Source organism: Brachypodium distachyon, chromosome 1, assembly GCF_000005505.3.
Source record: "Brachypodium distachyon strain Bd21 chromosome 1, Brachypodium_distachyon_v3.0, whole genome shotgun sequence".
NCBI classification, from domain to species: domain Eukaryota; kingdom Viridiplantae; phylum Streptophyta; class Magnoliopsida; order Poales; family Poaceae; genus Brachypodium; species Brachypodium distachyon.
In genome coordinates this window covers 20,351,558-20,420,375 of record NC_016131.3, presented here as the reverse complement: position 1 = coordinate 20,420,375, position 68,818 = coordinate 20,351,558, and the positions used below count along the sequence as shown (strand labels likewise).

The window sequence follows — 68,818 nt, the reverse complement described above, 5'->3', positions numbered from 1 at the left end:
TCTTGCCTTGTGCTCCCTTCAGCGGACCGTGGCCTGCCACAGGGCCAGGATCACCTGGCTTCGGGAGGGGGATGCAAACTCTAGCTACTTCCACTTCCATGCGGGTGCACATCGGCGGCGCAATTTTATCGCCCAACTCCATCATGATGGCCAATACCTGGTCGATCAGGACCGTATCGAGGAGGCGGTGACCTCCTTCTTCGAGGAGATCTTTGAGTCCCCTGAGGACAGGTCGCACTCCCTAGACTTTGCGTTTCTCCAGATTCCTTGCCACGATCTGCAGATTCTGGAGGAGCCCTTCTCTGAGGAGGAGATTTGGGCGGCCATTCGCATGATGCCTCGTGACCGTGCTCCCGGTCCTGACGGGTTCACTGGTCTCTTCTTCTCTTCGTGTTGGCCCATCATCAAGGGCGAGGTCGTTGCTCTCTTTCGCTGGCTCCATAGCGGGGGGCGTGCGGGTTTCCACGACCTTAACCGTGCGCTCCTTACCCTCATTCCCAAGAAGAACCGCCTGTCTGAAGTTCGGGACTTTCGCCCTATTAGCTTGGTCCATGGCATTGCCAAGCTTGTGGCGAAGGTGATGTCACTTCGGCTGGCGCCCCTCCTACCCTCACTGGTCTCCCCTAACCAGTGTGCGTTAATTTGTGGTTGAGCCATTCACGACGACTTTCCAGGCAGGCCACGGTCCTTTTCAAGCTGGACATCGCACGGGCCTTTGACTCCGTCTCCTGGGCCTTCCTCCTTGACCTCCTTCGGCATCTTGGTTTTGGTCGTGTATGGTGTGATATTATCTGCTTGTTGCTCTCCACCTCCAGCACGCAGATTATCATCAATGGCAACTTGGAGTCGGGAGATTGTCCATCGCAGGGGCTTGCATTAGGGCGACCCCCTATCCCCGATGCTCTTCGTCAGTGTCATGGAGGCTTTCAACAGTCTCTTTCTTGCCGCCTCTCGAGAGCTTATACTCTTACGTCTTCGTGGGATCCCCCCTAGATGTCAGGCCTCCTTCTATGCCGACGACGTGGTCGTTTTCATTAGGCCCGCGGTTGATGATTGTGCGGCCTTGCTCGATCTCTTAGAGCTCTTTGGGAATGCTTCCGGCCTTCGGACCAACATCCTCAAGAGTTCCGCCACTCCCATTTGTTGTGATCCCGATGATCTTCAGGTCGTTTCGCACTACCTCGCCTGCCCCATCCAGGAATTCCCCATCCCCTACCTTGGGGCGCCCCTCTCCATCTCCAAGCTTCGCCGGCAAGACCTTCAGCCCATCCTCGACAAGCTTGACCGCAAGTTGGCGGGGTGGCGTGCCGGGATGTTGTCTAGGGGTGGCCAGCTTGTTTTCGTCAAGTCTGTCCTTTCGGCCATCCCGGTTCATACCCTCCTGGCGATTGACACGCCCAAGTGGTTTGGCGAGGCCATTAATAAGAAGCAACGGAGCTTCTTTTGGAAGGGTCGAACGGACACTCAGAGGGGTCACTCTGCTGTGGCTTGGGCCAAGGTCTGCCTTCCGATCCGTCTTGGTGGTTTGGGGGTGCGTGATGCCAACCTGGTGAGCACGGCCCTCTAGCTCCGTTGGCCGTGGCTTCAGCGTTCGGAGGCCTCTAAACCTTGGGCCTCTTTCCGCACCCGGTTCAGTAAGCATGTCCTCGCCCTCTTTCGCAAGGCTTGCATCTCTGTGATTGGTGATGGTCGCTCCACCTTCTTTTGGTCGGACCGCTGGCTTGATGGTAATTCGATTGAATCCTTGGCCTCGGTCGTGTTCTCGGCCGTCTCAAGTCGGACCGCCCGCGACGCACCGTGGCAGCCGACCTCCTTGATTATTCTTGGATTCAGGACGTCACCGGTCCCCTGAACTCCCAAGGTCTAGTCGAGTTCCTTCACCTTGTTGACTCCCTGGCCCCTGTGACGCTCACTCCTAGCCAAGCGGATGTGCTTCGGTGGACTTGGTCGACTTCCGGAGTTTACTCCGCGAAGTCTGCGTTCCTCCACTTTTTCGAGGGCTGCCCAACTTCCCCGACTTGGTCCCAGTTCTGGCGGTGCTGGGCTCCCTTAAAATGTCGGATTTGGGTTTGGCTTGCCTGCGCCGATCGTTGCTAGACGACGGATGAGCGCCGGAATCTCCCCTCCAATACGACTTGCCCTTTGTGCGACCAGGCGTCGAAGACCATGGCTCACCTCCTCCTGTCGTGCCCTTTCACTAGGTCGGTCCTTCACGAGGTTCTGTCCAAGGTCGGAGCTCTTTGCTGTCTACCGCTGATGAGAGTCTCTCAGATTGGCTGGCTGTTGGGGCCCGGCATCTCCGCGGGAAGACGAAGGCTATGCGGTCGCTCATCAATCTCTCCCTTTGGTGCATTTGGAAGCTGCGGAATGCGTGCATCTTTGAGGGTGTTAGACCGGTAGGGGCTCGGCTTGCCGAGGACATTCTTGTCGAGGCAGACTTGTGGCGTGCCGCTAGCGCAGGGGCACTAGATCACCTCCCCCTACACGCGCACCCCCCGGACTTAGTTTCGGTTTCCGCTAGGCTCCGTTGGGTCCCGATTTTTGTTGCCTCGGTGTACTTGCGCTTCTTGCGCTTTCTTCTCAATGAAAATGACACGCTGCTTGGCGTGTTCGAGAAAAAAAAACAGTGAGTATTATGAGGAGGAATAGAGACGATGTCGCTGGATTTACTTTGACATTTTTTTTGGATTGGCACCACACTATTATTTTTCCGCTATTATTTGTCGTACATCGATACATTTATATTTGAGTATTGTGTTCAGGTGATGTAATAAAGTACGAGGTTAAGTGCTACCTTTATGATTAATCTCGTGATTATTCACAATAGATCGAATATAAATGAACCAAAGTCACAGAAATGACAGCGGAAATAAATCATGTCGTGCCAACTCCGCAAGCAAAATTTCAAAGAGCTGAGGTTAATTTTCACGAAATGGCATCTATGTCTAAGCAAAAATATACATTAATTTGGGAAGACAATTCTCAACATTACTAATGACGCTCAACAACATAACGGTTATGGAACGGAAACCTCTTTGGTTTGGCGGCCATGTTGACTAGTGTCGACCCTCAACACAATCAGGCACACATCACGGCAAATAACCCATGTAGATTACCCAAGATGCAACTTCACACATGCATTAACCGCAGACACAGCTATTCGAATAGTTTTAGACACTTTCATTGGACCTACACGAAACCAATGTGTTACCCACCTCTGTACTATGGTGTTGATTAGTGACCTTTGTTTTCAGAAAGAATTATGTGACCTTTGCACTGCCGGCAACTAGCTTTGTCTTGATCTGCTAAGGTTTCCTAGTCGGAGCTGTGATTGCACCTTCTAGCGGCTTCTAGCGGCTGGGAGGGGCGTTGTGCGGCGGCATGACGATTTGGGTGCAGCCTGCGGTGGACGGGCTGGATGACGAGTGCGAAGGGAACACAGATGGAAGTATAACAAGAGAGCAGGTAAGCTCCGTCCTACATTAGTGTCAAACCATTGTTCTGCGAGGTCCAACTTAATTAGTTGCTGAATATGATTAGAACCCAAGGTTTCAAACTAACATATCATTAGTTAAGGACTATCTGATCTACGGGGAAATATCCAGTGAAATCCTCCATCTGATGAACCGTTGGATCAGGAATGGGCGGCTCAGATCAGAGGTCGGAACCAACAACTTAAACACACTTTTAAACGAAACCCCTACCTTTTCCAGGTAAGGATTGGGCAACTGGAAAACAATTCCTCTTCTGATCGATCGTGAGATCCCCATGGAGCCTCGTCAACCTCCAATCGCCGGCGCTGGACCTCCGCCGCACGTCTTCCCTACCTCGCCGACGCCACTCATGACGTTGCGCCCTCTTCCTCGCCCTCCATCAGCCCCGTCCAGGAACACGCGTCCTCGCCCATGATTCCCAGCCCTCTGCCATCCATGTTTGGGTGCTCTAGGCCTTCGCCGGACACCAACGGGAGCGCTTGCCGGACGCCAGCCGTCATCCCCCGCCCTCCGCTGTCCACGTGCGGGAGCACCGGTCCTCCTCCGGCCACCTATGGGAGCGCTCGCCGGACGTCTGCAATTACAACAAAAAATTCCTGTATATTTACATTCATTCTAGTCACATTGATTCGGCTAAACCAATCTGCAATTACAAATTTGTACATCTATTCCGTGTACACAGCAGAGCATCTAAGACGTGATTCATGTACAAAACAACATCACAAAATTTGCCATTACTGCAAAACAACAGCTCTAGCTTGAGCAAACACAGTTTCAGAAGGTTCAGCAAACAGCAGACAACAGGTTCAGTAGCTTCGTCGTCGCCTGGGTCAGCGCTGCGAGGGGCCATCACCGTGGCCGTTCGGTCTCTGGGACCAGCGCCGCCGCATGGAAAGAAATCCACCGGGATGCCATGCCATGGGGCTCCGCCGCATCTGCTATCTCTCCCTCGCATGGTGCGGCGCTGGGTCGACACATCGTGTAGGTAGTCACCGTGGCAAGATCTGCACCGCCGCCTCCGTCGTCACATGGTGCAGCACCGCCGTCACAGCCAGTTCAGAGCCGCCGACGCTGCCATCACGAGTAGTTAGCACCGCCGACGCCGCCATCACGAGTAGTTAGCGCCGCCGACGCCAGCGCTTGGGGTTAGCGCCCTCGCCACTAGCGCGTGGGGTGCGGTCGCTTCGTGGCGCCACCGTGCGGTCGGCCTCTGGTCTTCGTCGCTCGGGGAACGGCGTCGCCGTCCGTCAATGTCGTCTCCAGGTCGCCTGCGCCACCGGTGGGAATCGAACAGGAATAACTCCCATGGGGATTTCTTTCACCTAGGTATTGTAAGGGCGGCAAAGGCAGGGGGTTTTGTATAAAAGTGCGTTTAAGTTGCTGGCCCAAATGCCACCTCCGATCTGAGCCGCTCATTCTCAATCCAACGACTCGAGACGATAGTTTTCAGGTTTTCATCAGATGGAGGCTTTCACTAGATATTAGTTAAGTACAGAGTACTGCTATAAGTGGCTTATCGTAGACGGCTCATTGCTGGCGGATTAACCGGCTCTTTCTGCCATGCAAGATATCAATGATTTAGGTCCATGGTTATTTGCATGTACTGAAACTGAGGTTGATTTGCAGAACCAAGCAAACGTTGAGCAGGTAATTAACTGGCCGGACAGGTACATGTCTAGTGTCTTCCTCCCGGAGGAAGAGTACAGAATCAGATCTGATTCCACGGAAACTGCCAAATAAAAGACCTGATTACACAGAAGAAATGTCTACATGTCTAAACAAAAGCTAACGCGCAGAAGGGAAAAACTTGGTTGAACATCTGAACATGCAGCCCATGCAAGGAGCCATGCACATTGCGGCCAACTTGCACCAACTGGCAACACCGATCTCAGATTTGGATGAAAAGAGAGACAAAAACAACGTACATGGCGTCCAGATTTGGATCGACTATAGCTTCCAGCTCACGCAAATGTGCACTCTAACAGTCGATCGTAGGTAAGATCGGATCGTTGGCTCCCCAGCTAGCTATGCATGCACATGGTCCCTCCCAAGCCGGCCGATGCAGACAAAAACAACTATGCCTGAACAGAACAGTTGAACTTTTATGCTACTTGCAGAGTTAAACTAGCCAGTAGCCAGCTGAGTGAATGGCCTTGCTTGACCAAGCGAAACTACCTACCGATGGAATATGCCTGACACGGCGCAGAGGAATGCAGCCAGATCCACCGCGCACTTCCCACGACGGTGCATCTTCCCGTGCATCCCGGCGAGCACATGGTCGCATCATCCTCTCTTCCACGTTTTCTACATGGATGGCTTGTTTAGTCCGGAGTCCAGACTATGGAGTCTGGACACAGGTGACGATCGCCCACAGATCTAGCTAGATGGATCCCTTCCTGACTGCCTCTGTTCGTAGTCCCAACGATAGGGTGCCGATTCCAGGCCGTTGTGCCTCGGGATTCCTCCGATCCTCAGTGCTACTACTTCCTATATAAGCGCTGGGCCTCACTTGCTCACTTCGTGCACCACTGGCCGGCGCCGCTGACTTAAGTTAGCTTCCCCTTCCTTCATCTGGTCTGGTTCATATTAGCTGGGATCGGCCTGAGGCTTAGGAGCTAGATCGATCATGGCGTCGGCCACCAGTAATGGTGGGACGACGGGCAATGCCGGGCTGGCTGACCCGCTGCTGGTGAGCCGCGATCATGGCAGCACCAAGAAGCAGGTCGGTCCCAAGGGCAAGTACTGGGAGGCTGCTGACAAGGTGGAGCGCCGGGCGGCCAAGGAGAGCGGCGGCGAGGATGGCCGGCAGCTGCTGTTCCGGACGTACAAGGTCAAGGGCACCCTCTTGCACCCGTACAGGTACGCGTGACAATACAATATTCCAATCCAAGCATGTTTATACTCACTTTGGAAATATGCTTTTCTTCTCCGATCGATGCTGCTGAAAGTATCTACTGAAGTACTGATGATGTACTTTACACTTAAAGTATATGCTTGCTGGATCCTACTGGGTTAACTGAATTCTACTCTCAAGTCCCAAATGCATGCTCCTAACAAATTTTTAATGCTGATTACATTCATCGAGGAATACATCCTTTTTTGCCATGCTTTGGTCACAAGGGCAATACACATTTACTCATGCATAAATGACACATATTTATTTTCTACTGACACATATTTTCTACTCATGCAGGATGCTGATCTTCATACGCTTAATTGCCGTCCTTCTATTCTTTGTATGGCGCATCAGGCACAACAAATCTGACATCATGTGGTTTTGGACAATGTCTGTCGTTGGGGATGTCTGGTTCGGCTTCTCATGGCTGCTCAACCAGCTCCCAAAGTTCAACCCCATTAAAACCATACCTGATCTTGTCGCCCTAAGGCAACAATACGATCTCCCAGATGGGACATCTAGACTCCCTGGCATCGATGTCTTTGTCACCACTGCTGACCCAATTGATGAGCCAATACTATACACCATGAATTGTGTCCTCTCTATCCTAGCTTCTGACTACCCAATTGATAGGTGTGCCTGCTATCTCTCAGATGATAGTGGAGCATTAATCCTATACGAGGCATTGGTTGAGACCGCAAAATTTGCTACTTTGTGGGCTCCCTTTTGCCGGAAGCATTGTATCGAGCCAAGAGCCCCAGAAAGTTACTTTGAACAAGAGGCACCGTTGTACAGTGGAAGAGAACCAGAGGAGTTCAAGAATGATCATAGGATTGTACATAGGGAGTATGATGAGTTCAAGGAGCGCTTAGACTCACTATCTAGTGCTATTGCCAAGCGCTCCGATGTTTACAACAGCATGAAGACCGAAGAAAAAGATGTAAAGGCGACTTGGATGGCAAATGGGACACAGTGGCCAGGTGCTTGGATTGACACAACAGAAAATCATAGGAAAGGAAACCATGCCGGGATTGTTAAGGTACAAAATTTCATCATATTGGTTAATTGTTCACTGATATTTTAATGAGTAGGAAATGACCATACTTCAGTAACCCAAACTTGTTCCTAAGATTTGCGACTCATGCATATGTTTTGATTACTGAAACAGGTTGTTTTGGATCATCCAATCCGTGGGCATAATCTTGGCTCACAAGCAAGCATTCACAATGACCTCAACTTCACCAACATTGATGTGCGCATCCCAATGCTCGTGTATGTCTCTCGTGGAAAGAACCCAAGCTACGACCACAATAAAAAGGCGGGTGCCTTGAATGCGCAATTGCGTGTATCTGCGCTACTCTCCAATGCACAATTCATCATCAACTTTGACTGCGACCACTACATCAATAATTCTCAAGCCCTGCGTGCAGCTGTCTGCTTTATGCTAGATCAAAGGGAAGGTGATAATACTGCCTTCGTTCAGTTCCCTCAACGTTTTGATAATGTTGATCCATCAGATCGATACGGCAACCACAATCGTGTCTTCTTTGATGGTACAATGCTCGCCCTCAATGGCCTCCAAGGGCCCTCTTACCTCGGCACTGGTTGCATGTTCCGCCGCATAGCGCTCTACGGCATTGACCCTCCTCAATGGAGACAGGCCAACATCGCAATTGAAGGTACCAGGTTTGGTAGCTCCATACCCTTCCTAGATTCCGTGTCAAAAGCCATAAACCAAGAACGGTCTACCATACCACCACCACTCAGTGACCAGTTTGTCGCTGAGATGGAGAAGGTCGCGTCAGCTTCACACGATAAGCAAACCGGGTGGGGCAAGGGTGTTGGGTACATATATGACATAGCCACAGAAGATATAGTGACCGGATTCCGCATCCACGGGCAAGGTTGGCGTTCCATGTATTGTACAATGGAGCGTGACGCCTTCTGTGGTATTGCACCCATCAACCTAACCGAGCGCCTCCACCAAATTGTGCGTTGGTCTGGTGGATCTTTAGAGATGTTCTTCTCCCGCAATAACCCACTCATTGGCGGCCATAGGATTCACACCCTTCAACGAGTCTCATACCTCAACATGACAGTCTACCCAGTCACATCACTATTTATCCTACTCTATGCTCTTAGCCCTGTGATGTGGCTTATTCCTGACGAACTATACATTCAAAGGCCATTCACCAGATATGTTGTTTACCTTCTCGTGATCATTTTGATGATCCATATAATTGGATGGCTCGAGATAAAATGGGCGGGGGTCACATGGTTGGATTATTGGAGGAATGAACAATTCTTCATGATTGGCTCGACAAGTGCATATCCCACAGCCGTGCTGCACATGGTGGTCAATCTCCTTACAAAGAAGGGTATACACTTCAGAGTGACTTCAAAGCAAACAGCTGCTGACACCAATGACAAGTTTGCTGACTTGTATGACATGCGATGGGTGCCAATGTTAATCCCGACATTGGTAGTTTTGGTTGCTAATGTTGGTGCCATTGGTGTCGCCATGGGTAAAACAATAGTGTATATGGGAGTATGGACAACAGCACAGAAGACACATGCTGCAATGGGTCTGCTATTCAATGTGTGGATTATGGTGCTCCTTTATCCGTTTGCATTGGCGATCATGGGACGGTGGGCAAAGAGACCGGTCATCCTAGTTGTCTTGTTACCGGTTGCCTTTGTAATAGTTGGCCTTGTATATGTTGCTGTTCATATCTTATTTGCTAGTTTTGTTCCAATCTAGCTAGGGGGTATAGTAAAAACCATTACATGTTTAGCTTCTGTAGTAAGTTAGGAACCAACTACGGTCCTTGTATCAAATAAAACAATGTATTCTATTTACTTGATGATAATAGAGAATGTTTATAAAGTTGGGTTTTGTTCCTTGGAGTAGATTTAATTCGCTATCTCAATGACTTCGAACACTCCTTTCATCCAGTAAAAACCTAAATAAACTGAGGGTCAACTGGTGGAGATATCATGCGCAATCCTTTGACCTACACAAATGTAAAGGGCATTTGTACCATCTGTTGTATTAACTACTCTGACTGCCAAGAAGCTGGAAAAGGTCAGCAGTTGGCCGGTGTCTATGCGAGCTTCACAACCGAAACTATGAGGGTTCAGGCAAGCACTATAGAATAAAAGAACAAACACCGGCCAGGATATCTAACACCAGGGATCTGGTCATCAGGAATAGGACGCACCTCCCACCTCACTAGCATTTGACCGAACAATTGAGGGGCACTTAGGGAATGAGGAGAATTCTATCGCTAAGACGCAAACAGAGCACTAGTCTGACCAAACAACTTGAGATGCAGCGCAAAACTGGAAAAGGAAGCTTACGCGTGGCGATGGGAGACGAGGGAGACAGGGAAGTGCACGGCGGCGACGAGGTTGCCGGAGACGGACGCAGCAATCGCCTCACCTTTTTTTTTACTCCGTACTGTATTTTGACGCAGCCAGAATCACTTCATGTGTCGGTTGCAAAATAGGTCCAACCGTCCAAAGATAATATGAAAGGCTGGGTGATTTAATAGTGGGAGGCCCAAGTAGTATTAGTGGATTAGATAAGCTCAAATGTCGGTGATTTTTTAAGAGAAAAATTACCAGTGACATAGAAACAAACACCTAGCTCACCACACTATTTGCTTTCCAACCATGCAGCGTATGTGAGAGGAAGCTCCTGGTGTTGAAATTTGAAGTTGGTTGGTAAAGCTCTAACTTTTACTCGCTCTTCGCAGTAGGTGCAGTGGCTCCGTTATTTTTCCATGGAACAAGAGACTCAGGAGAGTCACATTCGGCTCTGCCTGGTGCGCAGTTAGCATCTATCACAAGACGATGGGCGCGGTGAAGAGAGTTAGATGTTCAGACTACAATTTGCTTTGCTTGATCCAGCTGGCCATATAGATATATAGGAATATCATCTTGGCCAATAATATTAGTATATTATTCGTTGATGCCCTTCTCAGCTGGGGTCAAATTCTGCATCTGACACGTAGAAGAGACAACTGGCTAACTGAGGTGAGGCGTCAGATTTCTGGTGCATTTTGCTTGTTTCTGACAGTTGTGAGTTGTGCCGGAGAAGAAGGGCACGAAGTAAGGTTGAAGAAAAAGTGCAACCACACGAGAGACGTTCTGCCAGCAAAGAGGTGCAAATGATCGAGACATTTCGTCAGGTCGACCATTCATTAGCTGAACGCAACTGATCGCTGAAATGTATATACAGCACCTCCTCCGAAGCGAAGTTTCAACTGCCATACGGGCCGGGGAAACGGGGGTTACATTATCGTTTTCATTCGAACCCTTCTGAAAAAATAAGCGAATTTTCATCCAATTTTGGACAAAACTCAGATACTATAAAATAAAATAAATCCTCCATTCTAAAATATAAGGTGTATTTTTTTTTTTGACCGAACCTTTGACCAACGGTTAGTCCATTAGTATACTATTTTTTAACAAAATTGATATCATTGTATTCGTAATTTCTTATTGGTTATGATTTGTTTCGCATAAGTTCTAACTTGATGGAGTAAATATTGATCGAAGTTTTTTCAGTCGGAAGACAGTCTACTTCTCCTGTAGATATCATTTACAATTCGATCTCTAAAAATCACAGCTTTCAGTCAACATGATTATTTTTAAGATCCTGAGAGAGTTTCAACCCAGCATCAAGGGTTGCAACCGAAAATAAAATCAGTCTTACCCCCCAAAGTCAGAGCTTTCAAACAAAAGAAATAACATGTTTCAACTTCAGCAGCTGCAACTTTCATCCCCAAAAATAAATCACAGCTTTCGACATCACCAATTGTACCTTCCAACCTCCAACCCGCTAATTATAAGCGCAACATCCACCAGGGAAAGCGTCCGGCGTGGGCAGAAAGGAAATTTCAACATGATTACTCATTTCATTCCTTAATATAACTCATATGGATTTGTTCGCTTCAACCAAGCTCGTTTCTAACACCTGGCCATTCTCATTGGTTTAGGAGTAAATGAGTGTAAGTGATTATTGGCCAAGAGCAGGAGCCAATGAGCTATATAAGGGAAAAGGTTGAAAAAATATATATGAGTAATATGAGGGAATAGAGGGAGTAGTTCTAAATGGAGAGAGAAGAGAAATCGGTTAACGAAGAGCGAAGGAACAAAGGATGGAGAACAAACGGAGAGGGGTACAGGGTCCTCATAGGGCAAATGAATATTAATATTAGAGCATCTCTAGCAGCTTTTTAAGACCTGTTTTCATTTCTAAAAATGTTGCTATCTTATTTAATATTAATATAGTGTTTCAACGGTTCTGTGTATGGTTCCTAATCCTTAAACTGTAATAATAGAATATCTTATTTTTCTCCTTCTCTCCACTCGAAATATGGAACCACCACCTCGTCCCTCATTATTTTTGCTTACATGCTGAAAGGGCCAACCGCCCCGGGCCCCATGATTTATTTATTTATTTGAAAAGGAGGGCACACCTGAGTGCCTCGACATCCGTTGATGCTCAAAACCGCATTTATTGAAAAACTGGAAGCATCAAATATCCTATAAGTAGTTGAAAAGTTTTTTATTAAAAAAATATCACTACTCCTATAATTCCTTTCAGAATAAGCGATTTCGGTTTCATCAAACCCGGTAACCCATTTTCCAATCCCATTAATTAGAAGCACTACGTCATGGCGTGGATATAATAATCTGCTAGTTCTTTTTTTTTTGCGACGAATAATCTGCTGATTCTGGCGCATACCTGGACAACACTATATGTTCTCCGGCCGGTACCTTTCGGTCCAGCTGGTTGCAGCCATATCTTCACTTAAGCGTACACGTGAAGAGACGTCACTCCAGTTTTAGACGGTTTAGACGGATTAAAAGAGTACTCCCTCTGCTTCTAAATACTTGTCATGATTTTAATGCAAAACCACAACAGCTATTTAAAAACGGAGGAAGGAGTACGTACGGAGTACTTGTATATACATCTGGCAGGACCTTCGGCCTGTTGTATATTCGATTGGTCAGATCCAACACGATCCGCGCCTTGGTGGACTGTGAACAAAACTACACTACCGTACGTGCGGCGGCTGGCCAGTTTGCAGTATTTGACCATGCATGCAGATCGTCTCAGCTGATGGTTTAATAAAGTCAATAAAGTTTAAACCCGCGATCTCTTGTTATTAGCTTATACCACGTGCACTAGCTACCGCGGTTTGCCTGCCCACAAGCCTATATAATCCCCACTATAGTCTATAGGCAAAGCACCTAGTCGGCACGAAAACAAAGCTGATCAGCTCAGCTGCCTAAGGAGCACACGTACTGGCCATTGCCTCCAGTTCCAGTATGGCTGCGGTAGTCACTCGCCGGGCCAATGCCCGTGTGGAGGCCCTGGACGCCGACGCCGAGAGCGGAGTGCACGGCCGCACAACGGCTGACTCGCCGGTGGCCAAGCGGGTCATCGACGCCAAGGACGACGTGTGGGTCGCCGCCGACGAGGGAGGAGACATGTACTCCGGGACCGACGCCAGCCGGCCGATCTTGTTCCGGACCATGAAGGTCAAGGGCAGCATCCTTCATCCTTACAGGTCCATATATCCATCTCGTTACTACATATATTGGTTTTACAATATGGATATGGACACGCCCAAAACGTACAACAAGCTAGTGGTTTTACAGTGGCTTTCATGTATGTTTTGCGACAACAGGTTCTTCATTCTCGTGCGGTTGGTGGCCATCGTGGCCTTCTTCGCGTGGCGGATCGAGCACCGGAACCGGGACGGCGTGTGGCTCTGGGCCACGTCCATGGTGGCCGACGTCTGGTTCGGCTTCTCCTGGCTCCTCAACCAGCTCCCAAAACTCAACCCTGTCAAACGCGTCCCGGACCTCGCCGCACTCGCCGACTCCTCCTCCGGCTCCGACGACAACCTCCCGGGCATCGACATCTTCGTCACCACCGTCGACCCCGTGGACGAGCCCATCCTCTACACCGTCAACACCATCCTCTCCATCCTGGCCACCGACTACCCCGTCGACAAGTACGCCTGCTACCTCTCCGACGACGGCGCCACGCTGGTGCACTACGAGGCCATGCTCGAGGTCGCCAACTTCGCCGTTCTCTGGGTCCCGTTCTGCCGGAAGCACTGCGTCGAGCCCAGGGCACCCGAGAGCTATTTCGGGATGAAGACGCAGCCGTATATTGGGGGTATGGCTGGGGAATTCATGAAGGATCATAGGAGAGTGAGAAGGGAATATGATGAGTTCAAGGTGAGGATTGACTCCCTTTCTAGCACCATTCGACAACGATCCGATGCGTACAATAACTCGGGCAACAAAGGACCTGGTCTTGTACGTGCGACTTGGATGGCTGACGGGACGCCGTGGCCCGGCACATGGATTGAGCAAGCTGAGAACCACCGAAAGGGACAGCACGCTGGGATTGTTCAGGTACAAGTTAACGTTGCACCTTGCATGAATCTACGTTGCACCTTTCAGTCGTTACTCAACTTCAAATTATTAGTCTTGCTAGATCTCAGTCGTTGGATGTGAATGTCATGGCTTAACCGGGGGGGGGGGGGGGGGGGGGGGGGGGCGGGGGGCGGGAATGCAACAAATTGAAGAGAGGGAACCATGAAAAAGCTGACAGGAAACCAACATGCATTTTGTACGTTTTGACAGGTCATACTAAACCATCCAAGCCGTAAACCACAATTGGGATCACCAGCCAGCAAAGACAGTCCAATCGACTTCAGCAACGTCGACACGAGGATCCCCATGCTCGTCTACATGTCCCGGGAGAAGCGCCCCGGCTACAACCACCAAAAGAAGGCCGGCGCCATGAACGTGATGCTCCGCGTCTCCGCGTTGCTCTCCAACGCGCCATTCGTCGTCAACTTCGACTGCGACCACTACATCAACAACAACCAGGCTCTCCGTGCCCCGATGTGCTTCATGCTCGACCCGCGCGATGGACAGAACACGGCCTTCGTCCAGTTCCCGCAGCGCTTCGACGACGTGGACCCAACGGACCGCTACGCCAACCACAACCGCGTCTTCTTCGACGGCACCATGCTCTCCCTCAACGGCCTCCAGGGCCCCTCCTACCTCGGCACGGGCACCATGTTCCGCCGTGTCGCGCTCTACGGTATGGAGCCGCCACGCTGGAGAGCCGACAGCATCAAGCTCGCAGGCAAGTCACACGACTTCGGTACCTCGACGTCGCTGATAAACTCGATGCCGGATGGCGCCATCCAAGAGCGGTCTATCACACCGGTGGTTGTCGACGAGCCACTCGCCAACGAGCTGGCCGTCCTGATGACGTGTGCTTACGAGGACGGGACCTCGTGGGGCCGAGATGTCGGATGGGTGTACAACATCGCGACGGAGGACGTGGTGACCGGGTTCCGCATGCACAGGCAAGGGTGGCGCTCCATGTACTGCTCCATGGAGCCCGCCGCGTTCCGTGGCACAGCCCCAATCAACCTCACGGAGCGCCTCTTACAGGTGCTCCGCTGGTCGGGGGGATCCCTGGAGATGTTCTTCTCCCACAGCAACGCGCTCCTCGCGGGCCGCCGGCTCCACCCTCTGCAGCGGGTGGCCTACCTCAACATGTCCACCTACCCGATCGTGACGGTGTTCATCTTTGCGTACAACCTCTTCCCGGTCATGTGGCTCGTCTCGGAGCAATTCTACATCCAGAGGCCCTTCGGAACCTACATCGTGTACCTCGCCGCGGTGATCTCCATCATCCACGTCATCGGCATGTTCGAGGTGAAGTGGGCCGGGATCACGTTGTTGGACTGGTGCCGCAACGAGCAGTTCTACATGATCGGGGCCACGGGCGTGTACCCGACGGCGGTGCTGTACATGGCGATGAAGCTGGTGACCGGGAAGGGGATATACTTCCGGCTCACGTCCAAGCAGTCAGACGCATGCTCCGACGACAAGTTCGCGGACCTTTACACTGTCAGGTGGGTCCCATTGCTGATCCCGACCATCGTCGTGCTTGTGGTGAACGTCGCGGCGGTCGGGACGGCGGTGGGCAAGGCGGTGGCGTGGGGGGTTTTCACGGACCAGGCGCAGCACGCGATGCTCGGGATGGTGTTCAACGTGTGGATCCTCGTGCTCCTCTACCCGTTCGCGCTTGGGATCATGGGGCGGTGGGGCAAGAGGCCCGCCCTGCTGTTCGTCATGCTGGTCATGGCCATTGGCGCCGTGGCGCTCCTGTATATCATGCTCCATGGAGCACGGTACCCATCAGAATTGTCAGAAGTTGCGGCTTCTCTTGGTAAAGCATCGCTGACCGGGCCATCTGGGTAGACGGCCGGAGAGAGAGAGAGACACAGCTCATTTTTTTACAACGACGTACGATCGCTGGGACTCGGTCCGATTATTTGTGTGTTTTATTTACTCATGTCTCTGTAACATGAGAATTTAGTCGCTGTACATGCATCAACTACTCCTGTACCCTGCTCGATTATAAGACCATTTCTTTTGCCATGGACTTCTTGTATTTTCCCGGTTTGAGGCGTTGAAATGAATTTTCTCAAGATTTTTTTTTTACTTACAGACGAATAATTAGATGGATTTTGCGGCCTCTCCTGCAGTCCAGCCCAATTAGCTCGCTGGATTGCTCATTGAATTGAACCGCAGAAAGGCCACTTAGTAAACGGCGCAATAGGTCTGGACTGCAGTCCAGCGGTTCAATTCAATGTGGCATAGATAGCAAACGGAGAAAGGCCTCTCCTGCAGTCAGACCCGCAGAAAGTTTGTCGTGCACGGTTCGGCTAAATGTGGCTAGATAGCAAACGGAGAAGGCCGGCCTACAACGAAAGTCTCGTCCGGATGGCCCCAGCAGCCCAGCTATGCATGGCACCCTGCAGGCTGGCCTCGTGGACGTCCCATGTACCTGAGCGGCCACTTAGTATTCGTAAAGGTTGACTTAAAAAAAAACTTGACATTTCCGGCGTGGAAAAAAGAAAAACAGAAAAGAGAAGAATCAAAGAAGAAAACTTATTCTTGACCCTAAGCCAAGAGACGACTAAAAGTTCAGTTAAGAGTCAGACATTTTTGCCCTTGTACATCGTCACATTTAACGTAATAAATCATCTAGATTTAGTTTAAACATATAACCCCATATAGTTATTAATAAGTCGACTCTAGTGATATAGAGAGTCAAAATTGAGTCTACCATGTGGATGCCCTAGTTACTCAATCGGCATCTGCTAAAAGAGTAGGAGGCACTCAGTCCGGAGGAACGGGACAACAACAGAGGAGAAGGCCGGAGCACACAGTGGCGTAGGAACAAGCGACAGAGGGATAGAGCTGAGAGAGGATCGAGGAGAAGGAGCGGTTGGTGGTGGGAGCTAGGAGGGGAGGATGGCAGAGGAATGGACGTCTGCCGGCGGCGGCGGCTAACGGCGGAGTAGAAGGAGCGCACAACGGTGGAGGAATGGACAGCGGCCGGTGGCGAATGAGGAGATTGATGGGAAGGAAGGGAGGAGAAAGATGGGTAGCTGGGGAAGGAGAGCGAGCGTTGGGACATTTTGTATTTGCTGCTCCGTAGTTTTATTCTTTAATCGATGATGCACTTTCTTAGATGTATTCTGGAGAGAAAAATGTACGGAATACTCCCTTAAAAGTAAGCGTAAATTTCACAAAACCACACATTTCAGGACAATATTCGCACGCAACCCCCATTTTTGCTAATATGTCCGGAAAAGCATAGTTTTCCAGTCACAATGTAGCAACAAGCCTAAAATAACGAGTTTAGGCAACTTGACATTTTTCCTTACATACCGGACCAACTTGTCAGGTGACACGTCAGACGAACCTGACCCGACCCGATAGCTCAATAGGTCGTGCGCGACGTAGTCGCAGGAGCGGAGCATCGTGGTGACCTCGGCGAAGCAGACCAGGCCGTGGGCGGCCATGGAGGTGGCGTCCTTGGGTGCGCTCCAGTCGAGCTTGCGAAGCACTCTTCGACGCGAGTGGCGAGCGCGGCCACCTACCCCGCGCCTCCACCGCCTCCTTGACGAGCACGCAGCGGGCGCGTACACCGGATCGCCGAGGGAAAAGGAATCCGCCCGCAGGTGCAGCAAAGCGAGGAGCGAGAGCCGCGCCTCACCCACTGGCGACGACCCCCATGTCGACCGCTTCCTGCCTCCGCCCGCCGCTCCCCTGTTGAATAATTAGGTAATTTTGATGAATATTTAATTCAGAAAGACAGTGTGTAAAACATGTAACACATTATATTATGCAAACTAGACAAATTAAATAGCAACGCACAGCAATAAAACTCATCTAATTTCACGGCATGAATAATAGAACTATTAATCAAAATCAACAAGAAAGAGCAGATTACGTACGGTGCTATGCTCTTTTCTTGTGTTTGTTTGTTGAGGTCGGTGACGAGTCCGGTGGCGTCGATGTTCACGCCGGTAGCAGCTGCAACCTTGATTACCTCCTGAGCAGCGGCCAGTGCCTGCGCTTGCGCCTGTGCAGCGGCCAGTGCCTGCGCTTGCGCCTATGCAACAGCAGTTGCCTGGGCTTGGAGTTGGGCAGCCTGCTGCTGTGCTTGGAGTTGTGCAGCCTGCTGCTGCTGAGCTAGAGCGGCAGCCTGAGCCGCGGGATCTCCGAGGTCGTCGGCCATTGGTGATGAAGATGCCGACGAAACAGAGACGTGAAGAAGCGAGCAGTCGCGTGAGAACGCTCCCAAAAACCTTATCGACCGTCTCCCGGGCAGGATCTCGAAGGTCGGGGTTCCGGAGGCCTGCTCTCCCGGCGATCTGTGCACGCAGTCGACGGGATGGAGTAGCAGTTGGCAGCGAACAACGAGATTGGATCGTGGGCGTGACGGCTAGGGTTATCTCCTCTGCAGTCCGGAGGCCGGGGTAGTCTTATTATATAGGCACGCAGGCGGATTTCGGTTCGGTTTTGGAAACCAAAACCGACTCCCCAATTATCGGGATTTGTTACGCGTCCGCAACGGATTCCGACTGCCAAAAAGATAAGCACGACCCGGCACGGCTCGAACTCGGTCCACGAAACGCAGCGCGCGCGTCGTGACAAGGCGAGGCAAGCGCGTAGGGATTTCCCTTTGCTCACTTGCTCAAGAGGTGAGAACCAACATACCTTATATATTGGTCCAACTCCCCTAAACTAGCAATGTGGGACTATTTCCACTTCCTCATCCCACTGCATAAATGGGCTTTTAAGATTTTCCAGGAATTAATTTCAGATTGGGCCTTGGCCTAACTCCGCCGTGCGGCATCTTAGATTCCCTGCGCCGCCTCCACCGGCACAGTTGTACCCGTCGGGGCGATTGGGAGCCGCCACAGGAGCTTGCCGGGGTTGGGGTTGCGGCCGCCTCCGCCTCGCCCTTCGACGAGCTCTACGCGCGTGGAAGGCCCATCCACGGCTCCGACGACTCCACCAGTGACGACGAGGTCCATGCTCGTCCGGTGCCCACCGGTGAATAGATGTGGCGTCGGGTCACGCGGGCCAGGTGGGGAGCATCACCGCTTGATGGGCATCGGACGCGCGCGGGGGCTTGTGCACGCGGGACGGGTGGGTGGACGTCGCAGAAGTGCGGTCCCATGGTCTACCTGCTGGTTCAGCGCCGGCCGGAGGAAAGAAGATGAAATGGGAGTAGTTGCGGCATAACGGGCTACCGGGTCGGATTTGTCCGATGTGTCCTTTTACAGGTGGGACCGAATCGTAAGAAATACCGTCGGAAGGTCTAAACCCGTTGATTTGGGATTGTTGGTACATACTGACTGTAAAACTGTGATTTTTTGGACAGATTAACAAAAGTGGGGGAATCGAACTGTGGTTTTGTGAAATTTTCCAGAGTGCATCCATGTAGTTGCGACGTTTACCTAGCGTTTTCAATATAAAATCAAAACCCTTAAAATAAATACAGGCGGTTAATAAATCCAAACTCCGGCCAACCAAATGAATGTGGAAACGCACCGGAGAAGGATGCTTCAATCACGTCCAACAGCTGCAAGTCGTCGTGTGTCTGTCCAACCTCCGAAGCAAGAGGGACCAGCCACGGGCTGTGATGTGATGTGCCATCTGCTGCCACTCTAATCAAGACAAAGACCAGCCTTCTAAAATGGAAAAGTTCAAAGAAATACGCCTACTATACTCAGATAGGCCAGGAGTTAAGATCCACCGACCGACGGCGCACGCGGGGTCGATCGGGTCGAGATGCGGTGCAGATGCGCCATCTATTTCTAAGGATCAAGAGGCTTGCTACTATGCCTTCGTCAAGAGGGAAGAATAAGAAAGAAGATATATATATATATCAAGTCCAATCCGATTGATTAATCAACCAACGGCATGCGTACACGGTGCATGTGAGTGGGATAATCGAATGCTGGATCCAATTGCTGTGGACGTGGCATGTGGGAATTCAATGGTGGATGATCCATATTCTCCCCGCAAAAAAAATGGTGGATGATCCATATTCTCGCCGGAAAACATAACGTAATGATCGATCAATGCACGCCGACGATCCTGAGAAATATTTATATGTTGATCTTATCTGAGATGGCCCATAAAATTAATCTGCATTATCCTGCACGAGTTAAATAAGGGCTGAAGTAAATAGTGCATGTCCTGTATATGCGTCTTTCGGCCCAAAAACGTCTTTTGGTTGTGGCCTGTGCACCAGAGGAATAATCTAGTGCACGTTCTCTCTGCATGCCTTGCCAGGACGCAGGTCTACTTGCATTTATTGTTTGTCTATTTAGAACACACTGTACGACATATTCCAATCTAGCGGCGACCTGGGAAGATGTCATATCGACATCATAAATAATCTCGTGTCTTTTCTTCGTTTCTCTCTCTTCCACGTAAGATTTTTTTTTATGTGGCACCGTTAAGAAAAGGCTGACGTCACCGCATTGTACACGCCCTTAGGCCACTACCAGCGCTCGTTGTTTGGCTCGGTATCTTAGGAAAAAAATCTGACATGGCACAACAGTTATTGTGAAAATGGAAAGAATCGGTTCTTCCGTGGGCGACGATCTTTGGCACATACCCCAACACAGGCATTGATTTCGCTCGATCCCGTGCGGCCGCTGCGGCAATTCTTCTCTCGCCCCTTTCTCCCCCGATGCAACCCACCAAAGGTTGCTGCCATCCTGCCGTAGCTTGCCGCTGGCCAGTCTCATCACTCAGCAGTTCCCCCTTCCCACTGCAGCTTGCCGCCGGCCAGTCTCCTCCGCTCCCCCTCCCACTGCTGCTCCCCGTCGGCCCTCCTGCTCGGTTCGCCGTTTTCGTCCCGTCCATCTCCGTCGCCAGCACACTGCACACCCCATCCCCTTCCACCTCCGTCGCCGGCGCATCTTCGTCGCCTAATCCATGGGAATGGACCGCAGTAGGGAGAAGGCGCCCACGGCACTGCCGTTGCAACCTCAACACTTCAGTTCAGCCGATGAGCAGACGAGCAGTAGCTCCTCCACCAACAGATCTCTAAATCAATGGTAAGCACAATCTCCATGGTTGTGTGGTCTACAAGCAGCAGCTCTAATTAATCAGGGGTAATCATGGCAAATATGGACATCTGTTTATGCTGGTATGTGTACTTTATGAAGTACAACCACCACAGATCTGATAGTACACAAGTAAACAGCAGAAGAGCTCAATTTTGTTTTGCACCTTTTCTGCGTGAGTCCAATGAAGCTTATTTGCAGGTAACAGATCCATGCTTGCTGTGAAAATAGGTCTGTCAGTATTGTACTTGTATAGGTGACGAACATGGGTTCGGTATTGTAACAAACAGGATTACTCTTTCGATACTATTTGTTTTTTGCCCAAACTGAACTCAAAGGGGATTTCGTATGAACTACTTTGATACTATTCGTATGAACTACTTTGATACGTTGGTACATGTCACAAATAGCATGATTTATTTGTATGAAATATTGTATATGTTGGTTTATGTCACAAATAGGCCACAAAGTTGAGGTACAAGTACTAATCTCAAATCTAATTAATTGCAAGCTCACAAGAGACAACATCTAAGGGACAATGCATTGGAGATGTTGTCTTTTAGCATTTATTTTGAGCTAAGAGACACCCCTTAAGGGACGATGCATTGAGAGTGGCCTTAGAGGCACTCTCTCCGTTCACAGTTCATATTTAGTTTTAATTCTATCCTAAAGTAGAACGGTATCCAATTGTCGGCCGCAATTGCAGGAGAAACATCTTGACTCATACTAATAGGCTCGTTGGCCGTTTGTAAAGGCTGAAATCTTTTTTTTACTCAAGTGGAGCAAGCTTTCACGAAGGTTTTTACTCGTAATGGGTGGCAACTTGATCTTCTACTGCAGACACCTTAGCATTTTTCCTATTGATTGTAATAAGACACTTATAAATATTATTTTCTTTTGGTTTTGTTGGGCTGTGTGCATCTTGTTATGCAGAATCCAGATGCGAATTTTACTTGATGTATTTTCTTGATGCGACTTCAAAATTCAATAAATGTTCCCTTGACCGAAAATGTTATATGCCTCTCAAGTCGAGCAGGGGTGCTTCCTCTTCATTGCCGAGAAGAGGACGGTGGTATAATGTCCTCAGATGGCCGTCGGACTCTTTGTGCAGCCCCTGACAAACCATGGGTGGGTCTTGATCTTCTGTGTGATGACACCGTCAAAAGCCTCTTCTATGCCTCGACCAAGATCATCACCGGCAACGGCTGCTCGACCTCATTCTGGACCTTTGCCTGGCTTGACGGTCAGCAGCCTAGGGACATCACACCGAGTCTCTTATAAGTAATTGTATGTACAATATAAGAAAATATTCTCTGACGAATAACTTTGGAAAGAGTTTTCTCTGACGAATAACTTTGTATCGCTCTGTCTATAACCTAAGTTTGGAAGGAAATACGCATATTCAAAGTGGGCATATTAATTCCTGCTTCCTATAGCCTCTAATCTTCCACATATACACCTACCAATTAATCTCTCTATCAAATAATTGTGGAAGGAAAAAAGCAACAATAAGATATGTACATATCATGTAAGTAACAATATGTACAATATAAGAAAATATTCATGGCCATATAACTTCAGAAAGAATTAACTATTACGAATAACTTCGTAAAGACATCGCTATGATCCTGCTATCTATTTCCTAACATTGGAATGGAAGGCGAACTAATATGCATATACAAAGCGGACATATCAATTCCTGCTACCTATAGCCTCCAATATTCCTCATATATACCTACCAATCTCTATATATACGGGCCACATTATCACATCGATCAAGCTGCAAAGCATCTGCAAAACATAATCTTTTCTCAAAGAGTGATATTGTAGTTATAATCGATTGCCTACATGTGGAAGTGCATGAAGCGCGCACAAGCACTACTGCTTCTTATTCTTTTCTTATGCTTTGCTGCTATCCACGGGCAATGTAAGTGACACATAACACACCATATTTTGTTCTTGTATTCTTTCTTTCTGCCGAGTAATTTATTCCTTAGAGTGAATATAATTATATAGAGATCTGTGTGGTCATGTGTACACACATTAACAATATTTTTCTGTATAATTCTGTAGGCAGATACATAGAAGTCGGCGCCGGCGGAAAAAAGAACCATAAAACTGATGTTGCGTGCGGTTCTAGTAGCACTATCCCAATATGTGACACAACTAAATATAGATGCTATTGTTGTTCAGGTGATTGGAATTGCTATTTCACCATGGATGAGTGCAAATCCAGATGCTTCCCCTGATCCTCCTCATCCTCTGTGCTTTCATGAAACCGGGTTGTTACCGCGAGCTGGAAACAAGAGAAAATAAATATAAATTATTATGAATACCTCTGCAAGCATTTTAGGCAACCTTTCCCTCTTGTTTCGCTGTTGAGAACCTGTAAGTTTCGCAGCCATTGTGCCAAATAGTCAGGCCTCTGACTTAATTGGATTGATAGACTACCGGATCAATATTCTTTTCGGTAGCGCATTACCAAATAACTTCTCAGTTAAGCGTGTCTTAGTTAAGCGTGCTTGAATGGGAGCAATTTGGAAAAATGTGACCTCCCGCAGAGTGCGATGGAAAGACTAGTCTTGATATTTGGGGACAGTTTTGAGCCTAGAAAGCTGCTAGGAGTGACATCAAGATGTTAACAAAGTGCAAACAATTTTCACATGAGCTTAAAAAAACCTTGTATTCTTGTCTGCATGTTTCTCTTGCGATTCGGTGAGCTAGTTTGATATAGAACACTTGCAAGTGTTTCAGTTGTACTATTTCAGCCTGGAGTTGTTATATTGTCTTTTTTAGCAGACTCGCTGGTAAGGGCGAAAGTTCGATGTTTTCAAGAATATTCTATTTAGAAGTACTCCCTCCCTGATAGCATTGTTTGGTCATATTGGGCCTGACTCGCTCTGCCTACAGTGCTCTTCGGCGCATCGGCCTGTTCCTTCCACCGCTTCATTTGGTCGTATTGGGCTCCGCCTAAATGCCATTTCTTTGGCTGGCTCGCTATCCAGAACAGGCTTTGGACGTCCGACTGACTAGCGGCAAGGGATGGCCGTACCAGCCGCTTAATTTGCAAGTTTCGTGGGACCTGCCCGGAGACTGCTTTGCATCTCCTCTTCGACTGCCATTACTCCAAGCGCATCTGGCACAACATCTCCCTTTGGATTGACGCCCCCGCCCTGCTCCGTCCGGCCTCGACGGGTGAGGCCTCTATGGCCTCCAGGTGGAAGTCCCTCACATCCCCTCGGAACGGCCTCCGGAAGGACATTCGGACCATTCTCATGGTAGTGACCTGAGAAATTTGAAAAGAGCGCAATGCCAGGGTCTTCAATAACATGTCCACCACCCTCCCCCTCCCACTCCCCCTTGCTCATCCGGCGGATCAAGGGTGAGGGGCGCGTTTGGGGGCTTGCCGGAGCTAAGCATCTTGCAAGTCATTATGTCCTAAATTGTTTCTTTTTTTTTTCCTTTTGGCCTCCCAGCTCTGTTTGCCTCGTTTAAAAAAAAACCTAAATAGGATTTTCATTGTTTTGCATTGTTCTGGAGCTCCATCTCGTTAATTCGACTGGTAGCTTGTGATCAATTTCCCGTACGTAGGTCTAGCTAAGCGATAAAACAAAACGTATTTACTCTTCGCATACTTTGGTTTAGCGAGAATGGTCGTGTGAATCGGTTGATACAGATACCGAAAATACCCCTTTTGAAAATAAAAATAAGAAACTGCAAAAATGTTCAACTGGCTAGCCATCCTGAATTGAAGCTTTGCTGCATGCGGAACACGGTCAACAAGCAGGGCGGATGCCATCCCTGCAGGCCAGATGCCAAAAATAAACAGTAGCAGCAGCATTCCTTAATGGCGTGGCCAGCTAGCGCGCATGGCAAATAATTTATCGTCCCTGCGCACGTTGATAGCTGCAGCCCATCCGCTCCACCCCGTGTAGAATCGTATTCTCACGCGATCCAGTGGCCGTGACCCGGCCGTTTGGCGATCCCCACAGCGCACGCAGCCGACACTCCGTCCGGTGTAGTGTAATACAGTACATATATCCTTGCGCCCTCCCGGCCACTTCAGTCGACATACGAGCACCATACAGCCAGCTTAATAATTTGCTGCTATATAGCTCTTCATTCTGTCGTAGAGATCGAGACGTACACACTACACTGAAGCAAGCTGAGTGCGTCGTACCAGTAGATAGCTAGCTAAATTAGCTAGAGGGATGGGTTCTCTGGAGGCAGCGAGCGGTGCTGCCGGCAATGGCGGCGGCGTCGCGGACCAGGCGCTGGCATTGGAGATCGGTGCTGGCATTAATGGGCAGCAGCACAAGGCCGCAGCTGCCGTCGTCGCCCGTGCGCCCGTGCTGGCGAACGGCGGCGCCGGTGGAAAGGCTACGAAGAAGAAGATCAGCCCCAAGGACAGGTATTGGGTGGCTGCCGATGAGGGGGAGATGGAGGCGGCCACGGCGGACGGCGGCGAGGACGGCTTGAGGCCGCTGCTGTACCGGAACTTCAGGGTCAGAGGCATCCTCCTCCATCCATACAGGTGCGTTAGCCTTTTTTTCTTGGGGACTTTTGTTTTTGCGATCAACAGGTGTCGTGTCAGGTGTGTTAGCAACTTGGTCGAATCTGACATGTCGCGGCGGACGCGTGATCGTGTATGGAAAAAACAGAATTATGGATGAACGTACGTGATCTTTTAGCGATTTGTTTTTCGGAATTTACGTACTCCCTCCGTTCATGTCTCAAGTTTGTTAAAATTTGTATGTATTTAGACATGACTTAGTGCATAGATCGATGCATTCAAATATAGTCAAAATTAAGACATTTTTTTGTTGAACGGAAGAAGTGTCCTTTTTTACCGAGTTTTGCAGAAATAAACCACGTGTGAAGTTACTACCCAGATTATATGCTGCCGTGGCATCGGTCGATGCAGAGTGTGAGGCCAAACTTAACGAATGATGAATAAAAGACAAACCACCGTGCCACCTTGACATGATGAATCGCACAAACAACATGGTTAGGTTGCTCCAACCATGCGCAGACAGCGCAGTTGCGCACCCCATCAACTGCTGACAAGTATAGCCATGTCAGGAAACTGGATTTCCATATTTATATTTGTTTGTATGGCATCCCAAAAATTCGAGTATGTGCTGCTTACGTTTGTTTGTGGTATATTTATGCGAGGGATGAGAAAGATTTTCCTTTTTTGGAAGAAAAGATAGCCCTTTGCCAATCGATTAGAAGGAAGTGGTAAAATATTTAGAAAGGGGTCAAAACAAAAAGGTCAAGATGACGCCAACAAGAGTACCCATCTGAGAGCCTAAAGCTACACCTCCCGGGTCAATTGAGCTCGCGATACTTTTTAGAAGAATCTCCTTGTAAACCAACTGAATCACCTGCACGGGAAGGAAGTCCTACATTCCTGAACATCGACTGTCGAGTGTTAGGGGCTATTTAGTTTGAGTCCATAGTAGCCTTGTCAAAAAATTGGTTGTCAAAAATTTGGTTGAGGTTTTTTTGTCCATGAGTTGGCCAAATTTATCCAAAATAATGAACTAGAGTTGGTTGGAGTTTTGACTTGCCAAATAGTTGACTCTCATCCAAACAAGAACCAAATCTTAGTTAATGACAAGAATTTGGTAGGATAACATTTGGTCACCGTTTCCTGTCCATAAGGAACCTTTCGTTAGCTCGTGAGTGCTTGCCGACTGAAAGCACTTATACTACACTCTACACAGGTGCAGCAAATGGAAACATAGGACTCTCCCATAAACAGATAGCGCACTTCGAAGTCGATCGCGACCGTGCTTACTTTTAATTAGCTAGCATCGATGAAGATAGGACTAAGGGCCTCACCATTGAGATCACGGCCCACAGAAAACAAACAAAAGGAGAGAAGAAAGATCGATCGTGCACGATTGCTACTAGTGCTAACGGCTGAGCTGCCGGCCATTTGCTTCTAATTAAGTGCGGCTTGATAGATTGCGCGGCGTGGTCCGTTAGACTGCACAGTTCTTTGCGCGTGCTCAGTGTGCACTGGTAGGTGCAATTAACTTAGATAGTAACATACATGCCAGTTAGGCTGGTGACATATCATGCTAATAAATAAACTAAAAAAGGTAGTAACTAGTTATGTTAATCATACGAATCAAGACAAGACAAGACGAATTTACAACATAATAAATAACACAACATATGACACCATATAATAACTTAAACTAAGCATGTTACTACTCCTAGATTACTCGTCACTATGACCAGCCTTATGCATTAGGCTGTGAGATCAATTCGATTGATCCCAGCTAGCTCCCTCCGTTTTCATATGCGTGCATGTACACACTCTTGCAAAATAATTAGGCCTCTCCCAATGCAAGTCTCTTAGCACGTAATTTTAGACATTTTGCTGACGGGCATGCTAATTAAAGAAGAAAGAAAGTGTTGTGGTCTCTTGCTAGAGATACCACTCTTGCAAAATATTAATTTATCCAGTCACATTCAAGCATGCCTACTACATTAATTAATAAATCATTTTAAGATATAACAACTAAGAGACTATGCATTGTGAATGTTGTCTCTTATCAAATATCACCACCTAAGATAACGTGCTAAGAAACTATGCATTTGGAGTGGCCTTATGCATTCACCTAGGGGGGAAAAAGACACTGAATTTAGCGGTATATCGCCCATAAGACGGATTTAGCGTATATTGCCCATAAAAAGAATAAGTCGAATTTAGCTGGAGGCCCATGTACTAACTAATGGGCAAGAAACCCGTGTTGAGTTGTTGACACGTCCCCAGGCCCAGCCGTAGACGTCGGCGGCGGCGGTTGCAGACACCACTCTCCCCGTCCAAACTCGCGGCACGGCGGCGACGGGAAACCTAGCCCTACCTGCCGCTCCCCAATTATTTCCCATGGCTTGGCGATGCCACGCCTCCACCTCTCGACTTGCGCTATCTGATCCCAGCCCTCGCCGTGCAGCACGGCAACCCTGCCCTGTTCCGTCGGCTCCGCGGGTCGCCGCACTGCCATGGACCGGTGGCCGGACGGCGTCGATCCGCCGGTTCCTCTCGGCACCGGTTCCGATAGCCCGTTCTCCTTGGTGCCTCCCGGCCCCGTTCGTTTTCTTGGAGCCTCCCAGCTAGGTTTCCCAAAATGTGAGCCCTGTCTGCATTACTACTGAAATGTGTTACGCTCAGTGTGCAATCGAAATCGGAAAAATGTGGAATTGAAGACTTGAACTCCTGTAGTTGAATAAATTTTACATGAGTGCAACAGAAATGTCCAAGACTACTTGTTTCAAAAAAAAGTGCAAGACTACTTAAACTAGCAGGTCATAGCAGTCTAGGAGAGTACCAGCTGCAATCTAAAATATTCAGGTCATGTGTCGGTGATCTTTGGTCAATGGGATGGCTTTAGCGATCCGAGAAAGTTTGAGATTAATCTGATCAATATTATTGGTTATCTGGGACTTCCATTTGGTACTTGACTTCTGTTAATCTGTTATGATGGACTGACCGTTGCTAAAAATACCTTGGCACTGTTTTAGTCTGAGTGAAATTAGGTACTAGCTTTAATCTGCCATAGATCCCTGGTATCATGTCAGGTCTGATTCAGCCATTGCTTAATAGATACTCTGTATTTGACTGAAAAAAATTATGAGCATCTTATCGTCGACATACTTCTGCAATTGTAGTTTTAGTGTTCTTTACCAATAACATATTGCAGCGAGGATTAATTGATATTTCTAATGGTATGGAGGGCGTTCCCCTTGTTTTGATATTTCATTTTCGAAGTTCACACTAATCATACATACTACAAGGTTCTCAGTTATGCTAAAGATTCTAGTTTTAATGCTAATACTTGGTATCGGGTAATTCCTAAAACTATATCCACGAGTTGATCTTTTGATTTTGTCATAACAGGTTGCTGAGCTTGGTCAGATTGGTTGCTATCGTCCTATTTTTCGTATGGCGTGTCAGGCATCCATATGCAGACGGCATGTGGCTTTGGTGGATATCTATGGTTGGAGATCTTTGGTTTGGTGTCACTTGGTTGCTAAACCAAGTTGCAAAGCTTAATCCTATCAAGCGTGTCCCCAACCTTGCCCTCTTGAAACAGCAGTTTGATCTCCCTGACGGCAACTCCAACCTCCCTCTCCTTGATGTGTTCATCAACACAGTGGATCCCATAAATGAGCCTATGATATACACTATGAACTCCATCTTATCCATTCTTGCCGCAGACTATCCAGTTGACAAGCATGCTTGCTACCTCTCAGATGATGGTGGGTCAATAATCCACTACGATGGGTTGCTTGAGACTGCAAAATTTGCTGCGTTGTGGGTTCCCTTTTGCCGAAAACATTCTATTGAGCCAAGAGCCCCTGAGAGCTACTTTTCTGTAAAGACACGCCCATACACTGGAAATGCTCCAGAAGAGTTTGTCAACGACCACAGACACATGTCTAGAGAGTATGATGAGTTCAAGGGGCATTTAGATGCACTTTTTACCGTCATTCCCCAACGGTCAGATAAATACAATCATGCAGATGCCAAAGAAGGTGCAAAGGCAACTTGGATGGCAGATGGGAAACAGTGGCCAGGCACATGGATCGACCCAGCTGAGAACCATAAGAAAGGACAACATGACGGAATTGTCCAGGTATAATTTTCAATAAAAAAAAATTCATGGAACTTAGTTTCCAGTTTTTTATTATTGTTAGAGTTACACATGAGTAATTTAAGAACGAGTGCTCATTTGTTTGAAACTGCAATGTCTGTTCAATAGGTTATGTTGAAACATCCAAGTTATGAACCAGAACTTGGTTTACCTGCAAGCGCCAACAACCCTCTAGACTTCAGCGCCGTTGATGTACGCCTCCCAATGCTTGTGTACATCTCGCGTGAGAAGCATCCAAACTATGATCATCAAAAGAAGGCAGGTGCCATGAACGTACAGCTGCGAGTCTCTGCCCTCCTGACCAATGCGCCCTTCATCATCAACTTCGATGGCGACCACTACGTCAACAACTCAAAAGCTTTCCGGGCTGGCATCTGTTTCATGCTCGACCGCCGTGACGGTGACAATACTGCCTTTGTACAGTTCCCTCAACGCTTTGATGATGTTGATCCTACAGACAGGTATTGCAATCACAACCGTGTCTTCTTCGATGCCACCTTGCTCGGCCTCAACGGCATCCAAGGGCCTTCTTACGTCGGCACTGGTTGCATGTTCCGTCGTGTCTCACTTTATGGTGTTGACCCACCTCGCTGGAGACCTGATGACGCCATGATTGTGGACAGCTCCAACAAGTTTGGCAGTTCACTGTCCTTTATCAGCTCAATGCAGCCAGCCGCAAACCAATCACGCTCGATCATGTCACTGCTTGCACTTGAAGAGTCTGTCATGGCGGAGTTAGCTGATGTCATGAAATGTGCATATGAGGACGGGACTGAGTGGGGCAAGGAAGTTGGCTGGGTGTACAACATTGCAACAGAGGATGTGGTCACCGGCTTCCGCCTGCACCGGAATGGGTGGCGTTCAATGTACTGCCGCATGGAGCCAGATGCATTTGCCGGCACTGCACCTATCAACCTCACTGAGCGCCTCTACCAGATCCTGCGCTGGTCAGGGGGCTCCCTTGAGATGTTCTTCTCACGCAACTGCCCACTTCTGGCCGGTCGCCGACTCCACCCTATGCAACGAATAGCTTACGCCAACATGACGGCCTACCCAGTCTCATCGGTCTTTCTTGTGTTCTATCTCCTCTTCCCGGTTATATGGATCTTCCGTGGGCAATTCTACATCCAGAAGCCATTTCCCACGTACGTGTTGTACCTTGTCATCGTCATAGGCTTGACCGAATTGATTGGTATGGTGGAGATCAAGTGGGCAGGCCTCACGCTGCTGGACTGGATCCGCAATGAGCAGTTCTACATTGTTGGTGCGACTGCTGTGTACCCTACAGCAGTGCTGCACATAGTGCTGAAGTTGTTTGGTTTGAAGGGTGTTTCATTCAAGCTGACGGCAAAGCAGGTAGCAAGCAGCACCAGTGAGAAGTTTGCTGAACTGTACGCTGTGCAGTGGGCTCCAATGCTGATCCCAACAATGGTAGTGATAGCAGTGAATGTCTGTGCCATTGGTGCGTCGATAGGCAAGGCGATAATCGGAGGATGGTCGCTCTTGCAGATGGCAGATGCAGGGCTGGGGCTGCTGTTCAACGCATGGATTCTGCTGCTGATCTACCCTTTTGCACTGGGCATCATGGGACGGTGGAGCAAGAGACCCTATGTCCTGTTCATTATGTTTGTCCTTGCGTTTATTGTAATCGCGATGCTGGATATTGCCATCCAAGCCATGCGCTCTGGGTTTGTTCGGTTCCACTTCAGAAGGTCAGGTGGTGCCAGTTTTCCCACAAGCTGGGGTTTGTAAGGCTCTGGTCTTTATTGCTTATTGGTGCCAGTTTCCCTTGTTGGAAGGTTTTTTCTTCTTTCTGGTTTTCTTAGATGGTGTGGATCATATTGGTCGTACAAGTTCGTGTGCATAATGTAAAATTGGCCATTTGCCTGGAAAGGAAAGGAGATGTGACGAAGTAATACGTATAGAATTTCCAGTATGATGTCCAGGATGCCTGGGAGTAGTATTTAATAATTGTAACCAAATTCTCTCACGTCCTATCTAATCTAGACATCAAGATTTATAGACTATAGTGCATACCTTCTAGCTGCATTTCAAGTGTTCTTCAAGATTAGAAATGTTCAGATCTGAAAATGAGGTGGAAATAATTACAAACTAATCTGCTGCTAAAAATGGAACCCAAAAAGATCCATCTCATCCCCGCAAAAAAGAAAAGAAAATATCAAGATGATGGGAACATATTGTTTTTTTAGCGAAATCACATTGTCTTTATTGATCAATAATCAAAGGAATACAAGTATTGTTCCAAGGCGGGATAAGCCAAGTGAACCGGCCATGCTGAAGAGACAAGAAGCTCTTAACAAAATTATGAACATCCAAGTTTGAAGATCTACTCTAATTTTTTTTTCCAGAGGAGAATATGTACTCTAGTTTCTATTTTTGAGCGAATATGTACTGTAATTGTTTTTTAGAAGAAGATGTACCGTAATTCTTCCTTCTTTTCTTTCTCTTTCGCCTTAGGGCGGCTCTGTACATATTTTCCCTCTGCTTTAATAAATGGAAGCCAACAGTTGCTGGACCTTTCAGAAAAAAAAAGTCCATTTTTCACCCTCAAATGTGACCCTATAGCCGGATAACCCCCCGAACTGCAAACCCGGTTATTTAGACCCCTGAATTCCCTAATACCAGATAAATCACCCCCATTAGCGCTATATGAGCTGACGTGGCACCTTTGAGGCGGTTTAGGGTGTGATTAGGCATAGTTGACTGCTGACGTGGCCACGGCGGTTAAATCACCCGCGATTCCTTTCCTCTCCTGACCCCTTCGTATTCTCTCATTCTCTCTCTCGCTCCTTCACCAATCTGGCCGCCGCGACGACGAATCTCAGCGGAGAGCTGCGCGCATGAGCAGGGGGGGGGGACGGTCATCGCATTCCCGCCATGGATAAAGGTTAGTGCAATTCAATCTCCCAGTCCGTATGGGTCCTCAATTGGGTAGTGTTTTGCAGTTCTTAGGGTTTGGGCGGATGGGGACGAAATTTAGGTCTGATGGTCGTATCCTTCAATTTGTTGCATCTTTAGGCTCTGATGATTTCGACCCGCTGGACTATCTGTCGATCAGATATCGTATTTGCGGGAAGTTTGTGACGAGACATGGAGTGATGACATACGTGGGTGGGATCACTGGGTTGTACCACTTGGACAGGGATAAGCTTTGCTATCAGGAAGTCATGGATTTTTTTTGAAGGATATGATCAGTGTTGAGCTAGACTGGTTAGATGATAGGAGGCAAGTCAAGATTTATTGGCTTTCCCTGATAAACAGTAGATGATGGACTATCATTGTTGTATGATGATGCTTCAGTACGTAGGATGGACAGTCAGATTAGAGATGGTGGAGTTGCGAAGCTATATGTTGAGCATTTTGAGTATGAGTCTGATGAGAATGAGAATGAGAATCAGTTAGATGCTGACTAGGAGCCAGATAATCAACCTAGTGATCTTCAGCTTACAAGTTCAGATAATTCAGATGAGGAAGAAGCAGAGGAACCAATAGCAGAGGAGTCAGTTGGATTGGTAAACATCAGACTTGCTGAAACATACTACTCCAAGCAGAAAGAAACTAAATTTCCACTATTACCTGTTCAACCAGTTGGGACTGATTATGTGATATTTCTATTATCTGATGCTCCCACAGAAATAGAAGATGGAATGGAAAAGTTGCTCATATCACCCAGTAAAGAAGAGTTGGCAGGAAGGAGTACTGCAGAGGAAATTGGTGATGATGCTGAAAAGGAGTCATCAAATTCAAAGACATGACCCCAAGTAAGAAGGATTTAGATGCTGAACTCAGGAGATTTAGGGAGATATATGGGTACAGCCAGGAAGACAAGAAGAAGAAGGTTAAGAGAAAATTGATACCTGCCAAGCCACATCCTTCAAGGGAGAAGATTACACCACCAGAACTAGATGTGTCAGCACAAAAAAATCAGAAAGGAAGGAGAGTGAATATGTACCACCAGAAACTAATGAGAATGAACAGGAGGCAGTTGATGATTCAGAAGAGGATACTGACACTAAATATGTACCACCAGAGTGTAGTTCAGGTGAGGATTCAGAGGCTGAACAGATAAGGAAGCTTGCTAGAGAGATCAGGAGACAAAAGAGGGCCAAGAAGATGGGGGCCACAACAGGTCCAGTTGTGAAAGACAACAATGTTGTAGAAGAGAAAGCTGGTGATCTTGATGCAGGTTATGACACTAACTATTTTGACTCAGATGATGATTGCTCCTATGATGAGGAGAGTGATGGTGAAGGAGGTAAACTATTCAAAAGGAGGAAGAGTTCATGGCCAAGATTGATAGCAAGGCAAAAGAACCTAAGTTCCAGCTAGGCATGGTGTTTAGGGGGAAAGAGCAAATGAAGAAGGCTCTCATAAAGTATGGGATAAAGCAGCATGTCCATTTGCTCTTTACTAAAGATGAGAAAAACAAAGTTAGAGCCCATTGTTCATGGCCAGGTTGTAAATGGATGATATATGCATCCAAGACAAGTAAGAATAAGGGGTTGCAAGTTTCTACACTAGTTGATGAACACCATTGCATTCCTAGAAGGGACAACAACTTGGTTACAGCTCAAGTGATTGCAGCTAAGTATGCAAAGTTGTCATGTACTTTGGAATGGGAAGGATGGGTTTGAGGTTAAGGAGAATGACAGGTTTAGGTTTACTGTGTCATTGCAAAAAAGATAGTGCACATGTAGGTATGGCAGCTCTCAGGATTGCCATGTTGCCATGCCATTAGTGCAATATACAAGAGCTCACAGCAGGTCGAAGCTTTCATAGCAAGTTGTTTCTCTATTGGGAATTATTACAAAATCTATGATCACTGTTTAGAGCCATTGGAGGGAGAAGAGAGTTGGCCCACAGCAGACCATCCTAAGCTAGAAGCACCAGGGTTCATAAGGATGCCAGGCAGGCCCAAGGTAGAGAGGAGAAGAGAACCAGGTGAAGTTCCTACAGGAAGCAAGATGACAAAGGTTGGAATTAAAATCACCTGCAGTCTTTGCCATAAACAAGGACACAACATTAAGAGCTGCAAAAACAATCCTAACCACAAGCATAATCTGAATGCTCACATAGTGAAGCAAGCAACAAAGAAAAGAAAAATTGATAAAGATGCTTTTGAAGCTGAAAATGCCAAAAGAGCTGCTAAAGAGAAGGAACGTAATGTCCTAAACATTTTGCAACTGAACATGTTTTGCTCTTGCACTACCTAAACATGTGCCTTTTTTATTGTAGGGTATTGCACCTGTACCCGAACCAAAGAACAAGGCTTTTTTGATTGAGACACCTTTAAGAAGGAAGCCAACAGCTCTCAAGATTGGAGGAAGCCAAGGCTGTCAACCAAGTTCTTAGCCAAGTTCTCAACCAAAGAAGAAGCCAAGTTCTCAGCCAATCAGCAAGAATAGCTCACAACCATCTAGGCCATCAAGTTCCCAGCCATCTCACTGTGTATTCACTCTTGCTGATTTCAAGGCTGCAAAAATGGTTAACAGTGGCAATGATGGTTCATCATCAGGGAAGTGAATCATGTAATAGTGTTATGGACATGTAATAATGTCATGAACATGTATTCTGTTAGCTTAATGTGTCATGTTAACATGAACTGATCTGGATGTGACATTTATGCCACTTATGTTTTGTCAGCTATTTGTGTGCTGGTAACTTGAAGTTATAAGGATGTGTCAATTTCAATCAAATGTCTTTCAAATGGTATTTGCAACATCAAGGAAGACAATCCATTTATTCAAGACATTACAGGTTCACATTTGTCCCATTACAAACTGCATCCATCAAACTGACATTACAGCATAAATAACCGAAACTAACATGAAAATTAGGACAAAATTAACAAGCTTCTGATTTTGTAGCTCCTTCCTCGTTGTCTTCACCTCATCCTCTAAGCTCAGAACTTTATTTTCCTCCTCTGCAATCCTTTTCTGTATCTCAGTTAACTGCATTTCAACATTAGCAGCCTCTGCTTTCAGCACTTCATTCTCCTTCCTCCATTTCAGACAAAAATCACGAAGATCCCCGATCAATTCTCGAAGAAATGTTGTTGTCAGAGGGTCATGCCAGACAAATAACTTGCAGCCCCCAGAACCCTAAAGAAACAACAAAACAACATCTTTATAGGGTAATGCAAAATTTCTACTCACTGAATGCCTCAATCAAGAGAACTTACCCGGCGGAGGGGGCATGTGTGGTATCTTTGCCCTGGGTTAAGCACGCTCCACGAAATCCAACGGGGTGCCTTCAACCCGCAGTGGCAGATCACCGCCTGCAAGTAATCCAGTGACATCTCGCGATATGGGATTGGCGACGATGAGACGGGAGCCCGCGAGCATGAAACCCTAGAGGACGATGACCCGCCGCGATGCTCCATCGACGACCCGCCGCGATTTCTAGGGTTTCCAGGTGGGGAATCGAGAGCGATTTCGAATGTGGCCAGCGGGAATCGAGAGCAAAAAAAGGAACCGCGGGCGATTTAACCGCCGTGGCCACGTCAGCAGTCAACAAATCGGTCAACTATGCCTAATCACACCCTAAACCGCCTCAAATGTGCCACGTCAGCTCATATACCGCTAATGGGGGGGTGATTTATCTGGTATTAGGGAATTCAGGGGTCTAAATAACCGGTTTTGCAGTTCGGGGGATTATCCGGCGATAGGGTCACATTTGAGGGTGAAAAATGGACTTCTTTAAAAAAAATGAACAAAAGAAGAAAAATCTAACGGGCTGCCATAATCCCATACAATAACGCAAAGGCCTAGTTACTGAAATCCTCCACGCGCACAACGGCACAGGCCGCGCCCAGCAGGATATTTGGCCTGCAATTAGCATACGTGAGCGGAGCAACCCTCCGGCGTTCTCATTTTACATCCCAAGATGCCCCCTAAAAAAAATGGTGCTCCCTTCCAAGTTGGGATGTGTTTGGTTCTTGTTTATTCTTGCCCTACCAATATTTACCAACAATTGGCTAGCCAATATTTTGGCCAAGGATTTGTTGGCCCATGATTTGGCAAGATTCGTGAGAAGACATGTATTCCTTTTGGCAAATTTGGTACGAACCAAACAGACCCCAAGTTCCAACGGCGCCCGGCGTCAGGTCGAGCCCGGCGCTTTGCGAGTCGATGACGGTGTCGTGATCTCCGGCTCTCCGCCGTCCTCTCATGCCGCACAGCTGCAGTGCTGCTCCTCCACCCTTGTTTGTTGCCTGCAGCTTTATCCGCATCAGATATTCAGATGACCAGATTTAGTGGGATAGCGGCATTCGTGCCGCGCAGGAAATCAGTAGCACAGAGCACCTTGGCTTGGGGGGCAGCTTGCCAGTTCGTCGTCTCCTCCGACTTCTTCCTCGCGCCGCTCCAGCCCGAGGTTCGCTTTCCTTCGCCAATCCCTCACCCCCGTTAACCGCGAATCTATATCCCCCAGGCACTGCCGTTGCCTTCGCGTAACCTGTATTGACGAGCGACTGCTCCGTGTTCGATTTCCTGTGGGGCCAATGGGGGCTTGTTTGCTGGTGCAGGTAAATCAATCCCAAGTGGCGTGCAATCTGCCTTACGATTGTGGATATTGCAGGTGCCAAGTGAAGTAGGTCAAGTGCCTCAGTAAATTTGGCATTGAAAGAGGGATTGCCAATCTCGAGAAACGAAAGAGATATTGCAAGGCTGTTTGTTTTGCCATATGAACTAGGGGTAGCTGCATTACGAAGCAGTGATACATCGATTAACTGGTAGTATTTGGTAGGCTATGTATATGCTGCACAAAATCATCAACCATAGACATCTAGCGTTTTTATTTTGGTTCTTAGGTGCTACTTTGGTTGTTGGTACACTGGCGAAATGTATTATTTTTGGAACATTTGAGTCAACATGTTTTAGTAGTTATTTTTAGTTCAGCATTTTGAATCATGGATTAAAATTATGGTACTCCCTCTGATCCATATTAATTGTCTCAAATTTGCCTAAATATGGATGTATCCATGCTCAAAAAGCGTCTAGATACATGTAATATTTCGACAACTAATATGGATCGGAGGGAGTAATTCTAATTCTAAACTTTGTGCAGGTTAGACAGTGAGTGCATCTTGTTCCTCTTTCTGACGTTTGAGTTTAGTTCTAATTCTAGTTGTCCAGTTGTCCGTGCTGAAATTGTGGTATCTCACTCCTTCTATGAATATAACTTCTGTTCTCGTATTAGTGGTTGACACTAGTTTACCTCTAGCATTTATATGACTAAATATTGCAACAAACCATTCTAACCTTTTAGAAAGTTTTTATTTGATCTTGTTATTCATGAAGGAAACTAATCATGGATGATTGAATCCTAGTCCTCCGTTAGAGTTGAACAGGTCTTAGGAACACTGGGTATCACTTCGAATCCTCTGTTGCCTTCAGAACAGAAGTCTTCGCTGCACCAGCATTCCAACATTGAAATCCTAGTCAGTAGTTCCATGTCTTCTGCCTCCTAATCTATAGTCCAAATTAGCATGCTAAAGTCTGCATCCTTGCATATTTCTTTGAATGGTTACATGGCTCATCTTACCTGAGAAGAACACGACCAATGAATTTTCAACTACGTATAATGATTTAATTTTACCAAGATCACTAGTTTAATGGTGCTTAGGTTATGGGTATTTAGCCAAATAAGAATTTAAAATTCTTCAAAGATTTGATGCATGCCCATCTAGATGCTAGACAGAATATAGCCTCAATTTACTCAGTATTATCAATGCTGATGTAATGAGAGGCTTAAATTATAGTATTGTGCCCACAAAGACAATAACACAGAAATGATTCACATATACTTATGTTGGGCTGTTGAGTTATATTTGTGAAACTCATGTTTTGTTATATTTGGTATTATCCTAGCTATGTTGTGTGTTTAGTTAAAAAAGAGGACGGTGCGGTTGTTGCTGCTGGACATAACAGGTGAACCTCGATCATGTAGATTCTAGTGTATGTCAGTGAACTCGATTTTTTCACTATGTTTTGACTAAGAGAATAAGAGAATCCGTAATATATAATGTAACAGAAGTCTGCCTTTTATATTTGTTATTCAATTATGCTGCGTGCCTACAAAGTTGAAATTGATACATAGAAAGACATAAAAGCTGAGCATACTAGTTTCTACATATGTACAACTTCAGTCACTCATAGCACTTTTTAAACATATAAATGCCTTGCCCTCATAATTTGTAGGGCTATCTTGTTATGAACTTAGGAATTATGAACCTCCTGAAGTAGCACTATGTGTCTGAGAAGTTGTTGTGCTGTTTTGTGTCTGGGAAGTTTGGCTTGAAGACAAATCTGAGAAGAAGTTTATGACATCAGGGCTTTCGCCAAGAACTCTTAGTGACCTGGGAACTGGAGGCATGTTCACATCAAGGAATCCCTCTAGGATTTGGACAATTTGACCCGTTGTGGGTCTAGTGCTTTCATCATCTTGGATGCACCAACAAGCAACTTTACAAGCTCTTGTGAGCTCATCAGGATTTGCATCTCCATTCAGCCTGGGGTCCAACAAGGTGTGCAGATCCCCTTCATGGAGCTTGCTTGCAGCCAAGGTTGGGAAGAATGCGGGCCTGCCCTCCTCCCCATGATCAGCATTCCTTCTGCCTGATATGAGTTCAAAGAGCATCATGCCGTAGCTAAATACATCTGCCTTTGCTGTTATCGGCACGCCGCTGATCCATTCTGGTGCAAGGTAACCCCTTGTTCCTCTCATCGTTGTCAAAACACGGCTGAAGTCCCGGCCTAAGAGCTTTGCTAGACCAAAATCGGACACTTTTGGTACAAAGGACTCATCCAAGAGTATATTGTCTGGCTTAACATCGCAGTGAATGATGCAGTCCCTACATTTTTCGTGCAGGTAGTTTAGGCCTCTTGCTGTTCCAAGTGCAATTTGGTACCTAGTGGCCCAGCTCAATGCTGTTTTCTCACCAGGGAACAGCTGCACTTCGAGGGAGCCTTTTGGCATGAACTCATACACAAGTAGCCTCTTTGATCCTTCAGAACAGAACCCAAGAAGACGGACCAAATTAACATGCTGGGTTGTTCCAATCGTGCTTACCTCAGCACGGAATTGCTTCTCCCCTTGATGAAGCCCATCGAGCTTCTTCACAGCAATGGCAGTTGAATCTGGGAGCTTCCCTTTGAACACCGAACCGAAGGCACCTCCCCCCAGCTTCTCTGAGAAATTTTTGGTGACATGCTGCAGATCACTGTACCTGAATGCAATCAGTGTGCCCCCAGCAGTCTTGGATATCCGAAGAGTCCTGTCTCGGCGACATTTCTGAAATAGGAAGAACAACACAATCGCAAGGATTATCAGAACCGCAGCAACTCCACCAACAACTGCACCAATGATTGCTGCCTTGCTCTTTTTTGAGTCTTGTAGCTCGGATGCTGCAAGTCTGAGGAAGAGTGTTCCTACCCCATTTCCACTGTATTCGTCTTGGAGGTTAACCAACTCCCCAGGCCAAACAAAGCAGCCACTAGAATTGTAAGTATAAGCATTACATGAGCAGTTCTTCAGACAAGCCACCTTGCATTCTTCGGAGCTCGTGGCCAGTGCACTCTGAGCATTATCAGGTAGCCTCACACCTCCCATGGTATAGAACTTATCAGGCTGAGTCTTTGCAGAATTCGAATTGGCCTGGCACTGCAATGGTACGTTCCTCTTGCACCCACCACTATAATCCTGGAGATCCCAATCACTCTGAAACTTCTGGCTGAAACCCTTGATGCAGTTGCAGTATGGCAGAGCAGTGAGGCTGCAGCTGCCATATGCCCCACAAAGCGCATACACCTCGCACTGTGTCCGTGGTTGTGCCCAGAACATGATCCACTGTTTTGAGGAATCCACCCATGTCAGCTGCTTGATCTGTCCGGTCACGTCAATGATGAACCGCGAGATGACTGAATCATCCTTCATCGAGTAGATGAAGTAGCTTTCTGTGTCATTGTTGATGAACTGGAAGTTGTATCTGAAATTGGATGTCATCTCTGGCACAAGGCTAAAGATATTGCCGTTCCATGGGCCACTGGTCCAGTAGCTTATGGATTCATCCCACTGAATGAAGTACTGTGTTGTGCCGTTTGGGTCTAGCTCCAGTGAGAACAACCCAGGAGATGGGTCTGCGTTGTTCTTCCAGGGAACAAGCCTCTGGCTCACTCTGGTGGTCTTGTTCAATCCGAGCTTTCCCCCCGGAAGCCAGGTGTTTGTCGGATGGTCTATGCTTCGCCAATAAACTATCGATGGATTGGAGGCGTCGGTGAGCTCGAGGCTACCGGTATCCTTAATAGTGGCCATGGTAGAGTTGGAGATTGTGCTTACGTTGGTGGACCATAGCTGCCGGTTCTTGGCTTGATCAAGGAGGACAAGGTTGCCATCACTGGCGATGCGCAAGGAGGCAGTGGTTGGGTCAGACACAAGAACATCGGTGGTTGCCGTCCACACAGTCGTCACCTGTGGTATGTTGCTGTACCATATGGCTATGTAGTAGCTGCCGGAGATGGAAGAACCGAGCGGTGGGGAATAGAAGCCCAAGGTGAATTTGCTGCCGCGGGACACAATCCTCTGCGTCCCGGAGAACGGTGTGGTGGAGTTGATGGTGTCAACGGCTGTGCAGAGAAGTATTTGGCCCAGTAGCAGGAGGAAGAAGAAAGGAGCCATGGATCATGGATAGGAGCTTGGAAGAGTAGCCAGGTTTGAAGGAGGATGGAAGAATGGAGTCTGGACTCTCGTGGTGGTAGTTGGATACGGAGGGTTTTCAGGCTGGTGAGCAACAAGGCTAATTAAATACGAAGCCTTCTTTGACTTGGTACAGGTGCAAAGGCTGATTGACGCACACATATGGCCAACGCCCTTGCAGAATGATAAATGATGGATTAGCGGTATATTTTTCTCACTGCCTTATTAGACTTCTGTCTGTTGAATTCATTCTTAGTTGCAATCGAAGGTAGCATATCCTCTTCTTTATTTATTGTTATTTTATGTTCATTGTGTTTCATAATATTAGTGAATGGAGATGCCAATATCTGACTGCTATGATACCGACTGTTGCTGAAAAGAAGAAGAATGGTGTGAACTGTGAAGCCAGAAAAGTCTTTTTCCGGCAGCAGAAGCTCCACGGGGCAGCGTTGACTTGGAATAGTTTAACATTGGCCGGTCGTTTGCCGCAAATCTTTTAAGACTTCCCTGTCATCTTGCTGGCGTTTGGCGTATTATTGTTCTCAAATTTCAGAATTTCTTAGCAATCGCTGATCTGGACCAGGTGGCATCTCCTGAAGATAACCAAGACCTTAAAGTTTGCGGCTGCTCTTCTCTCATGGGGGCTTCTAGAACGGCTCAGGTAAATTATGTCAGAATTGCATGCCCATCTGTTCCATTTGGTACAACAAATCCTGCTTGAGATTTGCCAGACTCGTGTTGCTCATAGTCATCATGGTTAAAGAAGTGCGGCTTCCACCGAAGGTTAAATGGCGTCTACCGTACGTCTCTGTTCTTGTTTTCCCGTCATTTCCAACTGATCACGTTATAGTGGTGGTACGATTTATAACTGGAGCGCAGAGACGGACCGTTTATATATTGTCGTGTTTGAAGATGCATAGACTAGTCCAATTTTTTCTTCCGTGATTCCTCTGCTAAATCACCTTTCATGTAGTGTCCTGTCTTGCTCATTCATTCAATAGCCTTTATGATGCGGACCCAGCATTAAGTACCATTGGAAGATATACCTAGCAGATGAGCAGGTGGATGGGAACCAGTGTAGAGCATTTATCTCTGATGTCTCGTGCCAGTGTCCATGTGCATTGCACAAAGGGAGTGCATTCTGTGGAGTCCGTTTTAAATCTCAGGCCTGTAGATCAAGTTTGAAATAAACCCTGACTTTTCAATTCTTGAAATCAGCACCCTATCCTTATTAATCCCGTTCGATCCTGACCTTCGGGAACCAAATCCTTGTTTGGGAGAGCGAGATTGCTGACAAGATAGACAAATCTCGAGATTTTTATTAAAAACCCATTAAATTAGCAGATAAAAAAACTATGATAATTTTAGTAAAAGATATATTAGAACAAAAGAAATTTAGATGCATTCATTTTCTTCAACGCCACGCACACGCATGCGTCCATACAACTATACGCACATATAAGCCGCACACATAAGCGACGAGTATTTGTGTCATTTCACACGTGCTCGGAAAATAGAAAATAGAGTTAGAATAGAAAAGGATAAATCATCAAGGTGTACAAGTAAAACGTCAAAGAGAGAATATTATAGGACCTAATTAATTTTCCAAGTAACACGACATATATGACCAAATTCTCCGCATGCATATGCAAATTGTAAATAATATTATATAATTAGTCTAAATATAGGTGGCGAATCTGTGTAGCAATAAACTGAACCGAATTAGTCAACAAATCCCAAATTTTAACCGCTATGTCAGCAATCCCGTTCTCCCAAACGGTGTTTGATTCCCGAAGGTTGAAATTAGACGGGATTAAAAAGTACATGGTGCTGATTTCAGGGATTAGAAAGTTAGGGTTCATTTCAAACTTGGTCTACTAAGTCAAGGTTTAATATGGACTTTACTCCCCAAACAAACACACTCATAGATCAGCCATGAGCGTACCGAATTTTGGATAGACTCTGCCGTTTTGCATTTCTGAAGAAAATGGCCTAGAGATTGATATTTGAGGTGAGCTACCATGTACAAACCGTGGTCTCACGGGTAGCCATATTTTCCGCCTCCACGCCCAAACCAATTGCCGGAGACCAAAAGGAAGGGGAGTGGGAGTTTAGAGTAGAGTGTTTCTAGAAGATTAGACATAAAAAATGATTTTTAGCATCTTAAGTTTGGAGTATCTGAGTATGTGATGGAAAATACATAGTGGGAATTAAAGTTGTTGAAAATAGTATTGTTTAAGATAATTAATACAAATCAACCGAGATCAATCATTATTATGAATAATCATTATTAATTGATCCAATAATTTACTGCCAATGGCACTTTCCATTTACTTATTATTTTTATGTTAATTAGTATATTTCATAGACTAATCTTTTCTTTAAACCACTTGTGATTTTATTCAAATTCAACATCCATTACAAGTATAGTTCTTTGGATCATAAATGTTAAAAACTATTCCCTCCGTTCATAAATTTTTGTCGTTGTTTTAGTTCAAATTCGTACTAAAACAATGACAAGAATTTAGGAACGGAGGGAGTACAAAATACCTCTTATAACTATTAATTACAATAATGAAGTATTTCAAAGAAATATTATTTGTGGTACTAAGCTTTGCAACACGAAGTAGTGCCAAGATTTCAATAAAAAGATTGTAACCAACTACATAGAGGCACCGCCACTCAAACAGCTGCATGGCTTGATTACCTTTGAAGATTCTAGAAAGCCAGTTGAGTCGTCGTCCTTCCAAAAATATAGAAATCTACTAATCTATTGATCAGTTGTCAGAACAATAAAAAATTAACTTTTTTTAGCAAAAACACGGTCTTCGTTAATCAATTGAAATAGGTACAACGGTCTCATCCTAGGGTTTAGGTAGCCACATAAAACGGCTGTGCTGAAGAGAAAGAGGGCTCTTAGCTAAGTTGTGCACATCACCATTAGAGGCTCTTCCTTCGTGAACAAATCGTACATCATGAAACTCCCGGCTTCTAACACCAATCTCCCGAAGAATAGCGCTATACGAGCATCTGATTCCTTCTATAATCTCTTTGATCACCACTGCTGTCGGACGCAATATAGAGTTTTTGAACATTCAGATCCTTAACCAGCCCTAGAGCCTCAACCCTCAAGAGTAGGAGGATCAATCATTGCTTCAAATACACGGACCGAAGAAACTTGGTAGCGTCCATTGCCATCACAGCAGACCACCTCTGCCGCCCCTTTGTTAGAGCATCTTCGATGCAAGATGGTTAAGGTAGTGTTACAAAATTAAACCGGTTTATTCTCAAGTACCAGTGCTTATTTTTATACTAGAAGTGCCTAATTAAGCAGAACACAAGCACCAATGCTTAGACAAAATCTGGTTTTTTTTTTGCAATTACCTCCCCAAGCACCTTACATTGTGCTCTTACGGGCTTAATTTAGGGGCGCCACGAACGGCCTGCTCCCGCCAGCAGCCTGATATCTTCCATGGCAACAACCAAACCGACCCTAGATGTCCAGACCGAGAATTGCGGTCCATGTACTTAACGGGTTGGGCTAGGCTTCAAGCATGCAGAAAGGCCGACGACAGAGTTTTTTTTTTTTTTAGAAAGGCGACGACAGAGTTGTTGGGACGCAGTCGTCACCAACTCCGGCTCGAGGAACTTCACGGGCACCGGTTCCATACACCCGAGACTCATCACTGCCGTCCATAGCCACACGGACGGCCTGCGATTTCGCCAACCTCCATGCGCCATCTGCCATGGTCCATGCGCTTCCCCTGGCAGCGCCTCCGAACTGCTGGGATTGGTCGACAGAAAAACAAAGATACCTGTAACCCACCGCACTCCTATCTGCTCCCTCCATCCGGTGACCTTCTCGTCGGCTTCCTCGGCTCCGGTCACCGGCCGCAGGCGTCTCAGGTGACCGATCTCCCCTTCGTACTTTTTCGGGAAAGCCGTGCGGTTCCTTTGTTAGATGGTTCTCGTCTGCGTTAGATCTGTTCCCGTTCTCGGGGGTGGTAATTGGATGGATTCCATGGCCGCTGACTCAGGCGCCCCACCCGTCCGCCCCGCTAGCATTGTGTCCACCTGACGCTTGCGACAGCAGCGCTATTTGCGAACCTCGCGGCCTGCGATCCCTTCTCACGGCGATACGTGTTGGCGGTGTTGCTTCCGCACATGTTTGAGGGCTGCTGTTACTGAATTAAGAAAGTTGAATGGTGTTCTTACTATTTTTTATTGTTGCGTATACATATGGTGGTTAATTGAGAAGATTGAACGGTCAATATTGGCATTAGAGAAGTTCTAAAAGGGATTGGTAGAGCCCCTTCCCTTGAAAATCGATGTGGGTTGTGGTCTTATGGAAATTCTGGACTGAGGAAGATTTGTACATCACTGTCAGCTCAATGCTCTCATAGAAACTGAAATGTTTGAGTAATGCTTCATAAAACAGCTCTCTATTGAGAAGAACAAATTCTGAACTGTACATTAAAGTACTATGTTGCATGAAGGGTGTTACATGTTTGAGTATACTATGTTTTCTCAGTTAACCAAACTGTTCTATATATTCAGTTTTGGGTGACATTCCAGTAGTCAAACTGGTATGCAATGAAGATGCACTTATTTTGGATGACATTGGACAGACTGATGTTTGCTTTTTTTCTTTTCCATTCATGACATTCATATTTTTTTGATTCTTGAATTATTATTTTCTTTTGCAAGGTGTATCTCATTTTATGACATCACATTATTATCATGATGCACACACATTTTGTAGATAGAGGCAATTTGGATATGTTTAAGACATGGTATAAAGTTCAGTAATGAGTACTAAAAATATTTTAATCTTAGAAAAGGGTAGCAACGACAACTTGAATTGTTTCCTGTTAACCATGGTTGTAGAAGCCAAGTAGGCAACTAAACACTTCCTCAGCGGACTCCAGTAGAGGAGTAGGAGGAACGGTAAAATCCTGTAGCAAGATAGGAGCCAAAAGGAGCCTTGCAAACCTTATGGAGTATCAAGTTTGTGTTATAATGTCATCGTCATAATAAGGTTTAACTATGTACAGATTGTATTGGCTATGCCAGTATTGATGGGGATTGTATTTTGGGTTCCTGTATGCTTGCATAGGGCAGTATCTGTCCTATTGGATGAACTTGATCTCCTGACACCAATGGTTTTCTATTTTTCTTTATGACCTGCAGATGCGTAGGTTCTTTAGAACTGCATTCACCTTCTTTTATGGCATTTCTGATATCTTGATTATAGTGAACTTACAGGCATGATTTTCTATTCTCGCTTGTAGGGGCACTGGAGAATAATTAAGTGGGTGAAAACAGGGCCGTGCAAAAGGATAAGTGTGCATTAATTTGAATGGCTTCTTCAAAGCTTCAAGCCTTTTGGAACCATCCTGCTGGCCCCAAAACCAGTTAGTGACATTCCTGTTTGTGTTAATTTTACAGTTCTCACCTCTCTATAGGTTGTCACCATTGATTTTTTATCGTGCTCACTTGCAATCTCGATAATGATTACCATAGGCATCAGCATAGCTTGTGCAATAAGATACTCCTCACCTTTATTTAGAAAACGATTAACCGGATGCCAGACTACACACATGCTGGGGCTTCCATCTTACATTTCAAAAAAGTAAAACAGGCTACCATGCAGTAGTTTGCCCTTGCTGACTACAAAACTCTCTTGGAAGAACCAACAACAAAACAATCAGAAAAAGGTTCTGCTATGAATAATATTATTTTACCAGTTTTAGGTTCTAAGTGGTTGCCGTAAGAAGGTCAACATTGGATTTGTTTCCCTGCCGATGGATCTTACATATTTTCTTTTTGTACTTTTAGCTTCAGACCGTGCTGTGTATTAGGAGCCCAGGTCGTTGGCATCCTTCAAACGTGAAAATAATCTGTGCTTACTCTGTTTTTGGCTCTAATGTATGAGATCAGGAGGATGTTGTTCGGCAAAAAATTTAAAAAAAATTACAAGGAGAAGACATATCGACGGTGAGATTCAAAATAAAGTTAAACTAAACACATCACATGATAAAACCTGAAACCAACCGAACCTAGAGCTGGCAATTTTTTTTTTTGACGACAAAGAGCCAGCAATTTTCAAACCCCTCCTACAAATAGTTGCTGTGCTTCACTTTTAAATTGTTCTGTGACCCATTTCATTGTAGTGGTCGCCAGTCATGGGCGGAGCCAGCGCCCGGCCAGCCCAGGCAGTTGCCCAGGCTCCCCCAGTTGAACCTTCCTTAACTAAAGGAAGCAAGATCATTATATTAGCAAATTATATGGGCAAATTTCAGTTTAGAAAGATTCTTGCCCAGGCTTCAGTGGTCTGCTAGCTCCGCCACTGTCGCCAGTCCTACCTTTTCGTTCCTCCCTTCAAGGAGTAGGCACCGTCACAAGTTGGGTCAGCTCTTCCCCACTTTCCATTATTTTCCTGATTAACAACAGTGGCAAGGAGACACCCCCCAGGCCAGGCCCAGGTATCTCTAGAAAGTTTGACACTTCGGCAGTTGGGCTTTACAAACCCCTCTTATACAACTGCCCTTTGAGTCCCCAACAAAGTCTAATAACGAATGAGAAACTTCCTGCCACACAAGGCATCTCTTGTATAGGCAAACCTAGGTATGGTGCACCTAAGGAGTATATCAGGATTCTATCTAGCTCGCCTTAGAGCTGAAATTCTCATCCCATTGCCAATCCTGTCTGAATTTGGTCCTGGTAAGCTTGGCAGAAAAAACGATTAGACTTCCAAAGATCTTGTATTCCCGGCAAGTATTAGGTGTTTATAAACATTAGTCGTAAATATCGCAATTTTCTCAAGCCTCAAAGAGACTGAATCTTCTCCCTTGCAAAGTTGGATAATCTTCAGCTTTTGGCAACTTTGCGTTTATTCTTCACATGCTGTAACTGCATTGTTTGGCTATTTGATATTGAACTTGGCATCATTACACTAGTGTGTAATGTTGAAAATTTATGATTGCTTTGTATGTGAATCATAACAATTAAATGGCTATAGTTATACTTTGTTGTTTCTTTGGCTATAGTTACTCCGTTTCGGTTTATTGGTCCTGCACGTATCCCTAGGTCGACAATTTAACTCATGTAACATGAGTTTTAAATGAGTTAAATCGTCTACCTAGGGATACGTGCAGGACCAATAAACCGAAACGGAGGTAGTATTGGACAATGAGCATTGCATGTATAAGTATAACCTGAGAGGGTGAGACAATAATCTGACCTTCATTGCAGTTCATTTTTGGGCTCCAACATTTAAATGGGGTATCAGCATTGCAAATATTGCTGACTTTGCTAAGCCTCCTGAAAAGATATCCTATCCTCAGCAAGTTGGTATGTTCGAAGTTATCCAGTCAATCCTGCACCAGTATTTCAGACAATGTTCCATTAGTTTACCGTTTATTTATTCTTGCATACTGCTCACATGCTTTTTTTGTTATCTGGCATGCAGCTGTTGCCTGCACTGGAATAATCTGGTCACGCTACAGCATGGTTATCACACCGGTAAGCCACAGATACTTAACCATTTGTACTATATTTTTAATTCTTATATGCACCGAAACTTATAAGGGTCCGTTTGGATGTCTAAAATGAATTGGGCCTGTGGAAATGGAGTCCCAATTCCAAACCAAGCTGAAATGGATATGGTCTATGATTCCAATTTAGAGAAACTGCATTTTGGAATCCATTAAGCTTCCCAATTCTAGTTTCTGTTTTTGTTGATTACTTCATCCATTCAGCTTCCCAATTCCAGTTTCTGCTGTTGTGGATTGTACTTCATCTTAATGGAAATATGCATTTAAAGTTTAACCTTTTTCCTGCTAAGGTATTGGATAGTTGCATCAATCTTTCTATATTGTATTTTTAAATCTGCTCCTTGGACTGACTATTAATATTCAGTTGGTTGTCGAATACATTATTCATATTCCTGAGTTTTCTCCTTCCACTTTTTACGCAACTTGTTCTGAAAATGTTTCTGAATTACAACAAGCTGATAAATCTGCAGTAGAACGACATGGATCTTGATTCTTCGTGTTCCATTTTTCTGTCTAAGGATGTTTTTCCGTCTTGAGAGAACCCGCTGTTCTTGTTACGTGTTGACCACTTTCCAGTTTTAATCTTTGCTCACATCATTGTTTTGCAATGATACATTTTTTCCAGAGAAACTTGAACCTTTTCAGTGTTAATGTTGCAATGGCTGGTACAGGCTTGTACCAACTTTCCCGCAAGATAAGGTTTGTTACGAAACCAAGTCATGTCCTATTTGTTGCTTGATGATGTCTCAGAAGAGTACAATGACATGGTTTGTATTGGTCTCCTTTGCAGGAAAGACTACTTTTCTGACGAGGAGGAGGCTGCTGCATCGTTGGAAGGACAGTGACGACTGGATAGATCGATTGCATCCTGTGTCAATTTCACTCTGGGTTCTGGGTGGACATGTGTCGTTTTATTCTCAGACAGGAGCCCGTTGTCAGTTTCCATGTCAAAAGCTTGTTCGTTTCTCACTCTCTTAATTGTACCCCAAGAACAGAGCAATGTGAAAACTTTACACGAACAAGCGAATATTTTTTTATACAAGTGTGCAAAAAGACCTGCAAGTACATCCCTTCTATTTCGTCTTGTCGCTGCTCGGCCAGTTCATCCCTTCTACCGTCAAGTCAAGCTGGAGAACCAGAAGGCAAAAGCTAAGCCGGAGCTGTGGCAAAGCACGAAGGAGTGAATTCACCGAATGATTCCTACGCAAAAATTTCCTCCTATGCTTGACTCTCCACCGTGCATTCCTATTATAAATATATATTGCAATATACGAGAATTGTGCTTGCTTTTCCGGAGGAACACGAGGAAAACAGGAGGAGAACGATGAACGCGACGGCCGTTGGCTCGTTGCAAGCCCAACCGAGCATTTGTGCGTTCGTTCGGGCCCAGAGAATCGAACGCGTCTGACTCTCCCGCGGCGTGCAACCTGCTGAAGCGTTGGCTGTTTGCTCCCGTGCAGCACACGACACAAAGGAGAAGAGGATTCTCAACGAGGTGAAAAGACATCTTACACTACGATCCTTGTCCTTGAAATGACGATTTTTTGATATTGACATGGTTTTCACCACATAGGGACGAAGCTATAGAGAAAGAAAAGGAAAAGAAAATAGAAAATCCTAGTTTTGCCTCAAATTTCATATGAACAATTCATCATTACTGGTCTATCTGGCCCAAAATTCTGGCTCCGCCACTGCCAACATGGAATTTAACAATACTAGCTGAGTGCCTATGTTTGCTGTCAAAAACAAAAAAGCTAAGTGCCTGTGCTGCTAGCATTGTTGCGTAGTTCATTACATTAATATCTAACGAATGACGGAATGAGTTTTACGTAAGGACTTATCTTTCCGTACCTTTGCTCGTTTGATTTGTCTCTACTTTTTGGAAAACCTGGTGCTAAATCTGGTGCTAATTGCATATATGTAAGGAATATGTTATCTGTATTAGATTTGAGTAGCCTAATTTTGAAATCACGAAGATTAGATTACAGGGAGAACATGCCATTGCCACCAAATCATCACCAACTTCAATGGTAAGTTAATAGATAATCGAGATAAAGAATCTCTACTAACACTATAATTCTATAATCTCATAAATTGTTATGTCAAGAAAATGCTTTCTGAAAGAAAATATTTACCCACGATTTCACACTTCCAACCTGAGTACTTTTAAAATTGACCAACATAATTTCAGAAACATCCTGTTTTTGTGGACCGGATGGAGTTTTCACTGAAAGGAAATTGTTTCACACACAACAAATTGATCATCTGATCTTTGTATGATGGCTAATCTAACCGTGTGCAGTCCTTCAGCACTTGACATCAGGGATGTACCCACTACATAGGTGGTGCACCGGACACCCAATCTAGAATGTTTTTCTTTGGTACATTACATGTATATTTTTGTTCTGAAATTTTGGACATCGAGATATTTTTGTGTGTGGAAAAAATGTGGACATCGAGATATTTTTGTTCTAGGTCCACCCCTGGGCCCTGGTTGACATGGATGGTGCCATTTGTAATGCCGGACAAAAATCAGATGAAAATGATTATACGTGTAGCAGCTTTGTAACTGAAACCAATCAGAGTTTGGAAAACGAAAATGAAAAAGCAGCTAGGACCTCCGCTGACGGACACGTCGCATCGCGAAAAGACTCCACTAACCACGGCCGCCTCTGCAAAACTCCATCAGTTCTTTATTATTTAATTGAAATCTTCCTGACTTTTGCTAGCTTTCCCTATCTAACCTGATAAAAGAGGTTGGCATTAACTGATTAATTAACACGATGGTTAGGCCTTTGTACAAAGCGATCGACTTTAGAAGAAGCTAAAGAGGCCGTGGAAACTTAGAGCGGGATGTGCACTAGCTGTACTTGTAGCTTGTAGCCACAAGAAACTCATGAAAATGGCGCGCAAAATGATATTCACCATTCTTTGTGTACTAGTTCGTGAAGAAGAAATATTCGAAAGTAGTAGAGGTCTAGAGGATGTAGTACTACATGAGATACTTTTAAAAAAAATCGACTTAATTTGGTATTAAGGTGAATTATAGTAATTCAGTTTTATCAATCAAGTTTTGTGTATTTCTCGTTTGGCTAAACAACTTTTATCTATTTTTGTTGAAATAACTCTGCTATATAGGTATATGACGTTTTCTTTGTCCAACACACGTCCGACCGTTGCTGAGCGGATAAAGTATCATGCAAATATATATTCCCTCCGTCCCATATTAAATGACTCAAATTTATTCAAATATGAATGTATCTATGTCTAAAAACTGTTTAGATACATATAATAGAAAATCACTTAGTATGGGACGCAAGAAGCAAAGTAATTTCGTTGTCGAAAAGGAGGAACACCTCCGAAACTTTTTTCTATTTTTGTATTTATTTTTTCACAAATACATAACGTATATAGAGAGAATTCTCAAGTACCGGCCAGTGCATAAACTTGGAATTTACTCTCTGTTACTACTAAATAGGTATAATATTTTGTAACTCAAGCCTAAGTAAAAAAAAAATCAAGTTTGACCAAGTTTTAGAAAAGTGTATTGACATCTACGATATCAAATAAGTATACTGTGTAAATATAAACATAGTAAAATTAGTTTGGAGTCGTAGATAATAACATAGTTTTCTATAAATTTGGTCAAATTTTAAGAAATTTGATTGGTTAAAACAATTGCTAAAACATCCTCTATTTAGGAACTGAGAGAGTACTGTACAATAGAGAAGTGTACCGTAGGTATTAATACACTTCTCTAAAACAATTGCTAAAACATCCTCCGTTTACTATTTCGACAAGTAATATGGGTCGAATCAATATAATATTTTGTAATCTAGCCTAAGTAAAAAAAATCAAGTTTGACCAAGTTTTAAAGAAGTGTATTAATATCTACGATATCAAATAAATATACTACAAAGATATATAAACATAGTAAAATTAGTTTGGAGTCGTGAATATTAATACGATTTTCTATAAATTTGATCAAATTTTAAGAAATTTGATTTAAAACAATTGCTAAAACATCCTATGTTTAGGAACCGAGAGAGTACTATACAATATAAACAATATATTACTAAACAGGCAAACATATAGACGAGTGCTCGTGTATGATCGAAAACTTCAATCAGACATTCAGACGGACACAAAAGCATGCACCGCGTGACGGAACGGATTAAAATAATCACGCAAAACCGAAGCGTGCTAAACGCAGAACCGAGTAACGACCGGACGCGCCGGCCGCGAGAGCACATTGGCCGAACCCGAACCGGACTGCACGTCTCGAAAAGCCGAAACCGAGTGCGATTCCGGTCAAAACGGGTCAAGCAAGCAGCGCAGCAGAGACGCACGCACGCGCCCGTAAACATCACACGGTGCGCATCCATCGTTCCCCCGACGCATCCAAAGCAAAGCAGGACCAAACCGCGCGGAAAGCGAACCGTCTCGCATCGCTTCTCCTTCGCCTTCCCAAGTTTATTGTCCCCTTTCCAACTTAGTAACACACCAAACCCCTCAGGCCGGCCACGCGCATATAAATACGAGGAGCACACACCTTCGGTCTGCAGCCAGCGCGCTTCAACTGACCGACGCGGCTCTCCAAGAAGCCTACTACAGGGGTCGATCAGCACGAGAAAAGCCTTTCCCCCAATCCAGATCCACACGCGTCCTACAAACATACAGCAGCCATGATGTTCGCGTGCTTCGGTCGCGCCGCGGCCGTCGCCGACGAGGCGGCGGCTCGAAATGTTTCGAGCCGCCGCCGCCGTCACCGCCGGGGGAGATTCCTCTTCGGTAGCAGCAAGGGCGAGAAGAAGTCGCCGTCGAAGACGTCGCCGGGGCGCCGGCAGGGGGAAGCGGTCTTCGATCTCTACGGCATGATCGCCGCGGGGAAGCTCTCGTCGTCCTCGTCCTCCTCCTCTGCCCTGAGCACCGCGGCGTCTCTGGACTCGGCCTGCTCCTCCTCTTCGTCCTCGTCCTCGTCTTCCTGCTCCTCTTCGCGATCCTCCTCTTCCTCGTCGTTGCTCATGCTCGAAGCGACCGCTCATCAGCTGCCGGCGAGTTATTCCAAGGTGGCGCAGGCGAAGAGGACGCCGGCGGCGGGCGCGGCGGCGGTGCTGGTGTGCCTCCTCATGATGATGTTCGGCGGCCGGCTCGCGGCGACGATGCTCACCTCGGCGGCGCTCTGCTTCTTCCCGCGGCTGTGGCCTGCTGCCCCTGCCAGGGCCATGGCGGCGGAAGGCGTGCTGTCGCCGCCAGAGCGCGACGCCGCCGCGGCGGCGGAGAGGGAAGAAGCGGGAGTGGTGAAGAGGAAGGCGGTTGCGGGTGTGTTCCTGCTGAGGAACCGCAACAAGTGATTCGACTCGGAATTCTGCTGAAGTTTGTTTTCTTCATTGCTTTGCCCGCGTGGAAGGAAAGCACTGGAGTTCCTTTTTGTCCGAGAGTTTGTTTGTAATTACAAAGTTCGGATTCAAACTTGCACTACAATGTTTCTAGGACGGTGATATTTTCCCCAAAATGGTCTGTACTGCGAGCTCCCTTCGTATATATCCACAAGCGAAGAGAAAATTACATTGGCAACTTGGCATGCGGTTACACATCCTCAAATTAGTAAATCCCTAACTTGGCTTAACTTGTTCACTGATGTCCAAATGAGCTTAACCCCAAGTTAAACAAGGGTTAACCAGCCATGTCGGCGCTGAGGCCGACAAAGTCGGGCCCACGTGAGGAGGGGCATGTTAGCAAGATGGCTAGCGACTTTTTGCACAAACCCACTGAAATTGCTTTTTCTTCAACCAGCGGTCCATCCTACCCTTTACTCATGCGCAGCCCGTAACGCTAGCAAATTCTCCAATCCCTCATTTTGAACTCAAATCCCTAACCATACAGCCCTGACGAGCAATATCCTCCCGAAAACAACCAAATGCGGTCCTAATCAAACCCTGCATGAACAAAAACGCCACTTTTATCATCGGATCATCTTGATTAAAATTCTTAGGAAAAGCTCACCTCATAAACTTGCCACATAACGAGAGAAGAAGGTCAAAAATTAAACATAATCCCGAGGATCATCGCCGGGGTTCTGTCGATGAGTCTGCATGACCATCGGCGATCACCGTCGCTGATCTACTCATCGGGATAACGCAGCCTGTCACAAACTTTCCCTCGAGAACACGCCAGGAGGGAGACGACTGCTCATTGGGCCGCGAGCGTGGGTAAATGGGTTAGATGGACCACGTGTTGAAGGCAAATGAATTCTAAGGGTGTTCGTGAAAAAGTCACTGGCCATCTTGCAAGCAAGTCCCTCATGTGGGCTCCACTTTGTCCACCTCAGCGCCGACGTGTAGTTAACACCGTAAACTCAGGCTATGCTTATTTGCACCTCAGGTGAACTAGTTTAACCAAGTTAGGTGACTGCTCTTCGAGATTTGCTAGTTCGAAAACTAGAGTGCAACTACGTGCCTAGTTCAGTGATCGACAATGTAATTTCCTCAAAAGCGGCAAGTCACACGTATTGGGCTTAAAAAAACATCAATTGCGGGCGCCAATAGATTCCACCATGCTTGCTGCATGCGCAGCTATTGCCTAGTGGAAATGAATTTTTGGTCGGCTTTTCAATAATGCAGGCATTTCTATACTTGAGGACAAATAACTTTTACTTTTAGGTAGCTTGCAGATGATATAATATTGGTGCTTCTCTTTTGCATGAGTGGCTAATGGTGGCATCGATTGGCAAACGAGAAGACTTAGAAGCTATAAAGGTTTCCCATGAAGCATGCCCACAGGCGAAAGTGGCCAGCTCTCCGTCGCAAATGGCCAAAGTGATTTTCCTCTTCTTAGAGCAAACTCCAACAAAGACCCTAAGGCTGCATTTGAACACATGTTATGAAAAACACAAGAACAAGCAAATTGCAAGAATCGGATGCCATGTTTTGTGAATTTTTACCGAATCTGGAACACGAAAAGTTGTACAATGAAGTTGTTTGGATGCTTCACAGGAAAAAAAATATCAAGAGAAAAAATGGAGAGATAAAGACACATGTTGCACTGGACCTCCTAAAGGAAGTGAAAATATGAAGTTTAAGCAAATGTTTAGAATTCTTCAAAACATGAAGGAAAAGAAACATTCCTATAGAAATCCCCAAAGTCAATCCTACAACCCAAAACATATATATAGGAAAATTTCATGTAAAACTATGTTCCTATGAAACTACTGTGAAAATCTTTTGTTCCAAATGGGGCCTAAACAGCGTATTGGGCCTAGGTGCAAAACACCTACAAAAGCAAAGAAAAAAAGATAAAACAACTTAGAAGTTTTACTTTTTATCTCATTCATTATTTAAGTTATAATGGATGATTGAAAATTATCAACTTTACATTAAACACAAGTATTTTCACCCTATATGTACAGGGGAAAACAGAAGGTATATTAAGAGCGAGAAACTATCTATCCATGCATGTTTGAACTCCGAGAAAGACTCTTCCCCCTATGGATAGTCATGCCAGGATCTTCTCTAAATATCTCCCTGCATTCTATAGAGATCTGTCTGAATTCCTCGAAAATGAGACTACTTTGTTGATAGCTACGAACAAAACATGCTTTATTATGGGCCCTGTCGTAGTAGCTTCGTCACTAAGAAATGGAACAGAAGGAATCGTGTTAAACCCTAAAAGCCATGGGCCTCAGGTGATTAAACTAATTAAGGTGGCTAGTCTTTTTCCTGCTTTAGTATAGCATCCACTGTAAGTCGCTGATTCTATTTCTCCAGAGCACTTGGGAATCAACTAAAAGCAGAATATAGCTGACACTGATTAACCAGCACAGTTTAGGCTCGTGGAATGCATGCACATGCTAATTAAACACGGTTTCGTTATTACACATGCTACCAGTCTTGCACTGCAGCACTCTACAGGGTTACACATTTTCTGGAATTTTTGTGCGGTTTAGGTTGTAATCTGACTTGAGGTTAAGGTTAGTGGACAGAGTTAAGAGATGTTCAGAACAGATGTAACTCGGGCCTGTTTCTCGATGCCTCTGGCCGTTGCAACTATGGTTAGGGAGATCACTTGCGGCCGGCGGGTAGTCATGGAGGCCGATTTTCTAGCTGCAGAACTGTATTTTGCAGGGCCTATGTAGTGTTTTATTTTATTTTTGCGGGGAACGGTGTATGTACGCAGTTATCAGCTACAGTATAAGACAGGGAAATTGAAGCTAAAGCTAATCATGAGAAACTGAGAAAGTATGCTACGATCGCTGATGATTCACAGAAAGAAAGAAACAAAAACTTGTCGCCAGGAACTAAAGATATCCAATCCGTGGAGGCAAGCAAACAACACACGTATAGGGATTCTAGTGGTTTGGCAAAGGTGGTGAACACTGATCCAAAGCCCCCAGCACTTGGCTATCCTCCTTCCTTATCCCAGATGATTAAGAACTCAAAAGATCGTCCACATGGAATGAAAAAGAGAGGCAAAAGGAGCAGGGGAGAAAACATCCTGCATGACTGCCTAAGGCAGAAGGCAGCAGCCTTTGTATTATTGCAACTTTATTACAAGCTTTAGAAGGCTTAATCCTTTTCTCAATGCATGATTGTAATTAAAATATGCATATGCTTATCCTGACAGTCCTCATGGGTGTTCTGAAAGCTCAGTGTGAATGGGTATCATATCTCTGATTGGTTCTTGCATAATTATACAAGTGTTGATGGAAGCTGAGACATCGGAAATTTGATAGTCTGAATATCTTGCATGTAAGATGTTTTCCTAAATATAAGATATTGTAGTTTTGCCTAAAGTCAAATTTCTTAAAGTGTAACAAAATCCATAGAAAAATTCTACTTTAAGAAGTTTGATTTATGACAAAGTTGAACATCTTATATTTCGAAACGGAATTTATTTTCCACTAGTCTAACGATTTAAAAAAATTCTCAGTGTAAACGATCCCAAAACGCCTCACCAAAACAAACATCTCGTTGTTTTTTTTAGATTATCAGCAAAATCGGTAATGCTATACCATGTACCAGTGTTCTGTGCGTGTGTTTGCCATAAGTAATTATGTTTTCTCACGGTAAAGAAAAGGTAAATGGTGTTCTAGAAGAAAACAGTGATCAACTTTTACAGAGAACGAACACAATCAATGTGAGTATCCCACTTCATTCATGCCGTATGTCACCGAAACTCATACTCCGTATATCAGTATCAAGAGAAATTTACAGTTGGATTCGTACATAAGCCTCGAGATAGATACCCGGCACTGAACCTAATTGCACGATAAAGTTTTCATTACGTGTTTACAACAACATGCCAGTAGGTTGTGCTGTCAAACCAGTATTTCAGACTTGATACAACAGGGCAATCCATGTATTCCTTTCTTTTCTTTCGAGAACACGCCGCAGAGTCCGCCAGTTCTTTCTGGCGTTCTGCAAAGGCCAAGATGATACAAATGCAATACTCCTTAACTACTCCTGATCTAGTTGGGCTGATGGAACAAGCGGCTGATGTTCATCAGCACCATTTGATATTCGGTCCATGCCACACAACTCTGGAGATTTTATAGGCACAAATGGGGACTTGTGTAGAGCAGCAAATGCCTTATTCCCTTCACCGTTGCTCCCTAAACAAATGGTATCACCCCGGCCGTGCCAGACGCCACACTGGACATTATTCATCTCCAAAGTCCTCGCCTCCTGCTCATTCAAATGAAAGCAACTGTCAGGCCAAGATATCAGTAACAGACAGATCTAGTGAACTTGGACTTCGAGGGGGTTTGTATAACCTGGCACAGGGTACAACAAGGACAGATTAGATGGAGAACACAGTCATCTAGACTGCTATCAGTACCCTGTTAGCACAGAAAAAGAAGGTGTCCGGTCAGCTTTATCACAATGAGCATATCCGGCCAGAGACGTGCCTGACCTTTCCCAAGCTTCAAGTTTGTTAATTTCTGAATTGAAGTACATATACTGACATGGCAATATCTACTGAGGAGTTGAAATAGTCATGGCACATAACATGGCAAAAGCATGATAAACTATCAATATTAACTCCAGGTTTCAGTTATTCTTAACCATAGTCAACTGCATTAAGCAGTACTAGCGCACTAATAACCTGCTTGAATACTTTTTAAAAATGCTAATGACAACAAATGCTTACCCGGATATTGAACTGCTTCCTGATTCTTCTTCGGAAATAACCGGTGTAGATTGCTATCAAGAGAACAGAGCCAAGTCCCATGTATAAATATATATGGTGCCTCGTTACGGAAAAGGCGATTAGGCTGACCAGAACAGAAACTAACGAAATGAAGTAGGCCATTGCCTGAAATAATTTGGTCTTCTATCAGCAGGAAGAATACAAGTTCTTAAAAAACCTTGAGCTTAAAAACAGAGCTACATTCAAGTAAACTTATGTTCAACTGAGAATGTAAAATGCAATGGGAACAAGAATATCTCAAAGCACACAACAATTTATCATATTACAATATAGACTTTGCATGTGGCAGGAAGATAGAGAATAAACTATGATAACAAATTTATCGGCAGACATAGAGGATAATGCATGTTAGGTTCATAGCCACATAACTTCGTCACATTTGCAGCCACTGATTATGACTACTGCTTCACTAGCACAGCTGTCAGCTGTGGCATGCCACACTTAGTGGCATGTTCCACCTAGCATAAACTACTTTCCATATCTTGCCAGTTGCCATGGTTGATGGTTTACAGCAAGAAAAATGTCATAATGTTTGGCTATCAACCAAATATCCCCCTAAAAGGCTAAAACACTCCTGTTTCAAGGGTAAGCGACTAGATATAGCAGGAACTACATCAAAGAGGAATATAATCTCGTTTTGTCACTTTGCCACAGAAAAATAAAAGCTGGCAATATAATTTAAGAGAAAAATGTACACATATTTAATGTTGAATAAAACAAGAAACTCCAAGAGCAGCTTGATCGTAAGAATGACTTAAGTTGTATGAACAGTAATTCAATACTGACTCAGTTGTTAAATTAGACAAATATACTACCCCTCTGGCAATCACAACGTGCAATCTGATTCCCTCCTACATATAATATAACTAGAGATTACTAGTAGATCTTATCCTTTACTGGATGTACAAGCTGGAAACAGAAATGCAGGATGCTATTCGGGTTGACGAGGTCTAAGAAAGGTCACAATTATACGAAGTCATCTAACTATTTAAGCAAATGCTGTTCACATTGGCATGCCAAACATCTTTTAAATAAGCATAGGGCTAAAAGAAAAGACAGCTTTTGCTATATTTGCTCAAATAGTACTCCAGAGACCAACAACAAAATATAAATCTCCCTTTATCTTAAAAAAGCTAGCATCAGAGTTGTATTAATTTCAATAATCTAACAAGAGACATTCTACCAAATTTGTCACCTCTCTGGCATGAGGAGGAATCAAGATAACTAAACAAATAGCATTGATACACACTTAAAATGTTACCTTCTTTAACTCTTTGAGATCATGATATTTGTAATAATCTACTCTTAAAAGGCTGACCAATAAAAAGCTTACTCCTAAAAGACGGTTTTTCCTACTTCCTACCTACACGGCAAGCTTTCTGCACACAAAAATGACAAGCAAGAAATAGAAGAAACATGGTCGTAAGCTCTTCAGAGTATTATTATCTGTACCTGAAGGAAGCAAGATCCGAGATTGGCTCTCCGCATGTTCTTGCCAAACCTATAGCATGGACAACTGCAAGTAGTTGCAAGGAAATCACAACGTTAAAGCGAAGCTCCCGAGAAGTTTAATCACAGCTGCACATTAAAAAATGCAGTACTCCGTACAACAGAGGAACATGGAATCTTTTCAAAGGCACCCGAACAGAACAAAGGCAGAAGGGGGAAGTCCTTACATTGGGGAATGTTCCCTTCTAACATATCTTAAACATGTTGATTTTCTTCCACTATTTCGGTATTCAAGTTAACCAACTTAAAATCTAAAGAAGAAAAAAGTTCAAGGTAGAAAATTAATCTCAAGCAAAATTTCCATACTTGTCTCCCGTGAATCTTTGCAATCTGGATGTAATCTCAGTAAATTAGAGAAACCGGATAGCATTTCAAGCAGTATTCATCAGAGATGAAGTATTCCACGGGCAGTTTTTATTCCACGATTGTAGCTCGGAAGTATAACAAATGATGAATTTGGAAACTCTCATCAAGTTGACCAACCAAAAATCGGAAAGAGAAACAGAAAGTCCAGCAGAAATTTCTCATTTCTCCAGCACATATATTTCTAATCCAAATGAAATGTCAGCAAATGAGATAAAAACGAATATAAGGCGTATTATTTGTTTTGGACTCCGCATAAAGAAAGTTCATGCCCAAATCGGCACAAAATCAATCTACCCGAATGGAAAATTTGAGCTAAACAACTTAAATCTGCAAGCTTCCCCCCTCGCAGACAACAAAAACAGATCCTTGCAAACAGGCCTCCAACCAACACACACACAACTTTCGTCGAGAGAGAGTTAGTTCCACCTACCAGGCGGCCTCGAGCGCGATTCGTCTGTCCTCCAAGCAATCGAGCACCACATCCCCCTCCCACATGCGCTGCACCCCGCCGGCAGCCCCTTCGCCGCCCCCCGCGCACGCCGCCACCGCTGCCATCCCGGAGCTCTTCCTCCTCTCTGCCGACATCGCCACGGACGCGCACAGCATGTCGAAGTCCAGCACCGCCATCGCTTCTTCCTCCTCCTCCCAATCGCTCTCCTCCTCCTCCTCTGGCCGGCTCCTCGCCGCCGTCGACGCCTCCTCCGCGGTCGCGGCCATTCAGCCTCTCTCCCCCTCTTCTCTCTCTCTCTCCTTGTCCTGAAGCTTTTGTTTCCGTATCGCGTTGTCTGGGCTCCGTATTCCGCCGGGTTTTTAACGTCTTATTATTAAGCGCCTCCGATTAGGAGAGGGGAGGGAGGGGAACCGGAAAAGGGAAGCAAAGAGCATTGCATTAACTATTTAAACGCCAATCTGCACTAACTTAGGCAACCACTTACTCGCCGACAGGTGGGTCCAGGGTGACGAGATTAGCTACACTGGCCCGCGTGCCAGGGAACAATGTCGTGGAACACGTGAGTACCGGCAGGGGCGGACGGACGGGGCTGCCCAAATTACCGGTGGTTAAATTGGGTAATTAACCCCGTGGGGCAGCTGCTAATAATAAAACGCGTGATTGGAGTTGTTTAGCGGTGGTTGGATTGGGCCGCCGCGCCTGCTCCAGACTGTCTGTGGGCCCACCGGGCCCACCTGTCAATGAAGTAAGGTCGTCCCCTGCTCTTATCCGGTTCTGAGGGCAGCCGCCGCTTGGAAGCACAAAACGTGCACCTGAAATAATTTTGCATGCACCGAAAGCTTTCGGTTTGCTTTGTTTGTCGAGATTGCTGACGCTAAATTCGGCGGCCATGCTTCGCGTTGCGTTTGCACAAGTAGAAATTAGTTCTGCCAACCCCAAACAGAATGGCCGCTCTCGTCCTTCCTTTTCTTTCTTACAAGAAATTAGTGTATCTATTTTTATGTAAATGTGGAAAGTTCTGGCTGGAGTTAATTTTGACTTAAATATATGTGGCCATTTTACATTCTCGAGTATCAAGCAGTGTTATCCCTGTCACCACAATAAAATGATTTCATTAATTGGAATCATCTTTCATGGTGATGATCCCGAACTTGTTTTGGTCTCAAATCACAAGTAGCTAGGCTGCTTGAGCAGTTTGCAGCTAGTACTAGTAGCATTTTAATGTGAAGGATATTTCTAAATACTCCTATCGCACCATTATGTGCACACAACTAATTATCATACATTTTTAGACCAAATGATTAACTCATAATTATGTATACATGTAGTACTAACTAACTGTTTTCTATAAACAGGGCGATCGTATAAGATACGATAAGCCAAAAGGATAAGCAGGGAATGACATGACTTGTAAATGACTCCGTTTGATTCCCTCTCAGCTGACTTCGACAACCATATGTCATTTACAGAGAGAATTTTACAGCTTACCACCATCTTAAGACCCATGATTTGAGTGGGAACAAAATGCACATTTAAAATTAGGTATACTATGTACGAAGCTTTTGGCTACAACCAAGCAGTGCTTTCCATTTCCAACATAGGTTCACCCCCATATATGATTCGAGTGGAGAAAAAGATGTGCGATTAGAAGCACACGTAGGTACCCGCAGTGTTGCTTGGCTTTCACACGGTAATGGGGAGTCGGCAAGCGGGCACGCACGGACGGGCGAGGAGTCAAAGGAAGGGATGTCGTGCCGCTGCAAGGTGGTGTGGGCGGAAAGGGACGGCAATCGCCATCGGCATCCACCAGCCAGCCATCAGCTGCCTGCGTTGCGTTGAGGACCGCTCGTGGTGCGGCTAGCGGCAAGTGGACATCCCGTGCATTATTGTATTCCGTCCGTTCCTTAAAACATGTCATACAAAGAGTATTAGTTTTATAGCAGGCGTGCTTGAGCGTTGCTAGAGGTCAACAAAATTAAAAACTATTTTGTTTTTATTTTTTGTGTGGGCAACTCATGGCGCCGTTGAGATCGGCATGCGGGTGTGGTGGCGTCGGTTCTAAGACGGAGTAGGAAAAATCGAAATAAAAATTGGAGGAAAAAAAATAACGGGCATTGACATATTGGTTGTAATTTTAACGAAGTTAACCTACGGCAGCGACCGTACCATCAGCACCAATTCCAATTTAATAGATTGGTATAGATTAAGACAATACTTTGACCACAAATTATTACATCAAGGTGTGGTTTATATGCGAGGGTTTCTTTCACCGCCGGCGAGGGCTCCAGACTCTGCCGCCTGTTCGTTTCCGTGCACGTTGGGATCTCGTTCTCCACGGGCACAACTTGAGGCGGTGCTTGGTTGCCACCTTGCTCGGCCCTGGCAGGGGGAGCAAAGGGCGTTTGCGGGGCACTCGCAAAGCGAGGCTGATTTGGAGCGCGTGTGACTTGGAGAGCAGCATGCGGCGGAAGTCCCCAATAAGGGTGGTACCAAGGAGCTCCATGGGCGATCGCGGCGAGCGCTAGTGGAGGTAGTCCTAGGTTGGAGAGGTCGTAAGCCGGGACTCCTTGGTTTTCCCGCGCGGATCCTCCTGACGCCACATTGTTTCCTCTTGTAGGCTCTGAAGGCAAGGTCACTACCGGTGGTAGTGAAGGCGGCGTGAAGCCCATCGAACGAGGCATGCCGAGTTCCGCATCCCCTACGGGAGCGGCAACCGTAGGTAGCTCGCCGTTCTTTGCCACCACGTCGGTGAGGACCGAGGGACCGCCTACAACGGTTTCGAGTACTTCGGCTCCTTCGGGGACGGCCGGGAGCGGAGGTGCGGCCACGACTTCCGTCGTAGTGCCCATGCTTGCGGCGACGTCCGGATTGGTGAGAATTCCTTCTTCCTCGGGAGCCCCCGAGGCGTTTGTTTTCTCCGTTTGTAACTGTGTAGACTTTGTGGCAAGTTGGGCACCCGATGAAGTAGGCTTCATCGGTGCCATTAAATCTTCAATGGCGCCGACTGCCATTAAATCTTCAATTGCGGCGAGAGTTCCCAATGGTCGGCGCCATTGTTGTTGTTCTAGAAAACAACAAGAGTAAGAGTAAGGGGGGCCAATGCTTCATGACACAAGTACGAGAATAGCATGTAGGACGTGTACTCCAGCCTTATAGCGAAGGTCGCCGTGCACTTGGATAAGTTGACACATCGAAATTTTTTGAATAAGTTCAGTCGACTCTGCGGGCACGACTTAGTCCTATGTTAGGAGAGCCTTCGAGGGGTCGTTAGCCAGGTGCTTGAGCCAAACTCGTCTTCCCAAGTCACCTATGGCGAGATCTCTCTCGGGTCCGCCTCGGACTTGGGCCGAACTCGTCTTCCCAAGTAGCGAGGTGGGGATACCCTCGAAATTCTAACCCGATCCCTCTATTTCGAGTCAAAACCGTACTAGACGGTCCGGAACCTCGAAACTAGGCTTCCTAAGTCGCGTCCCCGAGGTCGAGTCGAGTCTAGGCTCGACCCAAGCACTCGAGAGCGGGCTCCTTAGGTTGCTCTAGCCCTCTCCCCTTTGATCTTATTCAAGTTAAGAGTGAATGATACATGCCACCATGGGGGGTATCTATAACATAAGGGTACATGACAAAAGACCATGGCTACCCTTGAGGGAGAGGGAAAGTGAGGGCAAAGTGATAAAAACTGTCTCTTGGTACATAGCTTTTGTGTGCACCAAGTGGGAAAAGTAGGGGTTGATCCATGGTCCACCATGGACCAAAAGTCTCATCCCTACACCTTTCTTAGCCCTACTCAAGTTTCTCTTCTCCTTTTGACCATGGTATGAGAGGCTTGACTCGTTGACTCCTTTGACCGGCACCTAGTTGGCATGGCTACGTCTTGTTGTCAAATTGACCCGTCTTTGGAATTTGTTGACTTGGTCGTCGTCACGTAGGATTATGTTCCGACCTATGTAAGGATTTTATTATATTACAACATATCTAAACATGACTTTGTGTATAGATGCATTCAAATTTAGTCAAAGTCGAGACATTTTTTGTTGGACGGAGAAAGTATATTTGTTCTGGTGTCCATAACTAAGGAGCGGTAGAAATGATTCCACCAACCAAGGATGTTTCTAAACAAAAGCCTTCCATTGTTTTAATTATGTTGGTTAGTGCTTTAGCATTGGATTAGCTTTACAAAGAAATTGTTCTTTCTGTAAGGTGGAAAAAATATCAGGTGCTTTCATATATGCTCAACATCTGAAAAATGTTGCCGTTTTGCTTTATCAGCTGTTCATTTCAGAGGCTTACATTTTTGTGTGCTTTCACTGAAGGCGTGCATCTTCTTGCTTTTAAGTACCGGCTCAGGAGCAGTTTACTGATTTTGGGTGCAAATTTAGTAGATACTGAACTATATTCTAGAGCAGTTTCTTGCTTCTTGCTTCCCCAGATGCTTCTAGTTTGCTACGTCAGAGTCTTTCTGTAAAAAATGTTGAAGGAATTGGAGGATTTGTTGTCTCTCTTCAATCTTCCTTTGCTGAAGCCTTCCATGAGTTTGAAGAACTCCGAGACAGTGATTTGTCCTTAAACCTGGCTGACTCCGAGATGGATTCCTGGTCATGTAACAGTGCAGGAATTAGTGTATCATATGTAACTTAGCTCTTTTTTGTCCCTTTTGTGTACTGTGTCTTGTGTTTTGGGGTTTCTTCCCCTCTGTATCTGTACATATTTATCTTTTAGTACAATTCACTGTGGGAGCCTCTCCTACGGTTCATCCTCAATAAATAAATTCTAGAGCACTATAAGATGATTTTTGTGGTTATATTTTTCCTACCCTGAAAACAGAGATACAAGGACTAGAAGATTGGTGTCATGGAACAAGACAATATCAAGCTGACACTCATATTGAAATGGTCTGGCTTTTCATTCCTTCATGAAAAGCTAGATGCTGGGGCGCGCCGCCTGGGTTTTTATCAGTGTTGTGCGGCTGTATTAAGGGCTGATGTTTGCAATTAAAGCTGAACAGGGATGATGCACAGGGGCTGCGAAGTGGGAAATGAAGGCAGTAGTTATTGCCAGGACTTTAGGTGCAATAATTTACAAATTTTCCTGGTAAGCCTGGATACAGAAGACATGGGTACATAACATTACCGAGCGGCACTACCACAAAAGCAAGATTTGTTATGTGTTCCGTTACATATAGATACAGTTGCACATAAGCTATATCTGTAGCCAGGCAACAAGAAATATAAGTTAGTTCCGTAGGCAGGCGACAGCAGGTGCAACTGGGAAGCGCATCGTGGTAAAGAGGAGATTAAATTTATAAGCTTCTTTCATAACATCTTTGCAGCAGGGGTCATGAGCTGAGATCAATTCTGTATATGATTGTAAAAGAAGTATCAGAGAAATGAGCATACAAGCTGCGAAAGCAAACAACAAAGTGAGATAACAAGATGTCAGATCTATACCTTTGGAAAACTTAACAAAATGGACCACTTCAAAGCCCAGTAAGAAGGCATTGTCACGTCATCAGAAGCATCATCCACAACTTTCTTTTTTGAAGAACTCCATTTGTGACAAAGTATGTACAACTCCATCTATTATATACTAAAAACAATATGAGGGGTACCGAGGGGAAGCTCCAAGTTGACCACATCACTTCAATTATGCTAATCGTTGGATCTAAAATCTAAGAGTCGTAGAAAGGTGTAGAAAATGTTTAACGTTCTATTATGAGACACTTTTTTTAAAGAGGATTATCAGACACGTTGATTGGCACGTCACAGTACATGTTACGTTAAAAAAAATTGACGTACGTGGCTGCTAGAGGTAACCGAGGCACAATATAATTAAACAAGAGATATCACTAAATATTAAACAATCGTGCCTTTGTATAGTTTGTACGCACGCACGTACGTTTCGGCAGATCCAGCGATCGATCTACACGACATCGATTAGCACCACACCAATGGACGTGCCATCCCTCGTCCATTTAGTTATAACTCTAAGTAACTAAATATGTATTAAATTACACAAATATTATACATTAATCAAAAGAAATTTTAATTTTGTGATTTCTTTTTGTCATATAACTTGTATTTTGTTACTCCAAATTGGTCACCCAGGAACACGCACATGCCTTATAAACTCAGACGGAGGTAGTACATATAATAAAAGCACGATATGTTTTCTTTCGAAAAAGGAGTCGTAGTCCCCGGCTTCTGCATCAAAATGATGCACACAACCACATTTTATTGATTATTTAGTAAGACTGACAAGATGATTAATACATCGATCAAAATTCTAAACCATCAAACTAAGCCTACAAAACCTACGATGATGAAGGGGTTGACCAATATCAGGACCGAATGCACTGACCGCACACCATCGCCCAACATCCAAACCCGGAGGCCACCAATAACACAACTGGTCAACAAATTCTCAGCATGTGCCGTATGCGCACGTTACAGAATAACCGGCCACCGTCTTTCACCAACACATCTTCAGAACAAAGATCGAAGCATTAAACATGCCAGCCTTGGGATCGACGAAGCAAGTCAAAGACAACGACCAGCGCACCCAGAGGCTAACAACTGACCAAGACCCCCACACTTGCTCTAGCGATCCCCGATAGGCGCCCCCAAGGGAGAGAGCGACGCAACAGGCGCCGTCGCCGCCAGTCCAAGGACTTTGGGTTTTCACACGGGAACCTAGAGCGAGGGTGGTGAGGAAGTACCTCGATAACGCCTTGAAAGGAATATACCCTAGAGGCAATAATATTGCATTGTATTCTCACGTTTGTAACGGATGTTTATATTTCTATGCTCTAATTGCAATGATTCTTGAATATGAGATTCAGAGAAAAACTTATTTGCATGTGTGGAAATATAAAGCCTATATATACTAAAGCAATATAGAGAAGGGGTTCTAATGGGAGGCTCCATGTCGATCCACGTCATCCAAATTATTCCAGCCGTTGGATCTGAGATCTAAGAGTCCTAGAGAACGTTACTTATGTTAGGCCATCTTAGTACATTCCAAACATGTTACGTGGTACGTTGGCAAATAAAAAGAGGTGACGTTGTGGCTGCTAAAAGGGAACATAATCCCAGTCCAAACAAACATGTTAGCTGTTAGCTTTTGGTAAAGAAAACATACGACGTTGGGTCCAAAAAAGAAACCGAGTCCTCGGATGATATATATATGAAACAAAATCTTGAGGGTATGTTCAACACGAGATTTAATAACAACAAACTCAAAACAATGAATTAACAGCATGCAAGTTCTCCGGCAGTCTCCGGCGTCCCACAAATCAGTGCATCAGGTATATTCTTTTCTGGCTGCAAGTTTGAACAAAGCAATGCTGATCTCGCGGGTTATTTGATTTACTATTTTTTTATTCATTAAATTTGTACATATAGTACTCCTTCCGATCCAAAATGTATCGGAGGGAGTACTTACTAGCTACACATGACC

At 45.6% G+C, this 68,818-nt stretch overlaps 8 protein-coding genes and 1 long non-coding RNA gene across 10 annotated transcripts; 6 read left to right on the top strand and 3 right to left on the bottom strand.

Annotated features, from left to right (window-relative positions):
• Nucleotides 1-5,694: 5,694 nt before the first annotated feature.
• On the top strand, nt 5,695-9,287 carry LOC100823740 (probable mixed-linked glucan synthase 3). Its single transcript, XM_003562892.4, has 3 exons — nt 5,695-6,353; nt 6,688-7,429; nt 7,559-9,287. The coding sequence occupies exons 1-3, from the start codon at nt 6,121-6,123 to the stop codon at nt 9,149-9,151; spliced, it is 2,568 nt and encodes an 855-aa protein (XP_003562940.1). The 5' UTR covers nt 5,695-6,120; the 3' UTR covers nt 9,152-9,287.
• A 3,354-nt stretch (nt 9,288-12,641) lies between these two features.
• On the top strand, nt 12,642-15,889 carry LOC100844935 (mixed-linked glucan synthase 2). The gene is made up of 3 exons (XM_010238892.3): nt 12,642-12,974; nt 13,095-13,833; nt 14,065-15,889. Exons 1-3 carry the CDS (start codon nt 12,733-12,735, stop codon nt 15,703-15,705), a joined length of 2,622 nt encoding a protein of 873 aa, XP_010237194.1. The 5' UTR covers nt 12,642-12,732; the 3' UTR covers nt 15,706-15,889.
• An 8,985-nt stretch (nt 15,890-24,874) lies between these two features.
• LOC100822931 (probable mixed-linked glucan synthase 8) lies at nt 24,875-31,582 on the top strand. Of its 2 annotated transcripts, none has more exons than XM_003562889.4 (3): nt 24,875-25,422; nt 28,804-29,542; nt 29,669-31,582. In XM_003562889.4, the coding sequence occupies exons 1-3, from the start codon at nt 25,100-25,102 to the stop codon at nt 31,310-31,312; spliced, it is 2,706 nt and encodes a 901-aa protein (XP_003562937.1). In that variant the 5' UTR covers nt 24,875-25,099; the 3' UTR covers nt 31,313-31,582. The 2 variants fall into 2 exon arrangements, with proteins under 2 accessions (XP_003562937.1, XP_010237190.1); XM_010238888.3 differs by lacking the exon at nt 24,875-25,422 and adding an exon at nt 27,687-28,035.
• A 3,689-nt stretch (nt 31,583-35,271) lies between these two features.
• On the bottom strand, nt 35,272-36,262 carry LOC112269354. The gene is made up of 2 exons (XM_024456003.1): nt 35,763-36,262; nt 35,272-35,682 (listed from the first exon to the last, which is right to left on the bottom strand). The coding sequence occupies exons 1-2, from the start codon at nt 35,961-35,963 to the stop codon at nt 35,371-35,373; spliced, it is 513 nt and encodes a 170-aa protein (XP_024311771.1). The 5' UTR covers nt 35,964-36,262; the 3' UTR covers nt 35,272-35,370.
• Nucleotides 36,263-36,446: 184 nt separating this feature from the next.
• On the top strand, nt 36,447-37,478 carry LOC112269355. Its single transcript, XR_002961176.1, has 2 exons — nt 36,447-36,955; nt 37,107-37,478. It is a non-coding gene; the product is annotated as an uncharacterized LOC112269355 (long non-coding RNA).
• Nucleotides 37,479-38,601: 1,123 nt separating this feature from the next.
• LOC100823236 (G-type lectin S-receptor-like serine/threonine-protein kinase At2g19130) lies at nt 38,602-41,492 on the bottom strand. The gene has a single exon (XM_003562890.4). It carries the CDS (start codon nt 41,255-41,257, stop codon nt 38,807-38,809), a length of 2,451 nt encoding a protein of 816 aa, XP_003562938.1. The 5' UTR covers nt 41,258-41,492; the 3' UTR covers nt 38,602-38,806.
• Nucleotides 41,493-45,023: 3,531 nt separating this feature from the next.
• Nucleotides 45,024-49,907, top strand: LOC100822617 (mitochondrial pyruvate carrier 4). The gene is made up of 6 exons (XM_003562888.4): nt 45,024-45,181; nt 46,567-46,689; nt 48,530-48,628; nt 48,747-48,799; nt 49,457-49,530; nt 49,622-49,907. The coding sequence occupies exons 2-6, from the start codon at nt 46,635-46,637 to the stop codon at nt 49,674-49,676; spliced, it is 336 nt and encodes a 111-aa protein (XP_003562936.1). The 5' UTR covers nt 45,024-45,181; nt 46,567-46,634; the 3' UTR covers nt 49,677-49,907.
• A 3,475-nt stretch (nt 49,908-53,382) lies between these two features.
• Nucleotides 53,383-54,427, top strand: LOC100844628 (uncharacterized protein DDB_G0271670). Its single transcript, XM_003560057.4, has one exon. The coding sequence runs from the start codon at nt 53,517-53,519 to the stop codon at nt 54,183-54,185; it is 669 nt and encodes a 222-aa protein (XP_003560105.1). The 5' UTR covers nt 53,383-53,516; the 3' UTR covers nt 54,186-54,427.
• A 3,538-nt stretch (nt 54,428-57,965) lies between these two features.
• On the bottom strand, nt 57,966-61,730 carry LOC100822307. Its single transcript, XM_003562887.4, has 5 exons — nt 61,346-61,730; nt 60,493-60,556; nt 58,981-59,145; nt 58,604-58,669; nt 57,966-58,514 (listed from the first exon to the last, which is right to left on the bottom strand). The coding sequence occupies exons 1-5, from the start codon at nt 61,630-61,632 to the stop codon at nt 58,287-58,289; spliced, it is 810 nt and encodes a 269-aa protein (XP_003562935.1). The 5' UTR covers nt 61,633-61,730; the 3' UTR covers nt 57,966-58,286.
• Between the last annotated feature and the right edge of the window lie 7,088 nt (nt 61,731-68,818).

What these genes read in the sequence shown, in the direction of transcription:
- LOC100823740 (XM_003562892.4), top strand. Translation starts at nt 6,121, where the DNA reads ATGGCGTCGGCCACCAGTAATGGTGGGACGACGGGCAATGCCGGGCTG. An exon ending in ACCCTCTTGCACCCGTACAG is followed by an intron (nt 6,354 to 6,687) that starts GTACGCGTGACA and finishes CTACTCATGCAG; the next exon opens with GATGCTGATCTTCATACGCT. An exon ending in ACCATGCCGGGATTGTTAAG is followed by an intron (nt 7,430 to 7,558) that starts GTACAAAATTTC and finishes TTACTGAAACAG; the next exon opens with GTTGTTTTGGATCATCCAAT.
- LOC100844935 (XM_010238892.3), top strand. Translation starts at nt 12,733, where the DNA reads ATGGCTGCGGTAGTCACTCGCCGGGCCAATGCCCGTGTGGAGGCCCTG. An exon ending in AGCATCCTTCATCCTTACAG is followed by an intron (nt 12,975 to 13,094) that starts GTCCATATATCC and finishes TTGCGACAACAG; the next exon opens with GTTCTTCATTCTCGTGCGGT. An exon ending in AGCACGCTGGGATTGTTCAG is followed by an intron (nt 13,834 to 14,064) that starts GTACAAGTTAAC and finishes ACGTTTTGACAG; the next exon opens with GTCATACTAAACCATCCAAG.
- LOC100822931 (XM_003562889.4), top strand. Translation starts at nt 25,100, where the DNA reads ATGGGTTCTCTGGAGGCAGCGAGCGGTGCTGCCGGCAATGGCGGCGGC. An exon ending in ATCCTCCTCCATCCATACAG is followed by an intron (nt 25,423 to 28,803) that starts GTGCGTTAGCCT and finishes TTGTCATAACAG; the next exon opens with GTTGCTGAGCTTGGTCAGAT. An exon ending in AACATGACGGAATTGTCCAG is followed by an intron (nt 29,543 to 29,668) that starts GTATAATTTTCA and finishes TCTGTTCAATAG; the next exon opens with GTTATGTTGAAACATCCAAG.
- LOC112269354 (XM_024456003.1), bottom strand. Translation starts at nt 35,963, where the DNA reads ATGGAGCATCGCGGCGGGTCATCGTCCTCTAGGGTTTCATGCTCGCGG. An exon ending in ACACATGCCCCCTCCGCCGG is followed by an intron (nt 35,683 to 35,762) that starts GTAAGTTCTCTT and finishes TTGTTTCTTTAG; the next exon opens with GGTTCTGGGGGCTGCAAGTT.
- LOC100823236 (XM_003562890.4), bottom strand. Translation starts at nt 41,257, where the DNA reads ATGGCTCCTTTCTTCTTCCTCCTGCTACTGGGCCAAATACTTCTCTGC.
- LOC100822617 (XM_003562888.4), top strand. Translation starts at nt 46,635, where the DNA reads ATGGCTTCTTCAAAGCTTCAAGCCTTTTGGAACCATCCTGCTGGCCCC. An exon ending in TCCTGCTGGCCCCAAAACCA is followed by an intron (nt 46,690 to 48,529) that starts GTTAGTGACATT and finishes CCTTCATTGCAG; the next exon opens with TTCATTTTTGGGCTCCAACA. An exon ending in ACAGCATGGTTATCACACCG is followed by an intron (nt 48,800 to 49,456) that starts GTAAGCCACAGA and finishes CATTTTTTCCAG; the next exon opens with AGAAACTTGAACCTTTTCAG.
- LOC100844628 (XM_003560057.4), top strand. Translation starts at nt 53,517, where the DNA reads ATGATGTTCGCGTGCTTCGGTCGCGCCGCGGCCGTCGCCGACGAGGCG.
- LOC100822307 (XM_003562887.4), bottom strand. Translation starts at nt 61,632, where the DNA reads ATGGCCGCGACCGCGGAGGAGGCGTCGACGGCGGCGAGGAGCCGGCCA. An exon ending in ATCGCGCTCGAGGCCGCCTG is followed by an intron (nt 60,557 to 61,345) that starts GTAGGTGGAACT and finishes AACTACTTGCAG; the next exon opens with TTGTCCATGCTATAGGTTTG. An exon ending in TCGGATCTTGCTTCCTTCAG is followed by an intron (nt 59,146 to 60,492) that starts GTACAGATAATA and finishes AAATTATTTCAG; the next exon opens with GCAATGGCCTACTTCATTTC.